We start from the raw sequence: 54,454 nt of genomic DNA, 5'->3' as shown, positions 1-54,454 counted from the left end.
GCTCCTGTCCTGTGTCCTTCTTCAGACAAATCCACAGCGGCCATCGCCAATGGATGCCATGCCAAGATCCTTCTCCTACCCCTAGCTCATCACAGCAAGGATTATATCGTCTCTCGAGAAAAATTCGAGCTTTGGATCGTAGAGCGTATAAAGGAGGAGTCTTTGTTTTGGTTTGGATTTGTTCTTGTTTGGTTCTTTGCGCGGGGGCGCTAAGAATGAGCAACTCGACGTGGCAGCCGCCGCCGGAGCAGCCTCCGTCGTCGCCTTCGGCGATTGATGGTGTGGAGAACAAGATAAGCCCGAGCATCGTCTTCATCGTGGCCATCTTGGCGATCATCTTCTTCGTGTGCGGGCTGCTGCACCTGCTGGTGCGCCACCTGCTCCGGCTGCACCGGCAGCGGCGGGCAAGGGAGGACGCGGAGAGCGTGACGGCGTTCCAGGGGCAGCTGCAGCAGCTGTTCCACCTCCACGACGCCGGCGTGGACCAGGCCTTCATCGACGCGCTCCCGGTGTTCCTGTACCGCAACGTCGTGGGCGGCGGCGGCGGCGCGGATGGCAAGGACCCGTTCGACTGCGCCGTCTGCCTGTGTGAGTTCGCGCCCGACGACCAGCTCCGGCTGCTGCCCAAGTGCAGCCACGCGTTCCACCTCGAGTGCATCGACACCTGGCTCCTGTCGCACTCCACCTGCCCTCTCTGCCGGAGGAGCCTCCTCGCCGAGCTGTCGCCGACGTGCAGCCCCGTCGTGATGGTGCTGGAGTCCGAGAGCACCCGCGACATGGTCCCCTCGGCAAATCGGGCCAGGGACGGCGACGCCGTCGCCGACCAAGCCGACGTCGGAGTCGAAGACGCGCCAGGGCACGAGGGTGCAGAGGAGGTGGTCGAGGTGAAGCTGGGAAAGTTCATGTGCGTGGAGGGCAACGTCAACGCCGTCGTCGCCGGCGAAGGGGATGGAGCCGGCACAAGCAGCAACGACAATGGCGACGCCAATGCCAAAGCTGGTCTCGGGCAAAGAAGGTGCCACTCCATGGGGTCCTACGAGTACGTCATGGACGCGCACGCCTCCCTCCGCGTCGCCATCAAGCCGCCGAAGAAGAAACCGGCGGTCTCCAAGTCCCGCCGCCGCGGCGCCATATCGGAGTGCGAGTTCGGCGCCTCCAAGCGAGGGGAGTCCTCGCTCCGCCTGCCGCCATTCCGCACGCCGACGGCGCAGAAGCGACATGATCCCGACGGCGCGGTCGCCGGGGCGAAGCTCGCCAAGGACAGCTTCTCGGTGTCCAAGATTTGGATGGTGCCGTCCAAGAGCGAGGCGTCCGGCGCAGCGGCGACGGAGAGGCGCGCGGTGTCGTTCCGGTGGCCGGTGGCGGCGAAGGAGGAGGAAGGCAACAAGAAGAGCGGGAGCGAGGCGGACTGGGACGTCGAGGCGGGGAGCTGCGGCGGCAACAGCGTCGTGTCGTCGGTGGCGGAGGAGCGGCCGTCCTTCGCGAGGAGGACGCTGCTCTGGGTCGTCGGAGGCAGGCAGCTCAGCAGAGTCGGGAGCTGTTCATGATCATCATTTCGACCAAAACATCAAAGCAAAAAAGAAGGATTCTTTTGTTCTGTTTTTTTTTTCTCTTCCTTTTGTCTGCTTAGATTACTGGTAGCAAAGCTAGTGATTGCAATTGCAACAGCAAAAAAATTGTAAAACCCATATGCTACGAAGAGAAGAGATTTTCTTTCTTTCGACCTGTATTTGACTCACTTAATTTGGTTTCAAATTTCAGCAAAAGTCACTCCTGATCAGAACTCCAAACCAAACATTTACCTATTAGGACAACCAAACGCCACCTAATTACATCAAAACTGTACGCAACAGTGTGTTAATCTGATCGCCAACCGGTCCATTTGATCATATCAGATCAGGCCAAGAACAGCCAGTGATGCTTACATGTTGGGTAGAGCAAATGATGTTGATGCGAAACCGGGACAAAGGAACACTGTGCACACATGGAAAGGAAAATTTGTTTGATCCCTGCGTCCGATCGGCGACCGGCCGGCGTGATGGCTCTCGGCGACGGCCACCACCATCGCCATGTGAGCACACCACTGCACCACCACCACCGCACTCGCTGTGTGCGCTCTTTTGTTTGCTCCTCGCATTCGGAATTTCGTCAGGGCGGCTTTCTCTTTTCAGAAGTGAAAACACACGCATGCTGTCAAGTTTGGGAAGGTATCTTGTCTGAATTCTGATCTGTAAAGGCTGATCAAAGATTCTCTTTTTATCCTTTTTTTTTCTTCTTCTTCAGAATTTTTCTTACCCCACTGTGAATCTGATAGTGAGGCCAACCGTGAAGATCTTGGACAGCTCTGGATCCAAATGCCTTTGCTACAGTACTTTGCCTGCAGGTACAGAAGTAACAAAATCTTAGCAAAGGTTGGCTTCACTAATAATTGACTTCGAGTAGTAGAAACAGATGAGCTGAAAGATGGACCAGCATGTGAAAAAAAAAAACCAAGCTGGTCCAGCTCCTCTGCAACATGCCTTCATCTTCACTTTCTTCTACATCTTCACTTGAGAAATGAGCGAGATCCTCTCACGAGTCACGATCTACTGCTGCACTGCTGCCGGTCTGTGAGCTGTTCTTCCTTTACTGCATCAGCAAAAGCCCACAACGGAAACGGTGGACACCCTCAGGGTTACAGGCTGTTCCAACAGCTAATGCACTCAATTCTTTGAGTACTATACGCGTCTCTGTAGTCTGTATATCTCATGAATTTTTAGGAGTTGCGGCGAGAAGCAATAATTGATCAGTCACAGATGTCACAAGTAGGATTTACTCCTGCAGCAGGTGGTATATAGTAGTAGCTTCGTTCGTGGTCACCGTCGGCCGCTGTCTGTCCTTCTTCCCGGGCGTTTCTCATGGCAGCCGTTACGGTCGGTCGGCCACTAATGCTCCGAGTTCTTCCGTAACGTTGGAGTAGTTTGCTTTGCTCTGCGTTAGTGGATTTTAGCCGGTGAAGTTAAGCACTGGGCACAGGCCATGGCCTCGCCGCCACCAAGCAGGAGCAGCAGTCAGTGTTCTCAATCTCCGCTATCTTGGAGGCTCTCTATTTTACTCCCTCAATTAAAAAATATTTATCGTTTAGTACCGGATTTAATTAAACTTCTAAAATTTCGACAAACAATTTTATGTTAGAATAAATTTATAAAATTAAATAATTTTATGACACGTTATAGTACATTTCGGGTAGAATCTAAGTATATCATTTGTTTTGTATTAGTACTAAGCATTTACGAAATAGTTGGTTATTAGAATTTTAGAAGTTTGATCAAATCTTCTCCTAAACAATAAATATTTTTTTACTAAAGTAATAAATAACGTCGTTGTCATAGGTTACACATTTGATCATTCGCCTTATTCAAAATATTTATATAGTTATGATTTATTTTGTTACGTTCAGATTTATAACTAAAGTATAACTTATTTTTTTTATTTTTTATAACTTTTTAAATAAAACAAACGATCAAACATATAAAAAAAATCAATAATGTCATCTATTAAAATCGGTGTGAGTACTTATTTTTAAAAATAAACTCTTTCAAAATCTACACCATTTAGCTACGCCATTACGTGTGACATGGCAATATAACATTACAGTGACACACAGCGTCACGTAGTAATAGTACCTTTCGCGACGCCAGTTTCGCCGGCGTGCCTTTGATGTGCCAAGATGAAGTTGACAACTAGACTTGCGTTGTAGGACGATGCAAATTTTGCAAATAAGTTTTAACGAGTTTTTGTTCTTAACAATAAATATTAGAAATGCTCATTTAATAAAAAAAATCCTCATTTGTCGGTGTGGCCCAATGCAATGGTCGTGGCCCCGTGCAGCCGTTCTTCTTCTTTCCTCTGAATCGCTGGAGAGGGAGAAGTCGTGGACCAACGGTTGCCGGCAGTGGTCGCATGTTTTCAAGCCCAAACCGAAATAAGCCCGTTTGTGTGTAAGTTTCTCGACTCGACCATGGTGGGCCTGACCATTTTTGGGCTTCAGCCACCTTGTCAGGCCCACCAACCGATTTGAGGCCCAGTTATCTGCTATACCTTTTTTGCGATTATCTGCTGAGTTCTCCAGTATGTTGTGATGCATTTGCTGAATTTGCTATAAACTTCATATATCTTGCAACAAGAAAAAAATTTAGCATCGATCAGGTCATCAAGGGTGATTTTACAAAATGTAACACAATTTATGGGTGGGCATGATCACTCACGAGGTGTCAGTGCCAGATTAACGGGAATTATTTGACTGTTTCAGACGGTATTATCACGTTTCCTCAAACCCTGAGTCTTGTGTCGTTAGTTGAATACAACAACCAACAGCGTTTCAATAAACGAAAGAGTTGATCAAACAAAACTTCCAATACCAACCAAACTCTCGAAACTCTGTCAAACATGCGCACAACTAATGGAGACTAGGGGAGAGGGCATAGGGAAGAGGGCATGTATGGGGTTTTTTTTACTTATGTATATGTATATGCCTTCAGATTATCATCCAACGATAATGATCGAATTTAATTGATGAAATTAAAATTTATAAATATTTGATCACCACATGGACCCTTTTTTTTTTCTTTTACCGCTTACGCTGGCGGTGGAGTACACGGTTCAAATTCAATTACCAAACTGAGCAGTCCAGCACAGCCACGTCCGGTAGCCCATAGCCCTCGTGGAAATTGTGCCGGCCAACGCTGTCCCTCTCGCCAGAAAGTGCGGTAGTTCGCAACACCAACGAATCAAGCAAGGTAGTGCCACCAATTCTTCAGAGAATATACCAGAGAGATCAAGGCACCGAACCAATCGTCTAGCAACTTATCCTTATGCTTATGTTTATATTTATAAGTTAAATTTTAAGTTTTAAACTTAAATTTAAAATTAATTTTAGAGCTTGTTCAACATAATTTATTTTTACTTTTATATCGTTAAGAACATGTATATAAAAGTTTTAACAATAAATTATTTTTCATTACAAATGTGTCATTTGACGTTTTACATTAAAAAGACAAACAATTAATCATCCTTAGCTTATCAAGAAAACCTAGCTCCATAATACCCCTTTCAGGTACCCATAAAAATCGGTATGATATAATGGAATACCCCGATTAATTAAGGAAAGTAAAAAAAAATTAAATAAAGGATGATTGAGATCGGTGCGGTACGTTGAGGCGAGAGGTTAAGTTTTGTGGAGAAACCTCTTCATTTTGAAATAAGCTTTGAGCCACAAAATTACACGTATTCAATTTAAAATTGAGGCAGTACCTCCTAGAAAAGTACTAATTCCTCCTTTCCAAAATATTTTTTTAATATTTAAATGTTGTACTAAAAATATAATTATTTTTAACACTATTCAGAATATTATATATCACATCAATCATTTATCATTTAATTTTTTTTCTTATTTAATCTCCACGTATCATTCCACACCATCCCCTTCTCATTTATTAAGAGATACTATCATAGGATTTACTTGTTCATCTTAAAGCCTTGTTTAGTTCCCAAATTTTTTTTCCAAAAACATCACATCGAATTTTTGGATACCTAAATAATGCGTAACCAAAGCGATTCATGTTATTGGAAGATAGGTTTAACCTAGCATTAAATATAGATGAACTAAAAAACTAATTGCACAGTTATGGAAGAAATCTTGAGACGAATCTTTTGAGCCTAATTAGCATATGATTAGCCATAAGTGCTACAGTAACCAATATGTGCTAATGACGAATTAATTATGCTCAAAAGATTCGTCTCGCGGTTTCTAGGCTAGCCGTGAAATTCGTTTTTTCATTTACGTCCAAAAACCTCTTCCAACATCCGATCAAACATTTGACGTGACACTTCTTCCAAAAATTTTCTCAATCTATACACCACATTAATCCACGCCGCGGCCACGTCGTTGGCGGGCTGGAGCATATGCCTCGGTACGTCCTCGATCCGCACGGATCAGACACGAGGAAATCGTCCAGTCTCTCTCTCTCTCTGTACACGAACAATGCTGGCGATACCGATAAATTAAAAGTTCAGAATACAGAAGAGATGAGATAGAGCTTGATGTATATAGTTCGTTCAAACAGATAGAGCTCTCGATGGAGAACTAGATTATGCTCTCACTGGAAGCGTCTAGCCAGCGCCGTGTCGTGTTCTTTGGACGGATGCATGTCTCTGATCCGGAGAGGATTTCTTGGCCGAACGAACGATGGCACATGTATGCTAAAGAAGATTTTTTTTTTTCTTCTTCCTGCTCTGACCATCCATACATCCATTCGTCCAAAGTCGAAACGCATGTGACCGAGAAGCGAGGAATGCCGGATATTCTTTCCCCTTGATTGGCTCAATTATTCGCACACATTGCACCGGGCCTGCCGCTGCCTTATCGACGATGCGCCGGCCGGCCGGCCGCCGTCCTCATCTCATCTCATCTATTGGTCAGAACATGCGGCATGCCATGCGTACAGTTGCTGCAAATAGTTCAGATCATCAGATAAGATGAGATGAGATCACCGGGAAATTAATACTCGACGTGCTCATGTCATGTCACGAACAGGCGGCCGTTGTATGTATCCTGGAGTTTATCAACAAACAGATGTACCAATCGAGAGTGAAAAAACTAATCCAAGCTCAACTTTAGGCCCTATCCTAAACTGTTGAATAATATTACCTACTCTCGATATAAGATGGTGTTTAGGTCAAGAAAATTTTTAGAAAAAATATCACATTAAATATTTGACCGGATGTCGGAAAGGTTTTTCGGACGCGAATGAAAAAACGAATTTTACGGCTAACCTAGAAACCGCGAGACGAATCTTTTGAGCCTAATTAATCCGTCATTAGCACATATTGGTTACTGTAGCACTTATGGCTAATCATGGACTAATTAGGCTCAAAATATTCGTCTCAAGATTTCTTCCATAACTGTGCAATTAGTTTTTTTGGTTCATCTATATTTAATGCTTTATTTAGGTGTCTAAAAATTCGATGTGATGTTTTTGGAAAAAAAATTTGGGAACTAAACAAGAACTAAGTTTAACGTTTTTTAAACTGCTAAATGGTACATTGACGAAATTCCTTTAAATAATTAAATAAACTATTTTCACTGTTCTAATACTAAACTTTTAATTAGTCATATCCTAATCGTATTTCTCGTTTTGTGTAGGCCTAATCACGTAACCTAAACTGCCGAAAAGAACATGCCCTTGGTCATATCCAAAACTTGTCCAAGCGTAGTACTATTAGTACTATTAGCAAACGAAACGTGTATATATTGATGAGAACAAAACTGTAGGGTGATGTATGGATGGATAAGAATTAAGAAGCAGCATCATCAGTGAGATAGTTGCTCGTTTCATCTGTTCTCATCTTGGTGGCATTCGTGACGATCCCGGCAACCTTCAGATAACGAGATAAGACCACGAGATGGAAGTTTTTTGATGTCTAGCAACGGAGAAGGATAGACAAAACAAAACGAAACAAAAACACTTTTGGGAGATAGCAACGTAGCAGGAGCCTCTTCTACGACCTACGTACTACTACATATGGCCATATGCTAACTAATACCACCTCCCTGAGGAGAGAATTCTCCACACATAATTTAACAAGAACTAATACCTTTTTTTTTTGAAATTTAACAAGAACTAATACTGAATCTAGTGATATACTAGTACTGAAAACTAAATGGTTTCAAGCACCTAGACAAATTAACAATCCCATCATCTCCAATATATCAATCAAAAACATGTTTTTGTTTCTATATAATGTAAACTAGGGCCAGGCAGCGAAAGCACGAGATGCCATTCATGGCACGATCAGGTCCATGTAGCGAGCCCTACCACTCTACCAGACTGTGCAGTACTAGCATTCTCTGAACCTGACCAGACGAGGAGAGTAGAAACCTGCGCTCTCCTCTTTCCGATTATGCTTATTTTTATAAATTAATTTTTAAATTTTCACTTGGTTTTAAGTTTTCTTATTGTAATTTATTTTTTCAGTATTGGTTTCTAGATCGTTAAGAGCACGTATATAAAAAAATTTCTTTGCAAATTATTTTTATTTATAAATATATCATTTTATTGTTCGTGAAATAAGCGGAAAGATAGGCACCCTGACAAGGCGACCGGCGCGTTGTCTTGCATCTGATCCTCGCGGTCGCCATACGCCATCTCTGTTTACCTTTGTATTAAGGTCGCAGTCTCGCATGGTAGGCCACCAAAGAAATCAAACATATCCCCTGCAAAAAGGGGAAAAAATGCATGCTGAAATGCAGAATTGATATGGACACAAGCTAAGCCGGAACACAAGCTAAGCCGGATGCTACCGCGAACATCGGGTAGCACAGTGACCTAAAGCAAGTGAAAACTGAGATGGGCACCCTAGGTAGCGTGATGACAAGCCATGTGTCCATGGAATCGACTATCTATCAAGATTGGGGTATAACGAAAAGAATAAGAGGTTTGCAGCATGCATATCGTCTTATCCTTGGCTACCTTTGTTGACTTCAGTATTGGTAGAAGCCTGCACAAAGCTAGCACTGGGAGAAGATGAGAAGAAGAAGATTCGTGCTAGCCTCTCAGGCCAGCCGGGTCAAAGCAGCTTGTCATTTTGGTATGATCAGCTGCTATGGGCGATCACAGAAGTTTCATCAGGCTTTCAGCCGTTGGGAATTAAAAAGGCAGGCATGACTTGTTCAGATTTACGGGTAAACTTCTAATGCTACCCCTGTTCGTTAGAGCATTTCCAGCTACTTATTTAATGTTGGTTCTCTATTTCTCCATTTGAATGAACATAAAAAAAATCATCCATATCTATTTATACTCTAACACTTTATCTATATTACATCCAACTATATTTTATTAATACATATTAACTAAGCATCTCTTCTTTATATAAATAACAGTGTTGCATCTACAATGATGGCTAAAAAGAAATGATATGTTAAAGAAACTGTCGGACCATATTTTTTTACCATTCGCCACCTATTTTATACGTGTTCTTCGCTGCTATTAGGCCATGGAATTATCGATTATCTCCTAACCCGGTGTCCGGCTGCTTAGTTACTCCTGTTCATGGGCGACAGGAGAAGATGTACATGCACGGTTACCGACAGAGTGTGGCGGGTCAGCCAGACATCTGAATTATTAGACCAAAAGCCCCTTGCCGGTGAGATGAAATGATGGATCGTATGTCCTTTTTAGCAGGCACCGTTCCATCCACAGCCTCTCGTGTACCACATCAACTGTGCCTACTAACATCATGCACCTGTTGTTCGATCGAGAGAACAATGTGTCCTTCCACCGTAATCATGGCCAATCCTTAAACTTTAGTACCACTCTTCCCTTCTTCTTTCTTTTTTTTTTCCTCCTTTCATTTCGCTCCTAGGAGATGTCTGCATCTGGTTTCAGGTACGCCACTGAAGTGTGCAACCTGGCAACAGGCATGCATGGCTCCCACGATCCCATCCTGTTGTTTTTTACACAACTCTCGAAAGAGAGAAACTTCAACGTTTCCACAGCATTTGGATCAGGAAACGTAACAAATGCGACGTCATTTTCGCAGCATTTGGATTCCAATTGGATCAGGAATGTGCTACAGCAGTAGCATTCTGTTCGGAAAAAAAAAATCTTCAGACATAAATGGAGTGATTGTTTATTTTTTAAAGAAAAGTTAAACAATATATTTACAAACAAAATTAATATATGAATAAATTTTTATATGTGTATTCTTACGGATATAAAAGTAAGGGCCAAAAAATAAAGCTCGGTGAAAAACTCTGAAATCAACTTATATTTAAAGTCAAAAATTTAAATTTTGACTTATAAATAAAATCGGAAGCCAAGAATATGGGGGTGAAAAAGTCCCGACGTCTCCACAGCATTTGGATCAGGAATAGGCTGCTGTGAATATCGGCGGCGATCCTCCCGTCGCCGTCAAACGCCGGCGAAAGAAGAGAGTGGAGAGGTATAGCCGGATAAGGAGCACCGGATCTGGGGCGCTGGCGCTATCCGGCGCTCGGCATCCATATCGGTCTGTAATAATGCAGCAAAGCTGAAAAGCACGGCCGAAATGCCGAATGAGACGGCCACTCGACGGACGGGAAGCAACAGGGGAGACGACATGGATGAAAGAATCATTTTTTTTTTCTGATTTCATCGTCATCGTCAACTACATATACAAGGTGGCTGAAATGAAACCTTCTCGCATATTATCATACGGGCATATACAACGGATGGAAAGGCTGAAAATGATTTTAAAAAGAAGATTTAAGAAAACCAAAAAACCTGTTTTATCCTGTAACTGCAGCTAACCCCCCTAGACCACACGAACTGAATCATGTCGTTCTCCATTAGTTATTGGAATTTTCTCCATGGTTTTTATACGGTGCAGAATGATCCTTCTCCCCCCTCACAGCGAGCCTTCGAACGAGACCCGCAGCTGCACTTGCCTTGGCCGCTGCGACGGCGCGTTGGCGAGACCCTGCAGCATCTTGATCACGTCGACGGTGTCGTCGAGGTAGTACTTGGCCATGCTCGGCTTCTTGCCGACCGTGCAGGCGAACACCTCGGTGCTGGTCGGGAGCTTCACGCTGCTGTTCGACGGGCACACGATGCTCTCGAACATGTCCTCGTCCGACCGGTCGTCCCCGATGCACAGGACGAAATCAGGAGCCTTCCCTTGGCTCACCATGGATGACAAGAGGTTGTCCACAACCACACCTTTGCTGATGCCCTACATGACATGAATGAAAAGTATTTTAGTACGTTATCACTTAATGGAATTTCGAAGTGGCTGGCGGCAAATGACACTAGCGATGATGAAATATTTGGGTGGTGTGGTGAGTTAGCTTCCTAACAGGGACAAATATAAGAAAGACCGGGGGCTCTTTTCGCGAATTTTCCAGTCCACACGCGACATGGTCCATGCTGATTCATATCCTATTTGTCGAGCAGATATAGATTGCCCCCAAGTATGTGGTGGATGAAGACTGGATTGGATTAGAGCAATCCTTATCCGCTGCCTTTAGTTTGACAGCGACATCTAGTCGATCAACATGTTGCATACAATTCTACAGCCAGAATTAATCAAAGAAATACGACCCGTCAAACTACTAGGAACGAAGCTTGCACGAGCTTACCTGTGGATTTACTTCAACGATATGCTGGCCCCTTTTAACAACGACGGGTTCATTTGCAAGCACGTTTTCGAGGTGGTCAAGCAGCTCCTTTGCCTGGCATGAACCGAAATCCGGATCTGCCTCATCGTGATGCCAAACCAACGCGCTTTCCTTCTGCTCGATGGTTGAACCATCCGTTGCCTCTGTGTAGAGATTCATCACTGGCACCGCAGCCTTCTTCCAATCAAAGTCCACGGCCACCCCGCAAGTCTCCCAAGGAGAGTCCCTACTCCACCTGCAAGTAACGATGGATCAGTGAACATCACCTTTTGCAAGAACAAATTCAAATGCACCTCTAACTCTCCTGTGACTAAAAAAACACGATAAACATGTTAAACCTATGTTTAGGTTGATGGTACTAACCAATCCTTTTTGACCCTCACAAAGACTCAAATTAAAAGCCTCCTAGATTCTCTACAGGCAGGGACATCACAGCTGCATCTAGATCTGCTGGTGACACATTATCTTGCTTCATGTATTCGCACAAATGTAGTGGTTGATGTACCATTGCGTAATTATATCATACTAAAGATTTATCCAAATCTAAAACGCTACCAAAATGCAAGCAAAGTATTCTAGTGCCAACAGTTAGAAGTGCCTAGAGATTACTACCTTGTGAAGTAACCATGCTCTGCAGCAATCCCCAGCTTCTCGCAAGGCGCAAACCACCTGCCAAGTTCATCCTTCCCTCGCCCGCTCACGATGAACACCCTGTTCTTAGGATCCTCGCAAAGACGATTCAACACAGAAATGACCTCATTGCTGGGTGCCTTATCAATTGAGGGTGCCCTATCAGTTGATCCCTCTGGCATCACTGTGCCATCATAGTCCAAGAGAATTAGGCGATTATCGGACTTCCTGTATGACGGCACAATGTGATCGACAGAAAGCCTCCTGAAATTTGGGCCAAGAGCAACCACCTTGAAACTCATCCCAAATCCAATACCCCAATGCCGCCGCGAGAAATGATCCTTGCAAGCGCGCTGCAGGTCCTGGTCGAACGACTTCGCCCAGTAGGCAACATCATGGGTGCTCACATACTTGTAGTGCTTCTCATGGCGCAGCCGCTTCTCCGCATCAGGCATCCTCAAGGCAGCATTCATGGCCTCTGCCATAGACTCAACACTCCATGGATTGACACGGATTGCCCCACTGAGCGACGGGGAGCACCCGACGAACTCCGACAGCACAATGACGCTGCGCTTCGGTGCATCCTCCAGGACGGTGCTCTCCTGCCGGCACACCGTGTAGATGTAGGGTATCCGGTTGAGGCCGTCCCGCACGGCGCTCACCACGCAGCACTCAGCCGCCGCGTAGTACGCCGCTTTCTCGTGCACCGACACCGCGCGGTCGATCAACACGATCGGGGTGTACCCCGGCGTGCCGAACCGCGCATTGACCCGGGCGCTGATCGCCCTGGCCTCGCCCTGAACCTCCTGGATGTCGCGCCCCTCGCTGCGCGCCGGGTTCGCGATCTGCACGAGCACCGCGCGGCCTCGCAGCTCCGGGTGCTCCACCAGCAGCTGTTCCATCGCCAGGAACTTGAGGCCGATTCCCTTGAACAGGTCGACATCGTCGACGCCAACCATCAGGCGCCGCCCCTTGTACGTCTCCGTCAGCTGCCCGACCAGTTCCCCCGTCTCCGGCGCCGACACCACCGAGCTCAGCTGGCCCATGTCTATCCCAACGGGGAGAATCTTGACCGTGATGGTGCGGCCGTAGTACTCGATGCCGATGTAGCCGCGCTTGGACTGGTAATCCAGGCCGAGCAGCCGCGAGCAGGCGGACAGGAAGTGCCGCGCGTAGTCGAAGGTGTGGAAGCCGACGAGGTCGGCGTTGAGGAGGGCGCGGAGGAGGTCATCCCGGACGGGAATGGTGCGGAAGATCTCCGACGAGGGGAACGGCGAGTGGAGGAAGAATCCGACCTTGGCGCGCGGGAAGCGCTTGCGGAGGAAGGTGGGGAGGGCAAGGAGGTGGTAATCGTGGATCCAGACGAGGTCGTCATCGGGGCTGAGCACCTCGGTGACGCGGTCGGCGAAGGCCCGGTTCGCCGAGAGGAAAGAATGGTAGAGCGCGCGGTCGAACGGCAGCCCGCCCAGCGACGACGGCGTGAGCGGCAGAAGGTAGTGGAGCAGAGGCCACAGGTAGTGCTTGCAAAACCCGTGGTAGAACCGGCGGTGGAGGTCGGCCGGCAGGTACACCGGCAGGCAAGAGAAGTTAGCCACCAAGTAGTTGCAGAGCTCGTCGGAGGCCGCCTCGGTGGCGGGCGGCGGGAGCGTCCCGATGTGCAGAACGGGCGCACCCGCGGGCAACCCAGACCGGAGCTGATACGCGACGGCGTCCGAATCAACCGTGAAGGAGAACCCGAACGGCGAGGCCGCGTCGACCGCCGCTCGGAGCGGCAGCCTGTGCGACACGATCACCCGCCGCGCGGGGGCCGGCGTGGACGTCGACGTCGGCGATGCTGGCGACACGGACATGACGCGCGGGAGGCGCAGCGACGACGCTGGCGACGGCGGCAGGGGCGCCGCGTCGTCGGCCGCGGCAGCGAGGTCGAGCAGGTTGTGGCAAGACAGCGAAGGCATCGCCAAATCACCGGTCCGTGCCGCCGACGACCAACACGAGGCAGCCCGCGTCCGCGCGTCGCATCAAGAGAAACCCCAACCGGCGAAGTGCAGCTCCGTCCACAGTCCACACCGGCGGCGGCGGCGCGGCTAGCGCGGCGAGGTTAGGAGATCAACCCACCAGAAGAAGAAGGAACTACCCCTCTCGGCGTGGATAAGAACAAGGGTAGGACAGGAGAGGAGAGAAGAGAAAGAGGTGTAAATACGGCGGCAGAAAATCGAACGGAAGATTGACGAGTCGGGGTTGGATATATATTGCAGGACGCGGTGGCGGAGAGGAGGAGAAGAGGAGGGAGGAAGACGAAGACGAAGGTGGTGGTGGCCTATGCTTATCCATCCGCATGGGAGGTGACAGAAATGACGGATCTGCCCTCCCGATCGATCTCCACCGCGACGTGGGCCGCTCGGATTGATGGATGGGTAACGGCTGGGTCTATCTCATCTCGATTCCAAAATTCTGAAATCTTCTCGTCGCGGGGGCGCGCGAGGGTGGGGAGCGAAGACGGTGGAGTCGGATGGATAACGCCGAGGCTGTTGGCAGGTGGGACAGATGGGGCGGAACGGAAGGTACAGGGTACTGGGAAACGCATTACTCCTGCACGGATCGAGAAAATTCAGATGCTCGTTCGTTTTATTACTACAGTAAACCATTTTAAATATTGGTGATGCTAAAAATTTAGAATATTAACAAACTAAATTAATTTTATCATCATAACTTTACAAATATTTGATAGTTCTAAAAACTAAGCATTGTGTACATATCTCGATTTTATTAAATCTTGACGTACTTTAGGTTTGTGAAAAGATGGTAAGGTTTATTTGAACAACAAAGTGAGCTAAGCTCATTATTGGATTTTTGGTGCAAACTGCTATCTCTGTCCCATAATACTCCACTTTATTTTTTTGATTTTTTGTGTCCAATGCTTGACTATTCGTCTTATTTAAAGTTTTTATATAAAAACTAAAAAATAGTCACACACAACATACCATTCATGGTTAACCTCTCGTGACAATAAAAATATTAATCGTAAAAACATTAAATAAGACGAAGAGTTAAAACATTGTATCTAAAAACTTAAAAAATAGATTTAATATGAGGACGGAGGTAGCACTTAACCTTTGTAATATCTACTGTTTTACATTTGTTCTACTGTTTCCAAAATCCAAACGTGAATTATATGGGTAATACGACTTTTTCTCCTGATGTTTAAGAAAAAAAGAAAAGCAATAGGCGAAGTCCCTTTTCTAATAGTACCGTTGTATCTATCCTGGCATGTTTTAAATTGGACTTTCATGGCCATATCATTATTGTTGGCGTTGAAATGGGTTGCACAACTGTGATATTCTGTGTGACAGGGTTTAAGATCAACCTGGTATTACGTAGGATTAAAATAATCTTGTTTGATGCCACTGTGTTCAAACGTCTCAGCTTTCTATTTCAACCAATAATATATTATAAAACGACGATACTATCTTACCTAGCGTGACAATATTAACGAAACACTATACAAATACAAGCACAAGCACACTGTACATGCACGGACAGTATCTTTTCTTGTTGACATCCGAAACATTGAGTCGATATATCCCACATAATACTTACATTGCTCTTATAAACACGTTCTGGTGAAGTACACGGCTTAAACCTAGGTAAACAGATACTCTTATCTTTTCTTCTCTGCTTATAATTAAATTAAAATTTAAATTTTTAACCATAAATTTAGAGTTGTTTTAGTTTTTTTCACCAAATTATTTTCTAGCCTTTATTTTTTATGGCTAAGAATACATATATAAAAGTTTTATTTATAAATTATTTTTTATTTGCATATGTAGTTTAGTTTTTTTGATGAAAAAACAACAAATCACCCCCATGTTCTCCGCGAGTAACGTAAACTCATCCAAAAGGTGTATAGCTAACTATAATTTAATTCATGAGACCATAGTTTTATTTTCACACCAACTTATAGAAAAAAAACACGGGCATTACAAGCAACAGCACGCAGAAAAATGTTGTCTCACCTTGTGTTCAAATTCGAATTAAGATAATGGTAAAAACATGCGAATATAGTATACATATGCCTTACTTTGCACGCTAACAATTCAAAATTTTACTATGGACGGCGGTAAGTAAAAAAGGAGAGGTTGGTTATTCAATGCGGAAAACATATTAATAGATTAAAATATTAAAAATTAATCAAATCTAGATGGATATCCATATAAAATTAAATTGATACGGATATTTTCTATATAAAAAAGATGATCATATAACATAATATATTTTTATCCTTCCTAAAGCACAGATATGCAGGTAGTATTGGTACATGTGAAGTAGACTAAAATTAATGTTTTTTCTCACCCATACAAATTTAAAAAAGAACTAGAATATATTTTATTCTATTAAATCTAAATACAATTATCTTTTTATCTAGTTTTAGTATATACTTACAAACTTCATTACAATAATGGTTCAAAGATGATTTTATTTTAGGGTTGGGGTGTAGAACATAACATTCCTTTAGGACGGAGACAACATATTAAAATTGGCTACAGCTGGAAGGCCGGAAAACGCCCGCGGTGACCTTCGTCGGCGCGTCGCCCCGTGCCGTGGCCGCCAGGCTGGGACGCGGAGCCCACGCAGAAGCCTAAAGCCCAACGCAAAGCTGCCACGTAACGTGGAAGCCCACGTGGCCCGCCCCCACCTGGTGCTTGCCGTCGCCTCCGGCCGCGCAGTAGGCCGCCCTGCCGACAATGCCAAGCCGAGACGACCTGCCCGTCGCCGTCGCCGCCGGCTTTGAAGTGAGGCCGGCCCCCTTCCCTCCTGGGTTCAAACAAACGTGTATCCGTTTCCACCACAGTTTTTGAGTCCCGCTCCACTTGTGGCACGGTGTGCAGCAGCATGTCGCAGACGCAAAATATCGCCCAGCGCCCTAACATACCAACCAAACATTATCTGATCCGATCTCATCCAATCCGATCCAATCTCACATGGTTCGCACTACCGCGCGCCCTGATCTTGTCATGCCGATCCAAGACGCAGACGGATTAAGCAGAGGATCACAATAAAGAATTATTTTAATATTTTGTAGTACTACTGTATGTCTTGTGCTGCTGCTGCTGCTACGAGTAACTGATTACATGCCGAACAGCAAGAAAACAGATTAGCCGTCAACGCAGCCAGCCAAAGCAAGTAAAAAGAAAAAAATACAGTAATGGACTCGCAAGAGTCAAACCCAAAACGTCCCCGTGAGGCAGCACAGGTCGTTTCGGAACCATCTCCACGTCGCCGACGACGGCGGCTGGGCTCGTTACTGCGGTCACGGGCGAGCAAACGGCCGAAGTGGCCCTGCCGCGGCCCCCCCCCCCCCCCCCCCCCCCCCCCCCCCCGCCCCGCCGGTTGCCCGCCACGGCGAAGCATCGGGTGCAGACGCACAGCACGCGTGACCTGCGTCCTGGCATACTGCTGGACACAGTAACCACGTACTAGTCCAATGCAACCACTCGACACCCATTTTTCGGCTGCATTTATGAGGCCCTATTTGTTCCTATACTGCTCATGTTTCCTCCGACCGTCTCAAAATAAATTAATTTTTCACTTTTTATCTTTAATTTTTGATTCTTTGTTTTATTTAAAATTTTTTAGATTGATATTTTTGTTTTTACTAGATAATAAATTATGAATTTACTAATGTTTTACGTGTCAAATAAGATGGGCGATCAAACATTGGACACGAAAATCAAAAAATTCGTTTTTTGACGGAGGGAGTACTTCATAAGCTAAAATTTAAATTTTTAATCTTAAAATTAGAGTTCATTTTATATTGTTATCGAAGTTTATTTTTATATTTAGCTTTAAATTATAGATTTTTTATATTGGCTAATTTGTCGTTTTTCCTTTTCCAATCAACCCAAAGTTCTTCCAGCGTCCAAGGGATGGGTGGTGCGTGGTGTACACGTAGCGGATATCGCCTCAGGTTAACGTGTACCGAGGGGCGTACACGTGGGTGTCCCGGAGACGGGAGCTGCGGCTGGATGCCACGTTGGTGCGTGCAAACTTCGGTCGCCTACCTCGTATAGTCGACACGTCACGGTCCGCGGCAGGTTGACGTGAGCTTTTGCGTTGGGACTGACGCGTGGATGGTGACTCCCGGTCCCCGGCACGTGACGCCGCGGCGGGTCCGTCCATCTGGCTCACTCGCCAATTGTCCACGTCGGCCGGTTCCATCACCTGGTCAGCTTTCTATCCTTTCTCCCGTTTGACTCCCCATGCATCGTTTATAAATTTAAAGTTTAGGATTGTTTATTTTTTGTTACTAAAACCATTTTATTTTCGACCGTTAAGGGCATATTGGAATCAAATATTTAAGTACAAATTTCGTATGATTAAAATTATATCAGACTAATTAAACCAGGAGTTGATGTTGAGTTTTTCATCATCATGATTTAGTTTTTAGGCTTGACTGACAACACGTATATAAAATAAAACCAAAAGAAGACCCTCTATACAAAAATTATAATATAGCACTTAGAAATAAGTTCAGTTATTTAGACCCACAGTAATTTCTACGGAATGGACAACGTACATAGATTTAGAGAAAAGTTAGCAAAAGTTTTCGTTTCTCCATATGCTACCAAAATTTAAATATTCAATATTAATTTTTGAGTTTATTTTATTGTTTGTTCGATGTAATTATTTTTTAACATATGATCTTAGATATAAAAATAGATGTATAAAAGATTCATTTTTAAATTAATTTTTTATTTGTAAATAAGTTTCATTCTTTCATCGAAAACCAAACGATCACCACCTAAATTTCTGTCAAAATCTCGTGATTCTTACATAACTTCATTTCTTTTACATATCGTTCCAAAAATAATAAACAACATTTGACTCGGAGGGCTAAAATCTCCGGTGCGCAAGAAATCAGGCCGCACCAATTAATGCTTGTAGCGAGTGTCCTGTGTATGTGGAATTTAAACGTATTACTTCTGTTTGATATTACAATATGTTCAAATCTCCTAGCGTTAGTAAATATAAATGATAATAAATCTAATGATTTCATTCATACATAATCAATCTAGATAAAATCAAAACATAACATAATATAAAACAGACTACATGGTGCCTTATCCAAAGCTCAAAATAAACTTATTATTTTTATTCCTTTACAAATTTAAAAAGAAGTAATCTAAGCAATAGAATATAAACAACTTTTTAAATTTTTTAAGAAAACATATACTACTCCCGTGGTTCCTTGTTCTAATACATCTTAACTTTACCTAAATTCATATAGATGATAATAAATCTCGGACATACTCCTACGGATGGATCTGGACTGACCTATAAAATCTTATAATATAAAATAAATAGAGTATTTTGTAAATAATACGTAGAAAACCTATAAATAATGTTAAAAATATTGTGGTCTAAAGTTACTGTAGTGCCTGTATGAACGTCGTGGGGGTCGCAGACGGGAACAGTTCAATGGAAACATGAGTTTTTAGCTGTCAGGATGGCCTAGATCACGGACAGTGTCCACGCGTTGATCGTATCCAATTGCAGCGTAGCACAGCCGGAGAAACACGGGACCCAGCAAAAGGAGAAAGAGAAGAAAAGAATGGAGGGACGGACGGACGGCCACAGTGGAGATGGGTGCCCCCACATTATCCTCTCCCCTCCCCGGCCCGCATTCGTGCCGCGTAAGCCAAATGGCCGCGTGTCCTCTGGCCCCCACCGGCAACGTGGTTTGCTGCGTCTTAAAAAAGAGACCATCTAAAAATATTGACATTAACAAATATCTAGGAAATACTACGAGTTTTATAAAATATCAGGATACAAAACGTATTTATCTGAGAAATGATATTATCATTAAGGTTATGTTCATTTCTACCGTTCATACTGTAGTACTTAATAGAAATTCTAACGGAACCTTAACGATAATGACCTTTTTTAGACAGATTAATTTATACGATAATATTTTATAGACCTCATACTCGCCGATAGCATTTATTAGAATTAAGTATTTATCAATTACATTTGTTATAATTTCTCGTCTTAAAATCTCTCCCAAACTGAATTTATCATTAAACGATCGTATAATTAAAGTTTGTAAAACTATAGCTAACATGTCGAAATTAACTAAGCAGAGGAAAACTATATTATAATTTGATAAAGCAACAAATACTATAGTATTTTCGTTTTTTATTATTATATCTAGGAGGAGTGCAAATACATACAGTTCCCCCTCCTCACCTCTGAAGTGGCCCATACCCGCATTTAATAAGGGTTACTCCGGTGGCCGCCCGTACAGATTTGCTACCAACTTGTAGAATTAACAACGACACCATTAACCCACACTACTCGTAATAGGATTAATTTGTTCATTCGTTAGCTATAGTACTACATACTTAATACTGGTTTCGTTCCAAAGTATATAAACCTAGCAGTGAAATAGTGAATACAAATGAGTAAGAATTAACATCTCAGATTCATATTTAGGTACATGGAGGAGACAGGGAAGTAGATTTATGCTCAGCTAGAACACGAGCTTAAAAAATTATGTAAACGAAAGGTGATACATTTATATTGTCGTACAAATCTATAATAAATCAATTATTGGGTTACCTTTATAGGTTGTCAATTTTTAGAGCCAGTAGCTCTTGCTTTGATAATGGATTAGGGCGTATTCTATTAATATGAATAGTTAATCCAGTTACATGAATTTATATTTTGAAACGGAGAAGTTAGAACATAAAAAGTTTTAGTGTTGAAAATAAATATTAAAAATATTGACGGAATTAACCGAGAGAATGTTATATCTGTTTAGAAGAGTAAAAATGGCTTTAGTAGTTAAAACTTGCGATTGTCTAAAAAACTTGTAGCTGTAGTAGAGGTCGTAATTGGGTTAATTTTGAATTGTTGAGGTTGTTATATTTTAAATTAAAAAAAGATAATGCTAGTATACTAAGGTCTTGTTTAGTTCTTAAATTTTTTTTCCACAATCGAATTTTTGGACACCTAAATAAAACATTAAATATAGATGAACCAAAAAAACTAATTGCATACTTATGGAAAAAATCTTGAGATAAATCTTTTGAGCCTAATTAGTCTATGATTAGCCATAAGTGCTACAGTAACCAACATATGCTAATGATGGATTAATTAGGCTCAAAAGATTCATCTCGCGGTTTTCAGGCTAGCCGTGAAATTCGTTTTTTCATTCGTGTCCGAAAAACTCTTCCGACATCCGGTCAAACATTTGACGTAACATCTCTCCTAAAAATTTTCTCAATCTAAACAGGCCCTAAATTGAGTGACAATTTTTTTAGGGTCCAGCTAGTAGCTGCTAGCTTACTGCTGCTGTGCTGTATACAAGCTTAGGACGATGATTGTATACAAGGTGAGAATGCGAGATGGTGAGAGATGTTCTCTTCAAGTCTTGATCAGAAAGTAAGGCCTTGTTTAGCTCCTAAAATTTTCTTTCAAAATTAATTTTTAGACACCTAAATAAAATATTAAATATAGATGAAAAAAACTAATTGTACAGTTATGTAAGAAATCTTAAGACGAATCTTTTGAGACTAATTAGTCCATGATTAGTCATAAGTGCTACAGTACCCAACATGTGCTAATGACGGATTAATTAGGCTCAAAAGATTCGTCTCGCGGTTTCTAGGCTAGCCGTGAAATTCGTTTTTTCATTCGTGTCCGAAAACCCCTTTCAATATCTGGTCAAATATTTGACGTGACACTTCTCCTAAATTTTTCTCACTCTAAGGCCTTGTTTAGTTTCCAAAAAAAAATTTCCAAAAACATCACATCGAATTTTTAGACATCTAAATAAAACATTAAATATAGATGAACCAAAAACTAATTGCACAGTTATGGAAGAAATCTTGAGACGAATCTTTTAAGCCTAATTAGCCTATAATTAGCCATAAGTGCTACAGTAACCAATATGTACTAATGACGGATTAATTAGGCTCAAAAGATTCGGTTTCTAGGCTAGCCGTGAAATTCGTTTTTTTATTCATGTCCGAAAAAACCTTTCGACATCTGGTCAAATATTTGACGTGAAACTTCCACCAAAAAATTTCTCCACCTACTAAAGCACGCGATCTGCGAAAAGGGCAAATCCTAGGACGGGATAATCAAACCAGTGCGCACAGTGACTTTTTGTATGAAAACAATATATTATTACTACCCGTAGCGATCGATGCTGCGTCTAACATCGGTGACGGAATTAGGTACGGGAAGGGGGAAAAAATAATACAACTATAATGGACGAACAGTATTATATGGGTGGACCCAAGGCTATCTAGAACGTGAAGGCAGTGTTTAGGATAAAATAAACCAAGCAAATCTTGACGTACCGGTGGATCATTAAAGAGATGGTCCTCCACGCGGCCAATTAATTAAGAAATCTCTTAGTACTAAGTAGCGAAGGGATTACCACTGCACTAGCGGTAGCAGGTAGGACCAGTTGTTATCCGGATAAAGTTACTGCTGAGCATTATGGAATGCCGTGTAGGTAGGTTCTCTGCTGCAGGTCGTTGTACGTGTCACGTCGATCGGCAACCTGCAAACGTTGAACAGGTCGTCAGTTTTTTCGAACCACCGATGCACCCAGCATACATTTTTTAAGAGTTCTACGGACAGTACTGTCTAAGCAGTTAAACAGATTATTAAGTAGTTAAATGATCATATTTCTATATAAAAAATTATATACAAACTCCTTCGTTAGGTCTTCTTGATAATTTTTAACATTTTAGTATATAGTTAATTCGGTTTTTTAATACTAGCTACCATAAAATTCAGACAAAATTCCAAAATCCTCGTGGGAAAAGAACACCACCTGCCTAACAGCCTAAGCAATTTCACACGGGAAAACCCAGACTTTTTTCACGCAGCGGTCGTGTGCTCGTGCCGGGAAACAGCCCGGCGCCGCACGAGAGGAGATCAACGTCGTGCGCTGCCCGCCGCGGGATCATGATATCCGGTAGACGACCAGGGATGGGAAGAACCGGCAAATTGTCACACGCTGGCGTCAACCGAAACGAACGCTCGACGACGTCGTTTTTCCAAATCCCCCCCCCCCCCCAACCGCGCGCGAGCTATTCGTCGGCGCGTCTCGTCGGAGCAGGCGGCCGCTCGCTGTGGCCGTACGAGGTCGCGCTCGTCCCCGTGCCTACGAGCTTACAGTAACTCGATCGGATGGGTCACCGGAACGGAACGCGAACAGACTACGGACGGGGGTCACTACCATGCGTGAGGCGCGGTGATCCGATGCCGAGAGAGAGAAAAAAAACCGTGTGATTCTCTCGGGTCGGGTGAGTGTAATCGCTTCGATGATTTTTATTTTGGTGAGCATGATGTGTGATGTATGATGTTGACGAGCAAACTGAGAAAACTATCTCCTCACCACCACTTTGAAGCTAGATAGATTTTATCAGATTAGTAGGATGGTACGATTTCGGTGGATCTCTAGGGGTCCCTCCGACCGTACCCGCTTGCTTAAAAAGGATGGCACTCCAGGCCCGTCTCACCTGAAAGGCTGATGAAATGTGTAGGCTAAAAAAGCACTCCGGCCAGATGTGCTGCTAGAAGGTGAGGTGTCCGACGACAACACTGCGTGCAGTGCTGGTCAGAAAGGTCGAGCGATTCTGCTGCTGGCGATCATTTCGCTCGAGAAAAAAAGAACGACGGGCGCACTCGACGGGACGGTGCCCCCTGCCATGCCATGTGTGCGCCTCTGCTCGGCGACAGCGCACGCCGGGGGGTGTCGATCCGTGTGATTCTTGCCTTGGACTGCATGCCACGTTGCCATGTCGCGCCCCGGACCACCAGCAGGCGGCCCGCGCCTTTGACTCGCGAGACGACGCGCCGCGAAGGCGAACGCACGCGTCCCCCCCGCCGCGCCGAAATGCTTGAAATTTTTCGACGGATCGCACCCGTTTCCCTCGACATCTGCGTGCCGACACCGCCCGGTAATCCGCTCCGCCTGGATAGATGAAAATGAGTTAAATGGGTTGGTTTTAATTTGGATCGTGTTTGGTTGAGTGTAAATGGATTATATCTTCCAAATGATGTAAATTGGATTGTGTTATAGATATAAATGGATTGATATGGACTGGATTTGGTTAGGTTATTTTATATTCTAAATGGATTTAACCCGTGGAGGTTAAATGAATCCTTTAATTGGATAGCTAATGAATAAGATAATAAGCATACGTGAGGCCCCCATGTAGAAACCTACCAAAATTTGCTGCTTTTATACATAACAGATCATCTCACTAAATTTTAGTCAAATTTGATAAACTTTTATAGTTTGAACGCGAGTTTTAAAATTTTAGGTCCAAGTTTATACATATCAAATGGTGTATCCATTTTGCAAGAGTGGGTTGAATCCATTTTAATCAAATAGGTTGGTGTGGGTTGGATGGGTTTGGATTGGATCCCGATAAAGAATAATTGATACGGGTTGATTTGATAGACTAATTAGCAAAAAAATGGATTGGAGCGGATTTAGATTAGATTACAATCCACTGATAGTCTTACTCCCTGCGGCACCGCGCGCCCGCGTTTCATCATCTCGCTGCCTTGTTTCGACCGATTATTATCTATATATATATATTAATTATTTTATATTTTTAAATAATTTTATAGTTGTTCGTTTATATTAGCAGATAGATGTAAAAATAGAATCGTTTATCTATCATCTTTTGTCAAATAAAAGAACCCTCGTAGAGTTGGCGATGGTTTCGTAACTTTTCTTCTGGCTACATACATGCATGCATGGCCACTTGGGCCGCGACGTCGTCGTCTTCGTCGCACTCTCGGCTCGCACTCATGTCGCTCCGGGAGGACGCCGTCCAGCCCAAGCAGAACGCAACCACTACACGAGTCCATGGCACTGCATTGCACTGCACTGCACACGAAAGGAACATGACGTAGCGTAGTAACACCCCGGCGGCCGAACTGTCGAATGATTGGTCGCATCCAACGGCAGCAGGAGAAGATAAGAACATCGTATACTCGGGTGGTGTTTTAGATTGAGAAAATGTTTGTAAGAAGTGTCACGTCAAATGTTTGATCGGATGTCAAAGAGGTTTTCAGACATAAATAAAAAAATAAATTTCACGGCTACCCTAGAAACCGCGAGATAAATCTTTTGAGCCTAATTAATCCGTCATTAGCACATGTTGGTTACTGTAGCACTTATGGTTAATTATGGACTAATTAGGCTTAAAAGATTCGTCTTAAGATTTCTTCCATAACTGTATAATTAGTTTTTTGATTCATCTATATTTAATGCTTTATTTATGTGTCCAAAAATTCGATGTGATATTTTTTTTAAAAAAATTTGGAAAGGGCCTCACTCTCGGCCGTGCTACTAGTACTATTATCGTCGCAAAGACAAAAAGGGGATTAGCTAGCTAGCGACACACTCTCGTCGGGGATAATGATGCTGTGGCTATAGTGCGGCTGCAAGGATGACAGGATGAGGGCAGTGGGTACAGGTGTGCTGCTTTAATTTTTGCTTTCTCGCAGATCTCCTCCCAAATTTCCAATCCATGGCGAGATCTTTGCCGTGATTGTATGGGTTTGACTCCAGTGGAATTTGGTTGGCAATTACTTAGACGACAGTTCGATCAGGATCGATTGCCTTTTCATTCCAGCGTCGGTCGTTGTGGATCAGATCAGAGAGTAGGTTATATCAGGAAAACCCAGTACGGATTCATTGGACCATCCTACAACCTGATTAGTAGCAGCAATTTGGCTCGTTCAAATCCTTACTCGAGGAATGTTTGGCAGCATTCCGGCTCGGCATGTCTCAGGCCATCATATCATCAGACAAATACCATCGAAACATGGGTAGCTTTTTGCACGGAATACGCCATGTAATCCGGGGTGGTACAGGCCTCGAGTTGTTCACGCGATATGATCTTATCTCTTCCTGCTTTGTGGCGAGCTAATTGCAGATTATATATATTGCACGCGAGAGACCGTACCAAATTAGAAGTCCACATAGAAAAAAAAAAGAGAAAGAAAGAAAGAGAATAGCTGAAGAAGCACCGAAGAAATGAAGTTGTTGGGAGTAATCTACTTCATATCTGCATATCTTGCACCAGAGGCAACTACCAGCACATTTCTGTGCCTAATCCCTAACCATAAATTACTACTAGTAGCACACACGTATGCACTACTACCTTTCTTTCGTTGCTTATCCTGGTCATGACCATTCTGCCCCTGACGCTGCCACAATCACAAAGTCAACAAGACATTTGTAAAAGTGTAACCGTATATATATAGATATAGCATACTGGTGAGCTCCGGCCTAATGGTCTCCATTGATATAGGTCAGCTTTGGCATGCATTATTTATATATGCCAAATCCTGGTCAAAACCAATAATCGAGTTTGTTTTGAACCAAACTAGTGTGCAGGATCCATGGGGGACAGGTGCTGCATGCAGCTCTCCTTGTATGGTCAGATCTTTCCACCACGTCAGACTCGTCCTGCACAAAATTGGTTGAGTAGTAGCTGCGATGAGATCGTACGGCATTGCATAATTGCATTGTTATAGTATTGTTACTGCTAATAATTTCTACATTTAGCATCAACCAATGCAATGGAGTGACTGGACTGCACGCAATGGCTAGCTCGTACTAGGATGGTCACACAAGCTAGGCAGGGGTACTGGAGAGAGAAGAACACTTGTCGTGCATAATTTGGGTTAACCTGCGTCCCTGCTATATCTGTCAATTCAACATGCAAAGGATCCAAGGCAAAGCAAACTAGTGCAATAATAAAGTTATGGACTGTATTTGCTATGCCTGCTTAGATAGCAAAACAATAACTACTCCGACCTTAATTAGCACGGCATTTCAATTCCTGGTTAGTACGGGGCCAAAAGCATGGAAAAATCTTTGTTTTTTCTCCACCGAAAGGATAAGGCTCTTGGAAACCGCTATACAGCTTCATTTTTAAGTAACTATTTTGAAGTTCGGTAAAATAGGAATAAATGTATTGTTATTTTAAAAAGTAGAGACATACATTAGTGTTTGAAAAATTAATCGATATTTTCGCTTTTCTAAATTTTGCATACGCATACGTGAATAAGTCTGGAGATAAAGTAATACCTTTAGTCAATTTTATTTATCGTTTCAGACAATAACTAGCAAGTTAACTTCAAAATTTAAGTGTCCGAAGGTACCTACAATTATGTTTGGATGGAGTATTTCTTTTGGATGGTGAAAGTACACGCTTACAGCAGTTATAATAGCAGATTATAAGCCAACTATAAACACATTTTAAGAGGATATGGGAGGAGGGAGAAAAATGGCGAGCTACAAATTTGTAGTAAGCTATAGCTCGAACTCCAAAACACGTATGACAGGTCACATGTGGGACATGATAGTACATGTTTTGTAGGTAGGTATTGTATAAATTGGTTATTAGAGCAGGTACAATAGCAGACTATAAGTCAGCTATAAACATATTTATAAGCATATTTTAAAGAGAGAAGAGTGGAGAGAGAAGAGAGATGAACTAATAATTTGTAGCCAGCTGTACATGGCCTCCAAGACAAAATATGTGTATAACACGTGTGACCGTGTATTGATGTTTTGTAGGTAACTATTGTATAAATTGACTATTAGATTGACTATAGATGAATTCAAGTTAGTAGTTGGTTGTACTGTTGAACTTGCTCTTAGATTGATTATATATGAATTGGAGATAATAGTTAGCTATGGTATTGAACTTGCTCTTATTATTAGCGGGTGTCGTTGGTCCGGATATCTTCGTCGTCGAGGGCTCGGCGACGCGGCATACCAAAGCTAGCTATCCACCGGTTCACGCACGCACGAATACACGATCGCCTCACCTGCCCTGCCCTGCCCTGCCCTCGGCGATGCTCATGACGACCGAAAGCTTCTTCAACTAGGCCTTTGTGCGTACGAGTGCGACGTCCAACGGCCTGATCATTTAGGGTAAGTTTGTTGGGTGGTCAAGGTGAGATGAGATATCTTCGTCTATATGATAATCCAGTTTTATGTTTGATTGGATGGATGGGATGATCTAATTTTTTTTGTTTGGTTGGATGGATTAGGATGGATGGGATGGACATATTGAATACTAATAAATAATAATATAAATTAATCATCATAGATTTTATCGTAATTAATATAAATTATCAATTAAATATATCTATCATCATTAATTAATACTAATTTAAACTTGGCAATTACTAATTAATGTCAAAACAAGCTAATTATCATTAAACAATCACTAATGATCATGGTTCGCGAAGGTGGATGAGCTAATCCGGCCAATTTGACCGGATACATCCATCCAGCATCTTCGTAGAATATTCTCTTTCTGGCCACCATATCCAGTTTCGTCCACGAACCAAACACATCAAAAACCTGGACGGCCATCTCTCATCCAGATATATCCCACTAACCAAACACACACTTAATCACGTCTCGCCTAGCTAGCCCGGGTTTTGTTGGCTTAAGGTACAATACAGCTACTACCATTTTAATTGTACATGTCTCCTATGGGCTTTATTGAAAAATTTAAGATTTTGACAAGTGGCTTACGAGAATCCCACGAATGAGAATATGGAAAAGCCGGAGGTTTCAAATAGTTAATTTTCCCAACCCTACAACAGCATACTACTATTATAATCTAGATGTTTGAGGGAGTCTCTCTAGGGCATAGTCAAATTGTTGGTTTATCAGCTGCGGTCAGAATCTGCTACCTTTATCACAAAATGTAGGCATTTTTTGGTTGTTTAACGAGGATTATGTTGATGTGAAAAGACTAGTATCTCATTTAATAAATGAAGAATGAATGGAGATGAGACTATATGAGCAGATAAAATAGAGAATTTTAAATAATAAGTAACTATATGAGCAGATAAAATAGAGAATTTTGAATAAGATTTAAATCTCATAAATACTTACATTTTAGAATGGAGGGAGTACATTTTAAAATTTAAATTTCTAATTTTGTTTTGCCAATGTTCATCAATCTTGCTTTTTAAAACCCGAAATAACCTAGAGGTAAAAGTTTTATTCCATCTGTGGAAATAACTTTTTTTCCATACATCTAACACATATCACTAAAAACAAATAATGTCCACTTTATTAACTGCATTTGTCTCTCACTTCGTGTGGTTCTAATGCATTTGTTTCCACTTTTATAAACTCGAATGGACTAATTGCTTCAGATAATTTATTTTGGAAAAGCAAGATATGTCAAATATAAGTTATTTTTGAAGGACACATAGTACTCTTTAAACCCACCGATAACCTAGACATAAACGTTTTACTTAATCCATCCCGAAATATAAAAACATTGCACAAAATTGACACTACTGGGATGCGTTTCATTCGGTAGTATTTTTTTTATGTTTTATGACGGAGATTTTGTGCAATTCCTCTGCACTGCATCAGCATCGCGCTCGCGTCGTGCTGCAGTGCCGGTGGTTATGTTTGCGCCTAGTCGATCAATGGCGTCTACAGCTAGTACAAGGAAACGACGGCGTTGGTTACCGATCATCTCACCATCATTAGCGCCGGTGGTGACATTTGGCTCCATCACCATGGATCCATGATTCGTGTGCGTGAGGGCAGCAACAAAAGAAAAAGGCGAAGAGAAAAAGGACGATATATAGTACATGTGGGTGGAGGAGGTACGGTTTTATAATAGCGCCTGGATGGAGGTTGTGCGTTGGATATATATGTCGTCCTACACCGGCTACAGGAGTGGGAGATCGTGTTATTGGGGGACAACGGAAGGAGATCTCGAAGGCACCTTGACATGGACAAAGCAACGGCAACGCACAGGCACAGCGAAAGCACTGCCATAGCATAGTGCCATTGAGATTGTCTGCGTCTCCTTAACTGGGCCATAGTTTTGTATTAGGACTAATGTACTTATGTCGTTGTATGGGCCATTCGGCCTCAATAACCCTGTTTCAATCCATCTATGGATCCTGGATAATCGCGGACACGATTTTCAATCTTCTAAATAGTGGGTTTGCTGCAAAAGTTTTTATATACAAGTTTTGTGTCTAATATTTATAGAACAATATTTTCATTTCATACAGTTAATTTAGTCGTTTATACTCTCAAATAGCAACAATACTAACACCTCAACTATCTCAAACACAGTCAATGGCCCATTATCATGTCTCATCGTCAGTAAAAAGAACCCAACGAGCAATACGGTGTGATTCACATTTACGTCAATCTTTGCATTGGAGATTTGAAGTTCAATATAAATGGACGGGAGGGAAGAACAAGAAGAGGCATTCAGATATATACAATATATTGAGCAGAATAGGCACACCTTGCTTTTAGAGATTCATATATTCTGATTTTGAACAGAAAATAATTAGTTACAACTTTCAGAAGAGAGAAGATCTTCCCACGAACTGTACTGTTAACATGCACAACAAGAACTACACCAAAACCTATTAACAACCAGCAACTGACCAATCTTCACCAAGAAGACTAGTATTACCTAACATGTCCATACACTAAACCAAAACCAACTAACAAATCAACCGAAAGGAACAGTGAGCTGCACAAAAACCTGTAGATTCTCACACCATGATACACAAATCAAAAGAAGACCATCAGTGTAATCGTCTATTCGCTATACTGAAGGAGCTGACTTTCATTGGTGTTGCCACCACCAGAGGAGCCTCAGGGGAGTCGGTTGTTGAAAAATTCTCGTGCATGAAGCGGCTGTCAACAATGGATTCGTCCTTCAGGACAACCTTGTAGCAGTAGCAACTCTTCAGGCCTTCCTGATCGCGATAGCACTCATGGTTGCTGTCCTTGACCTGCTGAAAGTTCCATATGACACTAAATTTGCCGACTGTCGCAACAAGATGTTTTTCCTGCTTTCCATTCTCCGTTACCTGGGAAAATCAAATCACATAGAGAAACCTAAATAAGGACATATTCTTAAATAAATGGAAGAACTATGCAACATTTACGAATCAATTTTGCAAGGAAATAAACATGATAAATGTCGAATGGAAATAACATAACTGGAGGATGCAACATCTCGCAGCGGATGGTTGACGTTATTGATTCATGGAAGAATAAAATCTTATCTTCTAGCTATTATATGCACTATTTCCAGAAACAGAAACATGTACTAAAATTCAAGAATGACAAAATGTGATTGAAGATTTCCAAACTTCAATCGCAGAGTCCTATATTCATTGCCATTATTGTAGGATTCTTACAATAAAGTCACAGATTGGTCCATTAAAAACAGAGCTAAGGGTGCCGAGTTCTCAACTTTACTTCTAAAGCTACTGGAACTTCAAGCTAACAACCAAATGTTACAAACAAGCAGTTGATAAGCTCTTTATTTTTTTCAGATGGATAAGCTTGTTTTTAATTTAACAATTAGTTGAAAAGCCCATGTAAGTATTATACCTACTTATGCTAATGAATTAAGTGACAACATATTTATTAGCTCTACTATCCTAAAGTGAGATATGCCATAACTTGACCAATTTCTCTCAAAAGACATGACATGACCTCTTAAAGGTGGTTATGTCAATGTATCAGTTCCCATAAATAGGAGATAGAGTGAACACAAAATTTCCTGGTCAGATTATATTGCAGCCACAGAAAATTACTGATAAAGTGATAAGCAGCCATCATGGATATGTCATCAGTGAAAACAAACTTTTACTAAAAGTCTACAACCAAGACTAGATAAGTGTAGATGGTTTGCTAGCATGCACATATGAAACACCATTCTGTTTGACTTAACTGAATAAGTCTACAACAAGAATATTCACTACTGAGTATTCTATCTCAATTATGAAAAATCTTATGCTGTACCAAAATAGGAAGTTCACACTTACCCAAGAGAACTGCCCGCCATGGAATTTGTTTTCAGCCCCAGCCAAAATAGAATCCAGCGGTGAGAGCTTCAATAATCTTGGTGCTGCAATCCTATTACCCATACGCCCACTGAACCCTGTCTTCTCCTTCCCATCCTTGTCCTTAAAGATGGTGCAGATCAAGATCAAATATGTATCAGTAGTCCCCAAAATCCACTTCCCATCATACGTGACATCTACATGGGTAATCGGTGATCCAAGCCCGGGAAACGCTGTTTTTGCCATTCGCATTGAACTCTTAGAATAGAGTCTAATCTTCCCATCCACAGACCCAACAACGATCGAACCATCTCCTGTACTTGCAAAGCACTGGAAGTTAGTGCCACGTGAGAACTGGTGTCCCTTAGACCACTGCAGAACAGGTGACTCAGAGGAGCTGCCAATTGTTTGCACCCTCCCCCTGGCATCCCGCATATCCCATCTGCATAGCCGGTTGTCATCCAGCCCCAAGAAGGTTGATCCAGAGGGTTCCAGCTGCGCGCCCTTACTGTCATTGGCAATGTCTCGCATTGAGATGTCAGTTCCATCCTTCTCGAACCTCCACTGAGCGACAACCTTCCCAGTCTCAATATCAACATGATGGACTCCATTAGAATGCAGTGCGCCGGCCTCTCCAGGGCTCATCAGAAGCATGTTAGTTTCGCCTCGCATAAGCAGAGCCTTCTGTGGCGTCGTGTAGGCGCTCTCACTGCCACCGCGGCCACCGGAGATCCTCACAGAGACGCCCTTGCCGTGCACCCCGTGCCGGAAATTCTTGACCACCTGTATCCCGGAGCCACCCACTAGGAAGCTGTTGTCAAGAGCGCCAAGAGCGAGGCTCTGGATACTATCGTCCCCAGCCTCCTCCTCGAATTCCTCAAGTAGGTCCCTCGCCGGGGCTGCGACGGGAGGGCTGAAGGTGTCCTCTGCGTCGGCCCAGACGGCGTCATCGGCATCACCGGGACGCGCCCACGCGGCGAAGTCGGCGCCGAACACCTCCTTCCTGCCCTCATCCGTGGCCTCGACCCCATAAGTGTTCTCGAACAAGCACCGGTCGTATTCCTGCCGGAATCGGCGGAAGGCAGCGTCGGTCGGCAGCCGCAGCGCCCAGACGGAGCCACCCGCGGCGAAATCGGCCCGCCGCTGCCCGGGGAGCGCCTTCAGCTGGAGCGCCGGCCCGACGGGGGCAGAGACCCGGGGACCCGGACCAACCTCCAGAACCCACCTCGAGGAGCCACCATCACCGCGATCGCCGCCCTTGTCGACGAACGAGTAGGTCGCCCGCCGCTCGGCCGGAACCCAGCGCGCGGAGGCGGAGGCGCCGCCGACGTGGAGGTACAGCTTGGCTGCGTTGGGCGCCTGGTACTTGAGATCGAGGGCCTTCAGCTTCGCGTCGAGGAACTCGAGGGAGGAGGGGGTCGAGGTCCGGAGGATGTCCTCGCGCCGGCCCGCGGAGGGGGAGTTCTGGGCGTCGTAATCCTCCTCCTGCTCCTCGTCGGAGGACGTGAGGTCGAGGTCCTCGCGGCTGTGGGAGCCACCCATGGCGGAGGCGGTTGCGGTCGACGAGAATTCGGGAGCTTCTAGCTGCGACACGGGAGGGCAGAACGGAGCGGATCAGCGGAGGGGAAAGTGAGATCGGAGCGGCCGGCGGGGGAGGGGTATATGTAGCGAAAGGGAACGCGACGTCGCCACGGTGGCGCGACGAGATGGTCGGCGCGTGCACCGGACGCGACGCGCTGGGGACGACGACGACGAGGTGGGCCCCCGGTTGCTCATGGGCCGGAGCCCGTGACACCTACGAAAATTCACGGATCTGGAAGCGAAAAGCCTAAAAAATAACTGGGCCCACAGGGAGGCCACGCTCGAAACCACCGGCCCAATATATCGTCGGGCCTCTTCTTCTTCTTCAGTACTCCTACCACCCGCGGCGTCACCCTCTTCCTCGTCGCGATCTCGCCCCCCGAGGAGCCGCCGCCACCGCAGCGGCGACTTGCCGGTGCCAAGTCAGCAGGTCCACACACCAGCACCGCTCGTACGCCTCTCAAGCAGGTAACTCCATGTACCTTGAGGTTCGTCATGCGTTAATGGGTATCCGCAACCCCTCGATCCCGTCCAGTTTCGGAACCCTAGAAACCCATGAGTTGGTGGATGTCGTCGTCTTCTCGTGATTTGGTTGTCGTAGTTGCTTATTTGAGTTCGATTCGTCGGCGCGTTACGGTTCAGTAGCACTGTAACAGTAGGAAGATTATCTCGTGATGGAATATGATTTTTGTTGGCTCTCGGATCTCGATTTTAGAGGTAATTTATTCGATTTGTGCGCGAAGGGTGTGGAATTGGATGTTGTTAGTTCTGGATATCTGTGCTTCGTATTGATTGAACCTGATACGATCTAGGTTGGAGCAAGTATTAGGGCCGGGGAGCTTCTCATAGCTGCAGCTGCAGCTTTTCCACTTCTGTCAGAAGCTGCCCTAAACGGTCCATAGCTTATGAAAATTTGTAGTTATAGAGTTTTTCTAGATTTTCAGAAGCTGACTATCAAACAACCGCTTCTCAGAATCTATAAGCTCCCCCAAACAGGCCCTAAAGAATGACATGTAGATTGTAGAATATCAAGAGTCGATACTGTGGACTGTTATGGTTCATGTTGTGTTGGGCAACTTTTAATTTCTGAAACCTATCTCTTTCCTACTAAGTGGAATTGAAATTAATTCAGATCTGTACTCTCAGTAAAAGATTTGATAAGGTTGCTTGAATTATCCTGTAGCAAGTCAATAATTTATGGTCAGGTGTTAAAAAATGTTTTTGGCCTTCTTTCTTTCATGCTCATTTATCTTTAGGGAGGAGGTATAATTGGCTCCTTTCTTACTAAAATTCAGGGAATTGTTGACGATGGCTCGCTTGTATGTTGGTAACTTGGATCCCCGTGTGACTTCCGGGGAACTTGAAGACGAGTTTCGTGTGTTTGGAGTTCTGCGAAGGTAAGTTTCTGCCTAAGATATTTTTTCACTTCATCTAATTGGGTTTTTGGTTTTGCATTGTGCTGTGTTAGTCTTATGGAGTTTTTGGATAGACAAGTTCGTTAATTGTGTACTGGAATGACAGTTTATCTAGATGTGCATAACATCATAACTGACTTCTGTACACTGAATTTATGCAAATATATTCTGCATGCAGCATAACATTATCTGCATCATAACATCATGATTTTACGGTGTTTTAGTGACACAAGTTAAGTCGTGCATCCCGTGATAATCTTATGTTTGGAGTGATGAAACATGTTCTTTTCAGTGTCAGAAACTCTATGGCCATCTGTTCCTGACTCAATATACTGTTACCTCGATGTTACAGGCTTGTTTGATGTTTGAACTATACTTTTTTATGCAGTGTCTGGGTTGCCCGTAAACCACCTGGTTTTGCATTTATTGATTTTGATGACAAGAGGGATGCTGAGGATGCACTCCGTGATTTAGATGGTATGTAATGGTATTTTTTCTTCACGCTGTTTGAAGTTTGTTCAGAAAATTCCATTGGTTTTATTTGATGATCTTTTAAATGCCAAATTAGCAATACATGTAGACTTGCTGTCCTTTTTTGTCCTTTTTGAAGGAAACTTTGAGTGTTTGGTTAGTTGTATCTGTTTGACAATGTATCTTATTTGGAGTTCTTAGGTTTTTTTCCCTTTTATTTTCTTGTACTAAAATTACATCCTAACCAATCATCTCTAATTCGTCATTTGTGGACTTAGGAGTGTAAATGCAAGATTTGTCACTCTGTATTTTGAATCAGCTTGTGTATTATTAGGCTTTGTTCTAATGTGTGGTTCCTCTTTTAATAGGCAAGAATGGATGGAGAGTTGAACTGTCACGCAACACCAGTGGCCGTGGTGGTCGTGATCGACATGGTGGGTCTGAGATGAAGTGCTATGAGTGTGGGGAAACTGGGCACTTTGCTCGTGAATGTCGTTTGCGTATTGGTCCTGGAGGTCTGGGTAGTGGAAAGCGTCGTAGCAGGAGTCGCAGCCGCAGCCGCAGTCGCAGCCCTCAATACCGCAAGAGCCCGACCTATGGTAGAAGGTAACTTTATTTTGTGCAATGTTGTATATAGATATATATTATGTTTTGTTTGGCTTCAATTTCCATAACCTTCTTGATATTTTGTGTTAAAGCATGTGGCTTCTACTTCAGAAACTCTTCTGTCGTGATATGCTTCGCATGATCCACCTTCTACTTTCAGTTATTTCATTTGTTCTATTAAGCACCTATTGCATGTTGATTTTAAATTTATGATAATATCTGATGTGAAAAGTGAGCTAAGCTAACTATTCTGTGAACAGAAGCTACAGCCCTCGTGATCGCTCTCCAAGACGCCGTAGTGTTTCACCAGCTCGTGGGCGCAACTACAGCAGGTCACCACGTGGCCGAGGTGATTCTCCTTACGCTGATGGGTAAGGCAAATTCAGTAAAATGTTACAATTTTTATGCCTTGCATGGCTTTCTAAATCATATATTCTTTATCATTCTTATGCATGCTTTTCACTTTTTTTCAGAAGAGATGGTGCCAGGTACCGTCGTAGCAGAAGCTAGACCCTGCTGCCCATGTTGGACTGTACTCTTTGGCTTGCATGCCATGAATACTTTTATGACCTGACGTCAACTGATTGGCTTCAATTAAGGTTTACTACTTTATCTGCCTTGATATTTCACCCTGTTATTTCTGACATTAGAAACTTATGGGATGGATGTAATATGCAGCTAAGACATATTACCTTTCTACTCTGTGTTAAAGAGGGATCATTCTGCTTAAGCCACTCAGCCAACTACGGCTATGTCTGCATGGTTTCATTCTCCACTCTTCATTCTTCGTTTGTGCTGCCTGCGTCGTGCAAAGTTGCAAGCACTTGAGAATCTTCGTTTATTTCCTGCCTACAATGCCTCGTCGTGGTTGGCATTCTTTGTTGAAGATGCTGCATCGTCACAAATTAGTAACATCTTTCCACTCATAAAATCGTTTAACATTTTGAGCATATTGCCTAGTGACCAGTGCAGCTTGTGGGAAGAATTAGTCTTTTTTTTTTATATAGAATCACTCATCCAAGAGATTAATACTACAAACTAAAAATCTCCATGCCAGGAGTTGGGTTAAAATATTGCATTCATCTGCAGCTTGTAATTCAGCAACCAAGGAATTTGATGGGCCGGCTTTGGCAAGAGGCACAGTTCCACTGATTTCACCCTTGGCCTCATTCTTTTTGTTTATTTTCCTCATTCTGTGCATCTATCCGCCTTCTTCATTCACTGCATCGCCGTGACCTTCGGATGGAATCTTCTTGTTCAGCAATCTTCCTATCGCCGGCCATTAGACAAAACATGAATGATTTTCTTGCTTTCTGTTTGTGCGGGTTTATTATTTTTGTATATATATCCACCATTCAGAACAAGTGGCCACCACTGATGTGTCAATGTCGTGAATTGCTCATCTGACCTAAAATCAGTAGCCTGAGTTCATATCCATTATATATCTTTGTACTGTACGTCACTTATCCAATATATTTGTACTTGGTGCTTTCGTAGATGTATTCATGTCTGGATTCCAGAACAGTATAGATCCATAGAGCATAGACGAGAATCATCTACCACTAAATGTAGTGAGATTCAGCGATTTGGTGGCCCTTTATTCTTCTAATGAATGTTTTCCTAGAATAAAGTTTGTTCAGAATAAGCCAAACATTATTTCCTGGAAGATATTTGGATGTGAGTTGTTCCTAGGTCAGGTATGGTCTGGTTCGTCCTCGCACACTGATGAATGTTGAGTAAAATAGTTTCGTTGGAGTTCTTGCTGCTACCCCAATCTTTAATCTGAGCTGCCTTTGTTCTTTTGAGCTAACGAACCACCGGGCTGCTACGTTATGTCCCACCGAAAGCAGGATAACGGCCAAATTTGTTAAGAGTTTCACCCGATCTTTTTGTTTTTGGTTATTATTATAAGTCAAAATTTGAATTTTATAGGTTTTTCACTAAAGTTTATAGGTTTTTCGCTAACAATATGTGTATAAAATTTTTATTCACAAATTATTTTTTCGTTTGCAATATATCCTTTGAATTTTTTTTTCACGAGAAAGCCAACTAATCACCCCGTTGCCTCATCCGTTGGTATCCATCAGATGATGCGCTTCTTCCTGGACCTCCATTTCAGGTTATATATATACATACACTAAAAGGAAGGTAAACGGTGGTTATAGTGAATCTAACATTTGCTAACTATATCTTATCAACTACTTCTAAATATATTTAAATATTTAAAATATTTTAAAATAGTCTTATACATTGATTCTGTTTTTCTTCAATAAGATACAAGTTCCAAACATTATATATAGAAGGCACCGTACTCGAAGAGCTTATAGGTTCACAGATGATTTTAAGGAAAAAAAATCTTATAACCTCAAATGAAGGGATTAGCACTTTAACAGGAATTACAGAATATAAGATGCTTGCCTGTAACTGTAGGAAGATGCTTTCGTGAATAGCCAACTAGGCAACCTCAGTACCTCACTGTTAATGCCAAATGAATAAAGATAAGTAATCAATTTCCAAACAAACCAAACGAGTGTGTTCAGTGTACTAAGAGCAAGTATAATAGTAGACTATAAGTTAGCTATAAACTAATGTGGAAAAAAGAGATAATGAAAAAAAGTGGGGTTAGCTCTTACGTAAGAGCCAGCTATAGACTAACTCTAAAAATATACATTAAATATAAAGATAAGAGATAAAAATTATAGTCAACCTGTCATATATGTTGACTATAATATAAACTTCTAATAGGTTAGCTTTACAACTTGCTCTAATGCAGCAGACGAGGACTAGCCGATCCGCAGAGTTGTTTACTGCTTTTGTTTAACCGTCGGCTAGGGAAGAGCGAATCGAACCTGCCTCCGAGCGCATAAACAAAAGCGCCCCCCCCCCCCCCTCACCGCTGTCGCACGCGCGTGCGCGGCACCAGCGGTGGGGATCCCGAGGAAGGCGCGCGTCACCGACGGAGGAGTTGGGATCCCTTCCATTCTTTTTGGCTGGTAGGCATACGCCTTGTTTAAGTTCCTAAATTTTTTTCTAAAAACATCACATTAAATTTTTAGATATTTAAATAAAATATTAAATATATATGAACAATAAAACTAATTATATAGTGATGGGAAAATCGTGAGACGAATCTTTTAAGTCTAATTAGAACATGATTAGTCATAAGTGCTACAGTAACCAACATATGCTAATGACGGATTAATTAGACTCAAAAGATTCGTCTCGCGGTTTCCAGACGGAATCTAAAATTTATTTTATAATTAGACTACGTTTAATCAAAAACTTGATGTGATATTTTTGTAAAAATATTTACAATCTACACAAGGCCATAGTACGTGCGGCCGTGTGCCCGCACCCGCGCCGTCCACCACCCGCCCCGTGCAGCCGTGCCGCGCTCGCGGCCTCGGCGATCTGTGCGCGATCGCGCTCTGCCCTCCCGTGACTGCCCCCCGCGGGAAATTGCTCGTAATCACGAAGCCGCCGATGGATGCGCTGCCGCTCGCTCTCGCACTCGCAGCGCAGTCGCGCGCCCGGCGCCCGCAAGTTTTGCTGTGATTTGCGAAGGGCAAAGGCGTTGCTGCTGCCACAGTGTGCACGGTGCGCGGAGACTCCCACACGATCTGATGAATCGCCGTTGCTGTGCGGTCTGCGCGTATCGTGATTCGTGAACGGTCCCGTCCACTCCAACGGATGATCGATGGATCCATCCATCGTGCGCTTTCCGTCGGCCAAAATATCCACCGTCTCTACACGAGCAATACCTTTTCTTTTGTCGCCCTTTTCCGGCCGCGCCAGGGCAGGAAAAAAAAGGTCAAAAGAGTAGAAGAACAACACTTGGCTGACGCCGCGCGCATCACGCCATGCGAGGGGAGCAGTAAAGCACAAAAACATGTGTTTCGCCCATTCGCTTTCGTTGACAACTGGCTTTAATCAAGCCATCTTCTGAGTAACCAACTTGGAGACAATCAGCTGCTCCTAGGAAGGCAGCATCGCCCGTCAGATGGTTAGGACAACTATTTCCCTGCAGCTCAGCTGGAACGTGCCAATCGGATAACAGCGCGTCGGTCAACTCACGGCTTCCTCGTTTCTTCGCCCTGTGACAGATGCCGTCGTTGGGGTTGGGGTCCAAACCATTAGCCTGAACATGTCGCTACATGCTGTTTCAGCCAAGACCTAATAAAAATGCTGATGGCTTGCTTGTAGAACCAGTCCATTCAAATCACTACTACCCTGTAGGTATTTTCCCGGTCAGATAGTTCATTTCGGATCAGAAAAAAAAAAGCAGCCTTTTTCTCTCATATTCTTCTTCCTCCCCCGACGACCACCTACAAGCCTCCTTCTCCCCCCTTCTGATCGCCAAAAAAGAGAGAACAAAAGAAAAAAAATCTAATCACCACTGGCTTACCATTAACCCCAGTAACAAGTGCACCACTAACCCCAAAGCCATCGATTAGCTGCGACTAATAAAGTAATTAAGCCCAAGCCAAGAGCATCCACGCCACGGGCAGTTTCTGCTTGTTCAGGTTCCACCTCGCCGCCGCCTCCTCCCCCGGAAACATCTCCGGCGGCCCTACGATTCCGACCTCTGCGCTGACCGCCCTCCTCCCGCCGATGCGCAAAAGATCGGTCTTTGTCCGCCCCGCCGCCAGATTCGGCCGGTGAAGCCACGAGGTGGTTGCGGAGCTCTTGGTTGCTGTAGCTGATGCCATGGTTGGACCGAGGAACGTGGACGACGAGATGGCGCTCAAGAGGCAGAGAACCGTGAGGTGAGCTTCACGAGCCAAGAAAGCTTCTTTTGGTCTGTTTAACTTTTCGGTTTGGAGATCCAACCTTTGTGCTTGCGACAATGCGACCTGCGACTGATTTGGCCTTTTGCTGTGAGCTTCTTCTGTTTGTTCGAGAGGAAATGATACCTCTAGTCTGGATTGTGTTAGCTTTCTAATTTCCTGTTACTCTGCAAACAAACTCTGTGGTTGACCCATATTTTAGAGCATGGACTAATGGTAAGAAGCCAGATTAACCCATTTGATTTTATACTTGAGCATAATAGGATGGAGGCTTTTAGTTGATCTGGCAAGGAAAGATTAGCGTAGCGTTTCATGGATAAGGTATATAGGGCTTCAACCAAAACTTGATGTTAGAATTAAACTGCGTTAAGCTACAAAGCTGTTCTAACTATCGGCTTTTCGTGTAGAGGAAATAGTTTAGAATGAGATTCTTGGTTATGAAAATTGCATTCCTTTTAGATAGTGAAAATGTTATGAAATTCATTTACCTGAGTGTTTCTATTTCATTCCCTATAATCTTTCATTCATCATTGTTTTCTATCGACATAGAAGAATATTTATGTAGAGTTCAAACGTTTATATGAGGCTGTCATTCACAGGTTCTATGATGAGAAGGCAAAACCAACTATACCAACTCACCAGAAACAGGCAGGATTTGCTGCTAGTAAACTTGGCGTAGCAAGCTCAGGAAAGAACAAGATTTTTATGCCAGGAGATGAGCTGTGGCACAACAAGATTTTGGATCCGTCAAGTGATTTCATCTTGACATGGAACCGCATTTTCCTTTTTTCGTGCTTCGTTGCTCTATTTATAGACCCTCTATATTTCTATGTGCCAAAAGTCACCTATGGCACCTCCTATTCGTGTATTGGGACAGACAGGCATTTAGCCATCACTGTTACTTTCTTCCGATCAATTGCCGATTTACTATATTTCATTCACATTATACTAAAGTTTAGAACGGCGTATATGAATCCAAACTCAACCATGAGGGTATTTGGAAGAGGAGACCTTGTCACGGATCCAAAGGAAATTGCTTGGCAATATTTGAGATCTGACTTTGTAATTGATGCAGTGGCTGCATTGCCTTTACCACAGGTAACTTTGTGCTCTTCCTTTCATTCTTGCCAAGTTTAGTATAACCAGTGTTTTTTAGGGAATGAAGTATAACCAGTATCAATGATCATTTTTGATAGGTTGTTTATCATAAAGGAATACATTATTTAGCTTTGATGCTATCTTAGGTTGATTTATCTGTATTCTGTGAATACAAATATTCTACTGCTGCTAATGCCAACTGTGAAGTTCTATGATACATCATCTCAATTAATTTTCTTTACAGCAGATGTTACTATAGCATCTTGTGGATAAATAATGATTTGTAACTGTGTTACTGCTGCACAGACCATACTAAAAATTAAATAGGTGGCTAATGGCTTGTTCAATCATCTTGTCTCCAAGTCACCCTGAAAATCGCACTAAAATAAAGCATTTCACAGAAGCGCCATGTTCAACCATGGGGGATATTCTTCATTGGTTAAGAGCAAATCACTAAACTGAAACATTTTTATATGATGAAGTATGAATTTAATAACTATTATTTTAGCATAATTGCCACCCACATCCACATGTTCTGTCTCTTGATATCTTGTGAATTTATGTAAATAGGCTAAAATTGAAAATCATATGATGTTACAGTGGATAACCTTACTACAATGGGCTCTGAAATGCTGCAGCATCTCTAGTTTGTTTGAGCTGATTTTCATTAGGTTATAATCTGAATCATTGGGATCTGTATGTTTTCTATGCTTTATAGTTAAATAGGGCAGATTTGGACACTCAGATTTAAAAGCACTAAATAACAGAATTTCAACCTTTTATGTTGAATTTTATTTGTGCAGATATTTATAATGCTCATTCCTTCAAATGGAGGAATCTTCAATTTCGAGTTTTGACTTTGCCTGCTGCTTATGTATCTTCACATTTGTGCAGATCTTAGTCTGGTTTGTTATACCGGCTATTAAGTATTCCACTGCAGAGCATAACAACAATATTCTGGTGCTGATAGTTCTTGCTCAGTATCTTCCGAGATTATACCTCATATTCCCTTTGACTTATGAAATTGTCAAAACTACTGGAGTTGTCGCGAAGACCGCTTGGCAAGGGGCTGCATACAATATGTTGCTTTACATGATAGCCAGTCATGTATGGTATTCGTAAGCATTTACATGGAATGTTTTCTTCATTCCAAATATTGACGCTCACCAAAGTCCAAGTTATATGTATTTCCAAGTCTTAAGCTTCGTTTCTACCATGTTTCAAATTTTCAGGATCACCGTTCATTTTTTTCTTTCAGGTAGTAGGTGCACTGTGGTATTTGCTATCTGTTGATCGCCAAACAGCCTGCTGGAAGAGCAATTGCAAGCATGAAAATGGTTGTAATATTAAATTTCTAGATTGTGATGTGATACCAGATCAAACCTGGGCGAGCAGAACTGCTGTCTTCAATAATTGTGATGCTACTGTCAATTCACCCCCTTTTGACTATGGGATGTTTCAGCCTGCATTATCTAATCAAGCCCCAGGTCAAAGTTTCTTGATGAAGTATTTCTATTCCCTTTGGTGGGGTTTGCAGAATCTGAGGTATTTCCTTGACAAACATCTCCGTGTCAAACTACAGTGCCAAGAAGGAACTTATTTTATAATTTCCTTGAAATGTGTGTGTCGAGAAATTTCATGGGAACCACAGAGATTTTTGTTTTAAGGAAAGCAGTAAATTGAATTGAAAGTTTAGCCTAGTCCTTTTAACAGGATCATTGCTTTACTGATTCTCAAGATTTATATTTGTTTCCTAACAATCCTTCTCTTCCTTTCCAACAGTTGCTATGGCCAGACTATTACTGTGAGTACCTATATTGGTGAGACACTATATTGTATATTCTTGGCAGTACTTGGACTAGTCTTGTTTGCACATTTGATTGGAAATGTACAGGTAACTTTTAAATGTTTAGAGATGACGTCTACACTATCAATTGATTCTTTTGGTGCTTTGTTATACAATACACATCGCTACTGTTTTTCCCCAGACCTACTTGCAATCTATCACTGTGAGGGTTGAGGAGTGGAGATTAAAACAAAGAGATACAGAGGAGTGGATGAGGCATCGTCAACTTCCTAATAAACTACGGGAAAGGGTGAAACGATTTATCCAGTATAAGTGGCTCGCGACACGAGGTGTGAATGAAGAGTCTATATTGCAGGCGCTTCCTGCAGATCTTCGTCGTGACATTAAACGTCACCTTTGCTTGGGTCTTGTTCGACGGGTAAATACTTTTACATGGATTTATAAAATACAGCCAAGTATAAATTTGAAGATGCTGGGTGATGTTTCAAGTTTTTTTTCTTTGTTGTATACACTGGTCGTCTTCTCCTCATTTAAAAGACTAGAGTATACAGTTAGCTTTAGTACTGGTTTGGTCCCAGTATAGACCTTGAGTCTCTCATCTCATGTACTCTATAAATTTGCACCTAGACGTACTTGATCCTAGTTAGGCCAGTGTTGCTGGCTTTGACAAGAGATAACCCTGGTTACCTGGCGGTCCTGGCCTTTTTGTCTTGACTAGTAACAGGCCTATGCATTGGAACAGTTCCATATCGCTGGGAATGGCTGAACGTACTTGAGTCTTTTGTCTTTATTCTCTCGTGTGCACGTACTGTGTGGGGACGCAAGGAGGACGATTGTGCTTTTAAATAGTTATGAAAATGGCAGTATGAGCTTGTTAGCTTGCAAAGTTACCACAGCGTCCAAACATTCTGAAGGATCCAGACAACTATTTTTGAAACCGTCAACATATTAACTTATTTTTAAAAAAAATAAGCACATCCCTCAATCAATTTATACTACCGATTGCTTCGTATACTTGAATGGGGTGCTAATGTTGCCTTTACTTGCTGCAATATTTCAGGTTCCCTTTTTCTCCCAGATGGATCGTCAACTTCTGGATGCCATCTGTGAGCGTCTTGTATCATCATTGTGCACAGAGGGCACATACATTGTTCGTGAGGGTGACCCAGTGACTGAGATGCTCTTCATCATTCGCGGGAAGCTCGAAAGCTCCACGACAAACGGTGGGCGCACCGGCTTCTTCAACTCAACCACCCTGAAATCTGGTGATTTCTGTGGTGAGGAACTGCTTGGATGGGCTCTTGTCCCCAAACCTACCGTGAATTTGCCATCATCCACCCGGACAGTGAAGGCACTCATAGAAGTGGAGGCCTTTGCTCTCCAAGCTGAGGATCTCAGGTTCGTTGCCAGCCAATTCAGGCGTCTGCACAGCAAAAGATTGCAACACACTTTCCGGTACTACTCGCACCACTGGAGAACCTGGGCGTCATGCTTCATCCAAGCTGCTTGGCGTCGACACAGGAGGAGGAAGATGGCAAGAGATCTGAGCGTGATGGAGTCGTTCTCCTCCATGAGATCAGATTATTCAAACAGTGAAGACGAGTATCCACCTAAGCAGAACCTCGCTCTGAAAATCTTGGCTGGGAGTAGGAACCCTCAGAACATGAAAGAGTTGCCAAAGCTTAAGAAGCCAGATGAACCGGATTTCTCAGATGAACCTTATGAGTAGGTATAAAATGTAGCGTCCATTGCTTCTGCTAACTCTGCTGCTGCTGCCAGTTAATTAGCCTTCTATCATGCATGGAGGCAGTTGAAAGCGTACCTACATTTTGATTTTGGATTGACTGCACCGATTGTCCAATTGCTGATGAGAGGAAGCTCGTTAGCTTGGAAGCTCAAAACATGGTGAAGCACCTAACTCATGGAGGGATTCAGGATGAATGATTTACCTTGACTAGATAGATGTTTAGGCGTTGGCAACCTGTACATCCAGATAATACGTCTGTGCTTGTAACATTCTTGAAAACTCAGAACGAGCCTTTACATTCTGACTGCACAGGAAAAAGCATACTGTTGACTGAAAGATCTGACGACGAGGCCGTTTTTTTCTGTATTTATTTTTTTGGAGTCTGTAAAGCGTTAGTGCGGCTATTTTGCTCTCACTGATAGACATTTCTTTGTAACATTTTTGTGGCCCTGAAGGGCAGTTTAACATCAGGTTAAGACGTACAGTACATGTGCCTCCTTTCTCTCCTAAACGCATTGGAACACGGAGCCGTTCGAGTGGTAACCAATCATGCCGCCAGCTAGCCGGCACCGCACTCGCGCGACCAGGACGGCGCGGTGAATCGCCGGCCGAGGCCGGAGGTCGCGATGCGATAAATCACCCGCAGGATCAACGCGACGTGTTGGCCGGCCCACTGTGGGGATGATGCTATGTCCGTCGGTCCGAGGCTACGATGCATGTGGAGTGTGTGCGTTGGCCCAATCCAGCGCCGCCTCGATCGTCCTCTCTGAATTTTTCGAAGGTACAACTCGGAACGCGCACATAAATACACACCTCAACGCAAGTATACACGCGTATGTGATTCTAGCACACGTTTAGGATTTTGGAGGTGCGCATGCTTGCGCAGGTTTAACCACCCGAGCTAGGCTCGGTTCTCACGATCGACGTCCTCTCTGTTGAACACGTTATTCGCTACGCGCCTACGCTATTCGCTATCGCTGCTTCGGCGGTCGCCTAATTGTTTCACTCGCCAAATTCATCCCCTGAATCCTACGCTACTGTTATTTTAATATACGTTTATTAAATTTATTTTATTTAAAATTCTGTAAATATAAAAATATAAGTCACACCAAACATATTTATAATGATAAAATAAATCATAGCAGAATAAATGATAATCGTACAATTTTTTTGACAAAATAAATCAAACATTAAAAAACAAAGAAACTTTTACTGGCCGTTTAACCCTAAGGGTCTTTGAAGAATTTTTAAAGGAAAAATAAAGGAATTAAACTGTTTTATCTGAAATTCCTGTAAAATTCCTGTGATTTGAAGAAGCCTTAAATTACTACCAAACGGATATAAAACTAACTTAACCGATCGGAGGCTCGGAGCGTCATGCTTATAGTCTCGTATTATCATTCCGGAGATACCGGGGCATGACTCATGTTGTCACGTTATCGCGGCGGAGCGAGCGACTCCTCATTCCGGTGATCTGATCTCGCCAAGCAAGCACGGAGGCGAGCATGCCAATTGTCCAAGCAAACTTTTCTCCGCCACGGTCGCGTGCTTGCCCGTTTCTGCCGGCGGCGCTGTGGAGTCTCGTTGCGATCGGCGGAAGCTATGTGTGCTTGGCTGCGGGCTGCCGTCGCGTCTGCGTCTGCGTCTCCACGTCATCCAGATCGACGAGATAACTTAAGATACTTGATCGATCTTGAACCTGAACCCTATCTCCTGAACCACATGCATGTGGTTCATGCAATCAGTCGCATGGAACAAACCTGGCAGGCTGCTTGTCTGGGAACTTGATCTCTACGCCACGCCAAATATTTAAGGGAATATTATAAAGCTGTCATTATAATTTTGTTAAATTAGAGATATATATTCACTGTCACGTATAATTGACTTATTTGTGTTTCATATGTAAGTAAGACACGAATATCATATATCCAACTTTACAAAATCATAATGTCACAGTTGCAAATTTTTCCATTTGAAAATTCATTGCTTTATATATATGATAATTAATCTATCTACGTATCTATAATATGTGAGTCTGAATTCATATATCATGGACACGGAGAATGTATGTCCTCCCTTCTCCTGTAGTGGTCACATCACTGTGCGCTGCAATTTGCCCAAATTTTGGTTGTATCAGCAGAGATGTTTTTAGGCTATTATTGATTCTGCATGTGCTGCTGATTCAGACGGCTGTCATTTGTCCCCCGGGATTTGGAAGGCCTAGCCCAGTTGTAAGTGGATTCGGCCCATCCGTGAAATCACTGTTGCCAACTGTGCTAAATCACCCATCGGGCCCCACATGTCGGAGCCAGCTGGCGAGAATTACCGCCTCGAGAGACGAATCGTGTAGAGGACGCCTCCACTGGATCGCCGACGCGTGGCACGGTGGCCCACATGTCAGTGTAACGCAACGGTGGGACCGGTGTGCGCGGCGTGGGGTCCCCGTTTCGATTACGCGCGCCCTCCGCCACCGCCAGCTTGTCGCGACGCGCGCGCCTCTCCTATTTCTCCTCCGCCTCCGCCTCCGCCTCCGCCTCCAACCCAATCCAACCCATGATACGTGCCTCTTCGCCATCTCTCCCGAAGCCTCCATCTTCTCTCTCCGATTCCGCCACGCGCAGCGAACGCTCCACTTGTGTGTGTGTCTCGCTCGCTGCTGTGAGTAACTACTGCGAGAGATGGCGGCGGCGGAGGCGAAGCAGCGGGAGGAGGAGGAGGAGGAGGAGATGACGCTGGACGACGGCGACATCGAGGAGAGCCCGCGCCGCAGCTTCGAGGACGGCGACTCCGAGGACGGCGGTGACGAGGAGCGGGAGGATGACGAGGGGTTGGGATCGCCTCGGTCGTTCCAGTCGCGCCAGTGGCCGCAGAGTTACCGGTACGTGGTTTGGTTGCATTTCTCGGCTTGATCCTCCCTCGTTTACTGTGACTGTGTGTCAGTGGTGGTGGTGGTGATGGTTGTGAGGCTGCTCCGTCGATATCAGACGCTGTTTGTGAGATCTCTCTTGTCGATGTGGGGATTTTGTGGAGCTGTTAGTTTATTTCGTGATCAGCACTGGACAGAGCGCTTGTTCGGGTTGTTCTACATTGATCGTTGCCATGTTTGGTTATGATAGTAACGATAGTTTGCGGTGAGCAATTCATGTTTGATTCGAATGGTTTGGAATTCCCCATATATCGTGGAACATAAATGGTCTGATTAATTGGATAGAACTTGGATAGCACGGTTTCTGAAACCGCTACGTGTGCAGTAGCATTCTCTGTTCTGTTCGATGGCCTCCTCGAGTCCCCGTACAGTGGTGCAGACATCATTTGATCCGTCTGTTTTACTGCGTTACTGGTTAATGGAGGTGGTTGCTCAGGTGTTTCTCTGCCAATTTCCACTGTTATTCGTGAAATTTCTATGTTGACGGTGACTTGATTGTGTTTAAATTTGTGGATTGTGACGGGATAGTGCCGTAGTTCTGATATTACTAGCATGCACATGAACATTAATACTTACAAAATTTTTAAATAAAACGATTAGTTAAACATGCGCTAAAAAGTCAACATTTGATATCTATTGAAAACCGGAGAAAATAGTATGCATAATAAACTAATACATACAAAATCATCATTGTGTCACATTCTTCATTTGATCGCGCTCCTTGTGCAGATGTGGCACATTATATGTTAGTGGCGGTGGTGGCTTCTATGCCAATTTTAACAGTTGTTAGTGAAAGTTCTATGTTGATAGGGATATATGATTACGTTCATTACCACTAAGAACTGACGCTGCTCGTGGTAAACTAATATATACAACATCATTTTGCTTGGTCGATCAGAAGTTTGTTTGTACTGATTGGTGCGATAAGCACTTGACACATCATAAGATTGCTACCTTCGATTGTCTTGCTCATGCTTGATGGATGTCATCAATACTACATGGTTACTCTTCCACCGTTATGTGCAAGTTTTTTTTTTTTTGAAAATGGTTATGTACAAATAATATATTGTAAATTCGTAATATGCTGTTTGTTTTGCAGAGAAACAACCGACACATATACAATTGCTGCGTCTCCGAGCTTTGGTTACTTGGGTCCCTCTACAAGCAAATACTCGATCTTTGAAGGTGGCCGTAGTAGTCTAGGATCCGACCTGAAGTTGCCCTTGTTATCTGATAAGCTAGATGGGAAGCAGGAATCTGTCAAGAGCTTGCGAAAGACTCTTGGTTCAGCGATAGATGGGAAAAGCTCATTTCTTACGCAACATACTGGAGAAGTCTACATCGGTCAAGGATGCAGTGTAACACAAACAGTGTTCAACGGTACTATCATTGGCATGTTAGATTGTTAAATTACCTGCCTAGGATAAAACAAGTGCATGTAGCTGCATTCTTTTCCCTTGATTATTCTCAGTTTTTCCTCGGTTTTTACGTGCACACTTTCCTTTCTAAAATAGATTTGTAACTTTGTAATAGCTAACTTCATTGTTTACACCATTAAATAACTATCACAAAAATCAGATAATCTTTCGTCTTTCATCTTTAGCTGGAAAAGAACACAAACTAAAATGTTTTACTTGTTTTTTTTTGGTAGGGGTTAATGTCCTTGCCGGTGTTGGACTTCTTTCCACTCCATTTACAATTCATGAAGCTGGATGGGTAGGCCTTGCGGTCCTAGCTATGTTTGCTATTGTTTGCTGTTATACTGGAGTTCTGATGAAATACTGTTTTGAGAGCAAAGATGGTATTTCTACATATCCAGACATCGGTGAGGCTGCTTTTGGAAGGATTGGTCGTCTGCTGATATCTGTGAGTCCTGGTTTTTTTTACTATCAAATTAATTGGATTCACACAAGCTTACATCAAACTATCTCAGCCAATCAACCTCGTTTTTAACTATTTGTGGATTTTCATTAAAAAAGCATCAGTCTGTAGAAACATCTATCCTTTTTTATTTGCAATGTAAGAACAACCATTGGTATTAGTAAACAAAGTAATTTGTGCAAGTGTATCAAAGAGTAAAGGGGTGATAGTACAACATATTTGCAAACTAAAAATAATTTGTGAATAAAATTTTTATATATGTGTTTTTAGTAAGTCAAGACTAGAAAATAAACTATGATGAAAAAACTTCAAAATGAACTCACTTGGCTGTAGGACTAAACTGGACAATGGTGACAGACCCACTTGGCTGCACTGTTTTGGGGGCATTTGCAAATTTGCTACCATTTATTTTCTATCTTATAATGATGTCATTTGAATGAGTTTTGGTGATATTTTTACATTTCTCTGGTGGCAGTTTTGCAATAACGATTCAAATTAGTTGATTTGCAATTGCCCCCCTTTTTTTTGTAATTTGTCTTGCCTTGCTTTTATGTGATTATTGATGATATGACCCATGCTTAAGGTTGAGTAACTGGTAGAAACACCTGGCAGCTCAAGCTTTGGATTTGTTTTCCTTTTCTAAAATGTTGATTCACACTAAAATGTAGTTTATATTGCATATATGAAAACTATAAGATATGAAATTTCAACATTTGGTACTGCATGACTGTTGAAATGTGCATTTATTTATCTTTATCAGGCTTTTATGAGCAAACTAATTTTCTAATTTCTGGTAGAGAAGAAACACTGGCTCACTCTTTTCTTTAATGTTTTTGCAGATTATACTGTATACTGAGCTATATGTAAGTGGCTTTCACCTGGCTTGATGTTGCAAAGTTTTTGGTCTAATTGTTTTTATTGATCAATTCACCTGATCCCTCTTTACTCTTATACACTTCTTTCTAAAGAAATTTCCTTATATATGTCATTCATTGGCTGCAGTCATATTGTGTGGAATTCATTATTTTGGAAGGAGATAATATGACATCAATTTTCCCCCATATTGGTTTTGATTGGCTTGGCATCCATGTTGATGGGAAACATTTCTTTGGAGTGTTAACTGCTCTTGTAGTCTTGCCCACAGTATGGTTGCGAGATCTTCGGGTTCTTTCCTACCTTTCTGGTCTCAACACTCTTAACCTCAAGTATTTTGCTCGCATCCATCATTAATAATACTAAGGCAACAAATCGAATTGACAAGGTTTATCGATTTTTTTTTTGTGTGCAGCGGGTGGTGTTATTGCAACTCTTCTGGTTTTCCTTTCCGTTGGTCTAGTCGGCGCTACTGATGGTGTAGGGTTTCATTTGACTGGGAAAGCAGTAAACTTAAGTGGTATACCGTTTGCTATTGGTATTTATGGTTTCTGCTACTCTGGGCACTCGGTGTTTCCAAACATCTACCAATCAATGTCAGACCGCACGAAATTCACTAAGGCATTGTTTATATGGTATGCATGAGCTTCATTCGCATGCCAATTACCTATGTTAAGTAATTAAATGTCTCGATGTTCTAAAATTGTCGTGGCGTGCAGCTTTGCAATCTGCACAGCAATATATGGCTCGTTTGCTATTATGGGCTATCTGATGTTTGGAGAGAAGACTCTCTCACAAATAACTCTGAATCTTCCTAAACATTCATTTGCCTCCAAGGTCGCACTATGGACCACGGTGAGAATTGCTAGCTATAGTTTGTGAAACTGCAACTGCTCCTTTTTTTGTTAATATTTACCATTGAATTATCATGTGTTTCAGGTGATCAACCCTTTCACCAAGTATCCTTTTGAATATCAAACTATGTAGTTCTAATATTACATTATGATATTTTTTTATGTGCCTGATTAATTATTCATAGGAACTGCTTCATCCTTTACTTTAAAAAAATGCTTGATCCTTAACCACAACAGATATGCCCTATTGTTGAACCCATTGGCTCGGAGTTTAGAGGAATTGCGCCCTGAAGGATTCTTGAACGAAACCATCTGCTCTATTATACTGAGGACTGCACTTGTTGCATCAACTGTGTGCATTGCGTTTCTTATGCCATTTTTCGGTACGGATATACATAATTTTATGGCATCTATATTAATCCTGCTTCATTTTTTTGTGAAACTCTCGTTATCTGCATCTTTCAAAAAGACAAAGTTCAGTAAATTGCTCATTTAGCTACCTATATTTTACAAGTTCTCATAACACCTTCTGGTGCTGGCGTACGGTTTTCATGCCCGGTTTCCCCATAAACAGGGTCAACTTGTTTTTATTTCTTAACATAAAACGGGAATCCCTGTCGTCCTTCTTGAGGTTTACGTAAAAAAAGTACTACCCCCGTTTCATATTGTAAGACTTTCTAACATTGTCTAAATTCATAATTGATGAATGTATATAATTTATATATATCTAGATTCATTAGTATTCATATGAATCTAAACAAAGCTAGAAAGTCTTACAGTATGAAATGGAGGGAGTAGTACCTAAATAGTTACAATGTTGCACAAAACTGGGTTTTGATCATTTGAACAATTGGCTAGATTTGAAATACCAAACTGTAATCAATTTGAGATGTGATATTTCTCCTTAAAAACCTTTCATCCCATCAAATGGTCAAAAACAGGTGTTCTTTATTTTTATAATGGATAGAAATCTGGCATCTATATCCACAGGTGGTGAGGTGGATATACATAGCAGGAAGAAAAAGGTGTTTATGTGGAGCCAGTTTAGGTGGTTATACGCTCAGAGATTGCTAATGACTTTTGTATTACGCAACTCAGTCAAAATATATTGTCTAATGTGCATTTTACTATAACTGTTGCCGTATTAAATACAGTTAAATATATCTAAAGCCTTGTCATAATATTATACTTTTGCATTTTTCATGATTTTGTTCTCGGTTTCTTAAAAACATTTCAGAGTGGTAAGAGTGGCAATACGTGGTGGCCACTGATATTCAGAGTCAGCAGTAGTGAAGAAACCTTAATATTTATGTCTTGCTGTTAACCTGCTATACTTCGTATTTCTAAGCGGTGCCTTGCACGTTTCAGGTCTCGTGATGGCTCTTATTGGATCTCTTTTGAGTATACTTGTGGTAACATTCTTCTGCTAGAATTTTTGTTTCGAGATATACCCTTGCATAAGAAGCAACAAACATACTCAATTTACTCCATTTGTGCATGATTACAGGCCGTCATAATGCCTGCACTGTGCTTCTTGAAGATCAGACAAAATAAAGCAACAACTCCACAGGTAAATGCACTAGCAGTTGAACACCAAAAAATCGCTGTCCTAGTTTTGTTCACTACAGAAGAATTGTCACAATGGACGCCTGTTGACTTTAGGATATTGATTATGCTTCTGCACCTCTGATTGACATGGCTGTTTCTGCTTCTCCAATCTCAGATCATTGCAAGTGTTGGTATAGTGATATTGGGCATCATCAGTGCTGCTCTTGGAACGTACTCCTCCGTAGTCAAAATTGTGGAGAATTACTAAGCTTTACAAGCCTAGCTGTCGTGCGGTTCCATTAGGTCAGACCACAGGCATCAGGCATGTCATATACTCATCCTGCTTATGGTTAATTGGTTATGGCCCTCAGAAATGGTGAGATACATATAATAGGTCCTCGGGCTTTTGCTAGAATTACCGTGTTCATTGTAAATTATTCGACCCAACAACGTAATCTATGTACCTTCGTAGCTGCTTCCTTACCATTTCCTTGAATCGGCTATCCACAAATAATATCCTCATTTGCTTATACAGCGTTTCTGGCAATTAGTGTGGCATTACAGCATGTTAGTTAAACCATATTATAGTTTAACTACCCAGTAAATTATCGAACGAGAATTGTGCTCTTGACTAGATGTTGAGTTGCAACCCAGTGTTTTGTATGTTCGTATTCCAAAGCACATTTTTGGGTGTGTTCTGTGATCCGTCTGATACAACTGATTTTAAGGATTAATGGGCTGGGCCTTATCTTATCTTCGGAGAGTAGCGGGCTACTTTTGCATATGTGTAAGGCATATGCTTTGATGGGCACACCATAGAATGATCATGTGGACATCACACTGGGCTCTACTTTGGACTCCTCCCTAGCAAGTACTAGCATTTTTTTAGAACTAAGTAGCAATTAGAAAGCTATTAACTTATAGCGTGTATATATTTGTTTCTAGCTAAGCAGTAAGCAGAAATGGTACACAAATACTTTTAAAAGAGAATTTTGCACACGTCACTTCAATTCACAGTCCCCTTTTATTGTAATTGGAGAATCTTTTCGTTATCATGCAATGCATGCAAGTCCTTGAGTGGAAAAAAAGGCACCTAGTTGTTATGAACACATGGAACAGTAG

At 42.7% G+C, this 54,454-nt stretch overlaps 6 protein-coding genes across 7 annotated transcripts in view; 4 read left to right on the top strand and 2 right to left on the bottom strand.

Annotated features, from left to right (window-relative positions):
- LOC102719837 (putative RING-H2 finger protein ATL49) overlaps positions 1-1,777 on the top strand; it is a 1,837-nt gene extending 60 nt beyond the window's left edge. Inside the window, exon 1 of the mRNA XM_040520988.1 lies at positions 1-1,777. This exon is cut by the window's left edge and continues 60 nt beyond it. Coding sequence (XP_040376922.1) covers positions 54-1,547 — 1,494 coding nt within the window. The 5' untranslated portion in view covers positions 1-53 and the 3' untranslated portion in view covers positions 1,548-1,777.
- An 8,384-nt stretch (positions 1,778-10,161) lies between these two features.
- LOC102719557 (probable alpha,alpha-trehalose-phosphate synthase [UDP-forming] 8) lies at positions 10,162-14,114 on the bottom strand. The gene is made up of 3 exons (XM_006647971.3): positions 11,807-14,114; positions 11,156-11,429; positions 10,162-10,749 (listed from the first exon to the last, which is right to left on the bottom strand). The coding sequence occupies exons 1-3, from the start codon at positions 13,777-13,779 to the stop codon at positions 10,426-10,428; spliced, it is 2,571 nt and encodes an 856-aa protein (XP_006648034.1). The 5' UTR covers positions 13,780-14,114; the 3' UTR covers positions 10,162-10,425.
- A 16,014-nt stretch (positions 14,115-30,128) lies between these two features.
- On the bottom strand, positions 30,129-33,423 carry LOC102719271 (protein CYPRO4-like). Its single transcript, XM_040521297.1, has 2 exons — positions 31,721-33,423; positions 30,129-30,754 (listed from the first exon to the last, which is right to left on the bottom strand). Exons 1-2 carry the CDS (start codon positions 33,278-33,280, stop codon positions 30,467-30,469), a joined length of 1,848 nt encoding a protein of 615 aa, XP_040377231.1. The 5' UTR covers positions 33,281-33,423; the 3' UTR covers positions 30,129-30,466.
- Positions 33,424-33,676: 253 nt separating this feature from the next.
- LOC102718804 (serine/arginine-rich splicing factor RSZ21) lies at positions 33,677-36,579 on the top strand. Of its 2 annotated transcripts, none has more exons than XM_006647969.3 (6): positions 33,677-33,787; positions 34,615-34,716; positions 35,123-35,211; positions 35,574-35,811; positions 36,072-36,182; positions 36,288-36,579. In XM_006647969.3, exons 2-6 carry the CDS (start codon positions 34,628-34,630, stop codon positions 36,319-36,321), a joined length of 561 nt encoding a protein of 186 aa, XP_006648032.1. In that variant the 5' UTR covers positions 33,677-33,787; positions 34,615-34,627; the 3' UTR covers positions 36,322-36,579. The 2 variants fall into 2 exon arrangements, with proteins under 2 accessions (XP_006648032.1, XP_006648031.1); XM_006647968.2 differs by having other exon boundaries at positions 33,680-33,787; positions 36,285-36,579.
- Positions 36,580-40,039: 3,460 nt separating this feature from the next.
- On the top strand, positions 40,040-45,727 carry LOC102718521 (cyclic nucleotide-gated ion channel 17-like). The gene is made up of 7 exons (XM_006647967.3): positions 40,040-40,577; positions 41,198-41,696; positions 42,591-42,803; positions 42,955-43,241; positions 43,479-43,590; positions 43,685-43,921; positions 44,564-45,727. The coding sequence occupies exons 1-7, from the start codon at positions 40,519-40,521 to the stop codon at positions 45,230-45,232; spliced, it is 2,076 nt and encodes a 691-aa protein (XP_006648030.1). The 5' UTR covers positions 40,040-40,518; the 3' UTR covers positions 45,233-45,727.
- A 2,080-nt stretch (positions 45,728-47,807) lies between these two features.
- On the top strand, positions 47,808-53,818 carry LOC102703660 (amino acid transporter AVT1A). The gene is made up of 12 exons (XM_006649054.2): positions 47,808-48,128; positions 49,276-49,556; positions 49,828-50,042; positions 50,897-50,920; positions 51,060-51,240; positions 51,346-51,565; positions 51,650-51,785; positions 51,870-51,889; positions 52,022-52,167; positions 53,153-53,196; positions 53,292-53,354; positions 53,508-53,818. The coding sequence occupies exons 1-12, from the start codon at positions 47,929-47,931 to the stop codon at positions 53,598-53,600; spliced, it is 1,623 nt and encodes a 540-aa protein (XP_006649117.1). The 5' UTR covers positions 47,808-47,928; the 3' UTR covers positions 53,601-53,818.
- The last annotated feature ends 636 nt before the right edge of the window (positions 53,819-54,454 follow it).

This window comes from Oryza brachyantha, chromosome 2 (genome assembly GCF_000231095.2).
Source record: "Oryza brachyantha chromosome 2, ObraRS2, whole genome shotgun sequence".
NCBI lineage: Eukaryota > Viridiplantae > Streptophyta > Magnoliopsida > Poales > Poaceae > Oryza > Oryza brachyantha.
The sequence above is the reverse complement of the archived record's forward strand: the minus strand, read 5'-3'. Positions and strand labels throughout refer to the sequence as shown.

Bases quoted from the DNA above. Each gene is read 5' to 3' on its own strand.
- LOC102718521 (XM_006647967.3), top strand. From the start codon at position 40,519: ATGGTTGGACCGAGGAACGTGGACGACGAGATGGCGCTCAAGAGGCAG. The intron at 40,578-41,197 runs GTGAGCTTCACG...TGTCATTCACAG, and splicing joins AAGAGGCAGAGAACCGTGAG to GTTCTATGATGAGAAGGCAA. The intron at 43,591-43,684 runs GTAACTTTTAAA...GTTTTTCCCCAG, and splicing joins ATTTGATTGGAAATGTACAG to ACCTACTTGCAATCTATCAC.
- LOC102719271 (XM_040521297.1), bottom strand. From the start codon at position 33,280: ATGGGTGGCTCCCACAGCCGCGAGGACCTCGACCTCACGTCCTCCGAC. The intron at 30,755-31,720 runs GTAAGTGTGAAC...TGATTTTCCCAG, and splicing joins ATGGCGGGCAGTTCTCTTGG to GTAACGGAGAATGGAAAGCA.
- LOC102719557 (XM_006647971.3), bottom strand. From the start codon at position 13,779: ATGCCTTCGCTGTCTTGCCACAACCTGCTCGACCTCGCTGCCGCGGCC. The intron at 11,430-11,806 runs GTAGTAATCTCT...CGTTACTTGCAG, and splicing joins GAGCATGGTTACTTCACAAG to GTGGAGTAGGGACTCTCCTT. The intron at 10,750-11,155 runs GTAAGCTCGTGC...CATGTCATGTAG, and splicing joins TCGTTGAAGTAAATCCACAG to GGCATCAGCAAAGGTGTGGT.
- LOC102703660 (XM_006649054.2), top strand. From the start codon at position 47,929: ATGGCGGCGGCGGAGGCGAAGCAGCGGGAGGAGGAGGAGGAGGAGGAG. The intron at 50,921-51,059 runs GTAAGTGGCTTT...CATTGGCTGCAG, and splicing joins TACTGTATACTGAGCTATAT to TCATATTGTGTGGAATTCAT. The intron at 52,168-53,152 runs GTACGGATATAC...TGCACGTTTCAG, and splicing joins GTTTCTTATGCCATTTTTCG to GTCTCGTGATGGCTCTTATT.
- LOC102718804 (XM_006647968.2), top strand. From the start codon at position 34,628: ATGGCTCGCTTGTATGTTGGTAACTTGGATCCCCGTGTGACTTCCGGG. The intron at 34,717-35,122 runs GTAAGTTTCTGC...TTTTTTATGCAG, and splicing joins GTGTTTGGAGTTCTGCGAAG to TGTCTGGGTTGCCCGTAAAC. The intron at 35,812-36,071 runs GTAACTTTATTT...TTCTGTGAACAG, and splicing joins AGCCCGACCTATGGTAGAAG to AAGCTACAGCCCTCGTGATC.